This window comes from Puma concolor, chromosome C1, assembly GCF_028749965.1.
Source record: "Puma concolor isolate L17-30 chromosome C1, mPumCon1.1.hap2, whole genome shotgun sequence".
In the NCBI taxonomy this organism is placed as follows: domain Eukaryota; kingdom Metazoa; phylum Chordata; class Mammalia; order Carnivora; family Felidae; genus Puma; species Puma concolor.
In genome coordinates, this window is record NC_141674.1 from 181,623,494 (window position 1) to 181,695,582 (window position 72,089).

Here is a 72,089-nt window from a genome sequence, read left to right on the forward strand (position 1 = left end):
AATTTGGAGTTTTGTTTGGAGAACAAAGACCAAAGGGGAATGTTGAAATTGGAAAAGAGAGTAAGCCAGAAGCTTAGATAGTTTTCATCGAATATTTGAGAGACTATCTCACAAAAGTGCCATCATTCTGATTTTACATATTTCCAAGGCATAGATATTGCAGCAATGGATAAAAGTTACAGAGAGATTTTTGTTACTCCCCCCCAAAAGGATAAAATTTTTATTTTAAGAGTTAGAGATTCATAAAGAGGGAATAATTTGACACTAACAATGGGGGCAGTAAAGCATTTAAGCACTCAAGGAAAGATCTTCCCCAATAAAGTGGCATATTATTTTCTTAGACTAATCATTTAAAACAAAAAGACTAAAACAGTGTTTAAGATTTCTTCATGTCAATTTAATATAGGAGAAAAAAATGAGTGAAATCTAAAAATCGAAGCTTTGATGAAATTTTAACCAACTTCCAGTATTTCCTGAAGTTTCTACATATTTTAAAATAATTCCGACAAAAACTAGTTAACAAAAATCGAAAGCTGCCTTTGCCATGTCAACTTAAAGTGGCACCTTTAGTAGAATTTATGTCTGTATCAGCCCCCCCAACACCCTTCTTTCCTTTTCTTTCTGTAGGTGTCAAAAGTCATTACAAGGCAATGATGGTGACAAGGACTAGGAGGGAGTGGTAGAAATTAGATAAAATGTGAATGAAAAAAGATGACTCTTAAGCAGTCTGGTGTAATCTAAATTCCCTCCTAATAGGCCTGTGAAGACATATAACAAGAGCCACATAACTACTGCTTTGAATTTTTTTTTTTGTTTTGTTATGTTTTCTTAAATGTTGCTAAAACTTCAGAAGAAAATCCCTCAGAATACTATGCTACGGCTGCCGATTTTTGCCTCTGTAAAATGTGAACGTATTTAGTGAGAGTGGCCATTGAAAATATATACCACGATCTTTCTTTTTAAAAATACAGAAAAACACACTTACGTTATTTTTTTCTCTATTGCACTACATAAGATATTTCATTATTCGGCAAACCAAATAGTTCATTTGCCATCATAACTTTTAGCAGGAGGATGCGACAGGTGTTAACCACTGTTTCATTTTTTTAATCATTTTGTATGAATATGTGAACGTAGTGAATATGGTTAGAATGTAGTAAATATGACTCCATGTCTGTCATAGAAGTCTTCTTCATTTATATCAATCATCTGGTATGTCTGAGACTTGTGTCCTTTAGAATGGATAAGGTTACTGCTTTAGTAATAAGTTAGTAAATGATGGAATAAAACAAATCATGAAATGAAGGTCCATTTCCGGTCAGATTACAATCCCCCCCAATAATCATCACCTAGCGGACCAATGGGAGTGAACTGTAGAATTTCTTTAGCAGGAATACGAGAAATAGCATCATTTTTGAAATATGAACTTCTACAATGTTTATACATGTCACATTGCTGTGATCTGGAATCTAAAGAGAAAAGTTAAAGATAACTTATACTTTCTATATGTGCCCCCAAGCAATAATATACATAAAATAATTGTAATTTCATTTTCTTAAACCAGAAAGATGCCTGTCAGATCAACTGATACAAAATGACTCTCTGGACTTGATGTCAGAATGCCTTATCTACTGTTCCCTACATATATGAAAGCATGCCAGAAGGGCTCTGGAGTATGTATGAAATATATTTATTATGTACTATGGCTATTCTTTTCTTTTTTTCAAAATATATTTTTAAATGAACTATTTTTTTCCAAATTTTGATACTAAAGCTTATCTTACTCCAAAGAAATGTCGATGCACTATGTGTATATATGGGCAAGAAAAGTACTTAACTGAATTAAACAAATGGACTCAAATAAGAGGATTTTGCTTAGCACAGAGCATTTAAGTTTTTGTGTATTAATATGTAAAAAATAATTTATATACAAATGTATATATATATATAAATAAGTATAAAGTATATATGCATATATGCTTAGTAAACATTAAGGGAGGAAAGCAAAGCACAGAAAATACTCTATTTAGATTTTATTATTATTCAGAAATTACATATGTATATATTTACATGAATATATATTGCAAAGAAGGTCCAGAAGAAAGTAGGGATAGGAAAGAAGAAACTGACATTTAACTTTATTTCCTCTTGTGTCTGAATTATCTCATGGCTGTACACCATTTTTACTGTGGCAAATAAAGAATTATAATAGTTATTAAGCTATGCTCTCTAAGATAATTCCTCATTAATATAAATTAAATGCAATTTACTCTGTCATTATAACTGTAGACAAATGTTTTTGCATCATTTTGGCCTACAGTAAAATGAAACAAAAACAAACACAAGAAACTCTGATTAGTAATTAACATTTTTATTTGTTTATCATCCTGAATCACCACAAGATGTAATAGGTGCAATGTATTCTTTCCAACGAAGCTTCTTGCCAATGTTTATTTGAAGACAGAAGACCTTGTTATTTGCTAGAACCTGACATAAATTTGGTTTTGCTCCAGTAAAAATAACTTTGTCTTGAAGTATATTACAAAAGGTTGTTACTGTTGTTGTTTTTCTACTCCAAGCAAAGAAAAACATGTATAATTGAAGATACTTATGTCAGAACACGTGGTATATACTTCAGAAATGCTCTAGTTGGTTGTTAACTTGGAACAGAACATAAACATCTGATACTACAATTTGGATAAATGATAGCAAACTACTGCAAAATGTCTGCCATTTCTTCTAACATTTTTAAGTTATGTATAAATTAATCAATAGATGGGGCACTTCCTTTCTACCTGCTGGCAAAGTCAGAGGACAATTCTAAAATTATGAATATATTTTTAAAACTAAAGATATTGCTGAAATTTTTGAAATGATGAAATGCCTTTGATAAATGAAGTTTCAATTTGAAAAATAAACCACCACTATTATTGTTAAATAGATCATCAGAAATTCTTTTTTTTTTTAATTTTTTTTTCAACGTTTTTATTTATTTTTGGGACAGAGAGAGACAGAGCATGAACAGGGGAGGGGCAGAGAGAGAGGGAGACACAGAATCAGAAACAGGCTCCAGGCTCTGAGCCATCAGCCCAGAGCCTGACGCGGGGCTCGAACTCACGGACCGCGAGATCGTGACCTGGCTGAAGTCAGACGCTTAACCGACTGCGCCACCCAGGCGCCCCATCATCATCAGAAATTCTTATCAGCATGTCTAATTTCATTGCTTTATTAAAAAGAATTTTAGGGACACGTGGGTGATTCAGTCAGTTGAGCGTCTGACTCTGGATTTTGACTCAGGTTATGATCTCACAGTCATGAGATTGAGTCCCACACGCTGAGTGTGGAGGCTGCTTAAGATTCTCTCTCTCTCTCCCTCCGCCCCTCCCCCACTCGTATGCACATGGTCTCTCTCTCAAAATAAATTTCAAAAATGCTCAACAAAACATAAACAGAAGGAAAATATCTTAATATTATATACATGGATATATATGTGGCCATATATATATATATATATATATGGCCATACATTAAACACCTACAGCTAACATTGTACTCAGTGGTGAAAAACTGAACAAGGAACAAAGCAAGGAGGCCCATTCTCAACACTTCTATTCATGTAATACTGGAAATCCTAGCCAGAGGATTTAGGTAAGTAAAAGGAATGAAAAGTATCCCAACTGGAACGAAATAGAACTGTCCCTGTTTGCAGATGGCATGATCTTGTATATTAAAAATCCTAATGACACCATAAAAAAAGTAAGGGCTAATAAATGAATTCCACTAATTTACAGGACATAAAATCAATACGCAAAACTCAAGTGTCTTTTTATACACTAACAAGGAACTATCTATAATGGAAATTTACGAAATATTCCCATTTACAATAGCATGAGGAAGAATAAAATACTTAGTAATAAACTTAACGATGGTGGGGAAGATTTATACACTGAAAACTATGAAACATTGCTGAAAGAAAGTAAAGCAAACACAAATAACCAAAACAATCTTGAGAAAGAAAAACAAAGCTGCAAGTCTCACACTTCCTGATCCCAAAACGTGTTACAAAGCCACAGTAATAAACACATTATGCCCCAGTGTTAAGATATACACAGAGCAATGGAACAGACAGACAGCTCAGAAATAAATCTATATATGGTCAGAAGATCTGTAAAGAGGTGCCAAGGCTACTCAGCGGGAAAAGCATAATCTCTTGAACAAATGGTGTTGGTAAAATTGAATATCCACATGCAAAAGAGTCAGGTTGACCTTTACCTTACACCATATACAAAAATTAACTGAAAATAGATTAAAGAGCTAAACATAAGAACTGAAACCACAAAACTCCTAGGAGAAAAATTGGTGAAAAGCTTCATGAGTTTAGATTTTTTTTTAACTATGACAGCAAATATAAAGGCAGCAAAAAGAAAAATAGATGAAACTACAACAAACTGAACAAACATCCACACAGCCAAGAAAACAATCAACAGAAGGTAAAGACAACCTATGAAATAGGAGTGAATATTTGCAAACCATCTATCAAATAAGGGGTTTATAGCTAGAACATATAAAGAACTCTTACATCTCAACATCGTTGATTAAAAAACTGGCAAAAGATCAGAGTAGACATTTTTTAAGATGATATACAAATGGTCAATTATATGAAAAGATGTTTAACATGACTAATCATCAAGAAAGTGAAATATCAAAACCACAATTAATTATCACCCTATACCCATAAAGATGGATACTATCAAGGAAGGAAGGAAGGAAGGAAGGAAGGAAGGAAGGAAGGAAGGAAGGAAGGAAGGAAGGAAGGAGAAGGAAAGGAAAAAAAAGAATAAAATGTTGGCAAGAATGTGGAGAAATGGGAACCCTTGTACAGTGCTATTGCTGTAGAAAATATTGAAGCTTCTCAAAAAATTAAAAATAGAATTACCATATGATCCTTCAACCCAACATCTTACCTTTGAACGATGCAACGGTTAGTGGTGCCAAGTCCCCGTGCAGTGAAAAATCTGAATATAACTTTGACTTACCCCAAACTTAACTACTAAAAGCCTACATTTGACCAGAAGCCTTGCCTATATTATAAACAGCTGAGTAACATATATTTTGTATATTTTATGTTTTATATGCTTTTTTCTTAAAACATAGCAAATTAGAGAAAAGAAAATGAGACTGAGAAAATCAAAAAAAGAAACAATACATTTACAATATTGAACTGTATTTATAAAAACAAACAGAAAAACAAACCCATGTATAAGTTGACCCATGCAGTTGATATTTATATTGTTCAGTGATCCACTGTATCTCCAAAAGAACTGAAAACATGATCTCAAAAAGATATTGCATATTCATTAGAATATTATTCACAATAGCCATTGGGTGGAAGTCAACTACATATCCATCAATAGGTTAATTGATAAAGAAAATATTATAATATGTACAATGAAATATTATTCACCCCTTGAAAAGATGGAAATGCTATTCTTCCCTACAACATGGATGAAATTTGAGGAGATTATGTTAAGTGAATTAATTCAGGTGCAAAAAGAGAAATACTGCATTATTCCATTCATAAGAGTAACCTAAAGTAGTAGAATTCTTAGAAACAAAAAGTGGAATGGTGGTTGCCAGGGGCTAGCAGGGTGAAAAGGGGAATTGTCCAGGAATATAGAGTTTTAGTTTTACAAATGAAAATGTTTGGCTATCTGTTGCACAAAGTGTGTATATAGTTAATAATACTATACTATACTGTTAAAATAGTTAAGATGGTAAATATTATTTTTTACCACAATAAAAAATTACCTCAAAATTACCTTAAGATCAAAGAGCCAAGTGTAAGGGATAAAACTATAAAACTTTTAGAAGAAAACATAGGGGGAAATCTCCATGACCTTGGATTTGGTAGTGATTTCTTAGAAATGACATTAAAAGCACAGCCTACAAAAGGAAAAAACTTGTATGTAAATTAGACTTAAATATTAAAAGATCTATACATCAAAAGGCACTATCAACAGAGCAAAGGCAACTCACAGAATGGGAGAAAGTATTTGCAAATCATACATCTGATAAGGGATTCATATTCAGTGTGTATAAGTTACTCCTACAACTCAACATCAACATCAAAAACAACCTGGGGGTACCTGGGTGGCTCAGTCAGTTAAGCATCTGAATCTTGATTTGGGCTCAGGTCATGATCTCACATAGTTCCTGAGATCAAGCCCCACATCTGGCTCCACACTGCTCTGTCTCCCTCTCTCTGCCCCTCCCCAGGATGTGCAAGCACGCACTTGCACACACACTCTCTCACTCTCTCTTTCTCAAATAATAAATAAATAAACTGTAAAAAAAAAATACAGTTTAAAACTGTAAAAATTCAGTTTTAAAGTGATTAAAAAGGGAGGGGGACCAAGAATACGGACACCTATTTCTTCGAAGATATGCAAATGGCCAATAAACATATGAAAAGATGTCCAACATTGGTAATCATTAGGGAACTGCAAATCAAAAGCACCAAGAGATACCACTTCATGTCCATGAGACTGGCTATCATTAAAACACACGCAGATGCACACACTCACACACACACACACACACACACACAGACACACACACACAAGAAACAAAAAACAGAAAAGTCAAAGAGTTGGCAGGAATGCATAGAAATTGGACCCCTTGTGTGTTATTGCTGGTGAATAAGTAGATAGTGTGGTGTGTGCTACTTCGAAAAACTGTATGGTAGAGTCTCAAAAAAAGTAAACATACAATACCGTACAATCCAGCATTTCTACTGTGGAGACAAAGCAAAATAACTGAAAGCAAGGTATTGATCACAGAAGACATTTGTCTACTTATACATTCATAACAACATTATGCATGATATTTGGAATATGCAAACAGCTACGTGTTCTTTTGTGGATGAATGTAAAAACAAAATGTGGTATATACAGAGAATGGAATCTTAGCCTTAAAAAAAAATATTCTGAGACCTGCTGCACCATGGATGAACCTTGAAGACATTATAGTCAGTGAAATAAACCAGTCACAAGAGACAAGTGTTCTGTATGTTTACTTTTATGAGCTATCCAGAATAGTCAAGTTCATACACCAAGTAGAATGGTGGTTTCCAGGAGTTAACGAAAGGAGAAAATGGGGAATTATTGTTCAATGGGTAAGGAATTTCAGTTGGGGAAGATGAAAAAAATTCTGGAGTGGACAGTGGTGATAGTTGTACAAAAGTATGAAAGTACATAATGCCACCGAACTATGCACTTAAAAGTGATTGAAATCACAAATTTTATATTACAAATATCAGACCACAATTAAAAACAAAACTCAGTTGGGTGGCAAGAAGGTTTGTAACATATTCATATCAGAAACTAAGTTACCACGTGGGAGAGGCAGCATATGCAACCCAGACTTAACTTCAACTACCAAAAAAGTACAATCATCTGAAGGAAACTAAAGATAAAATACACTTTATTCCAGAGGATAAAATAATTAAGTGTATTAAAAAATAGTATAAACTACCATGGAAAAACAAAATGATGAGAAGAAAAGAAGAATCCGAAATGACAAAAGGAGAAAATCAATTTTTAAAGAAAAAATATGATAATTAAAATCAAACTTCAATGGATTAATTAGTATATGAAACATACAATTTCGCAAGTAACAAGGAAATGGGAATATGTAAAAACACATAGTGAAAATGGATAATAGAAAAAAAGTTACAACTTAATTCAAACTTTGCAATAAAACTTAAAAAGAAAAAAACATTTTTAAACTATACTTATAAACATTTCAAGAGAAATTTGCTAATGCATTTTCAGAATTTAAGTATGGTATGATTCCCCAGATTAATAACTGTATGGATCCCTAGGGACCCAGTGATTTCTGAGAATTATTAATGGAAATCAATTCAAAACCATATGATGAAACATCAACAGTAAGGACAACCAAAATATGACAGTCAAAGTGAGAGGTGACTTTTCAGCAGCAAATTCATAGGTGGAGTAAAAAAGAAAAAAATTCAGCTTTATTTTATATACAGTGCATTCCTAAACATGACATAACATAGTTGAAAATAAAGAAATAGAAATATATGCCATGATAATAACAAAATATATGAGTATCAATCTAAAAATTAGAAAAAAAATGTCTCTAACAAACCAAAACAAAAATATTGGGATGAGCTGGTAAGACTGATGGAGAGAACCTAAAGCTGAAGCCCTATCTCTCAAAAATTATATCTTCAAAATACATGAATCCAAAATTTAGCATACTTTTCAGGAGAAATTTGAACAGAACTCTCTCAGAAACAAATTGAACCCAACATAAAACCACACACACACAAAAATGAAACAAAAAAACCTAGTTCAAGATTGGTGTTAAATTTTAGTCATTAAAAAAAATATCTTCACTATTCTCAGAATTTACCAAATAATTCAGGACAGTTACGTAATTGATGCGTCCTTATAATCAAAAATCATCTTAACTTTCCTTCTATTAAAAAAAATATTGAGTTTCTTAAAATATTAAGGTTGTCAAAGTATGCATCTAAAGCACAGAGAGAAAAGCAACACATCAAAACAAAAGAACGTTCATATTTTTTTTTCCAGTAAGGAAAAATATGGCAAAGAGTTTTGGCAGATTAAAGATGATTTTAAATATAAAAATCATTTTATGCTTTACTCTTTGAAAACCCAGTTTATTATGAAATCAACAACTTCATAAACACATTCTTTTCTGAGGTTGATCTGCCCTAGAATGAGACACTGATACTGAACTTTAACGCAAGTAATTTCTTTGAGAGGTGATACTGGGATCTGCCTTGGGAGGAGTGAGCGAGACCAAGATTTATTGGAAAGAAGTATCAGTGCTCTGGGCTATTGGAGTTCAATCCCAGTGGGGACCCCTGGGACAAAGTGGAAATCCTACCTCGGAGATGTCTTCTGAAAAGCATGACAACCCTTTCATTTTTGGTCAAGTGTTGTTACTGGACTGGCAAATTCTAGCATTTAGGACCAGCTTGGGGTAAAGATAAAGCATGTTTTGGCCAGAGAAAACATTAAGCAAAGAGTTTTAGGTGCTCATAATCAGAAGCTGTGGTGTATGAAAGACCTATGAGTGCTGGCAGAAGAAGCCAGGGCGCTGACAGTATCTTCAACAGTTGTATCTTTTCCCAAAACTCGCATTTTTTTTAATATTTAGATGAATAATATTACACGCCACAAAGCATCCACAATTTGTTCAGAGTCAATACAATGACTTCAAAATAGTTAAACACACTGGCATTTTCTAATTCACTTGGAATTGACTAGCTTGTTACTACCGTCATTTATGTGTATATGCATTATTATTCATTCTTGTGTAAGACAATAAATATTAAACTATAGAAACAAAATTTTCCAGTATGGTATAACCTTGGATTGCGAGTAACTTGTTCCGTGAGTGTTCTGCAAGACTAGCAAACATTTCTTGTAAATTTTAACTTCATAAACAAGTGATGTCTTGCAGTACGAATGGTACGTGACACTAAATGTCACATCATCACAACCCAGCTGATGGTTCTTGAAATTCACTTTGATATACAAGCGCTTTGGATTACAAGCTTCTCTCCAGAACGAATTATGCCCACAAGCCAAGGTTTTATTATAATTATTTACACTCGTGATTTTCAGCATAAATGGGCAAATGAAGTAATAAAAATGCATTTTTGGTATTTGTTGCTTTAGATATATTATCTGGCATGAACAGTTTGTTTCCCTATATTCCAAGGCTTTGGTCATTATCCCCACCTCAACTACTTTCCTCTCTATGTAATTTTGAAAAGGCTTTATTTCTTCATTAAAAAAAAAATTCTGTAGTTACAGATATGGAAGCATAAAAGGTAAAATACACATTTAAATATTATCTATAATATATTCTATCTCATGACAGTTATTGGGCATTTGTAAATGTTTACTTGAACAAAATAAACAAGTTTCAGTGAACACGTTTATTTCAGGTTGATTTTATGTTCTAAAAAGATATGTGTATTGGTTCAATAAATTAAAATCAATATAATCACATTTTAGTTTTAAAAAGCTACTTATTGGTGATGAGTATGTATTGCTTTTATTTATTTGGGCATGTATTGCTTTTATATGTGTAACTATAAAAGATATTATATAAATATTTTAGGATAAGCAAAGAAAAAGCTTGAAGAAAGCAAATCCAATATATATTGCTTATATAGCAGTTTTAAACTGATATGCCATCATAAAACATGCCAGAACCACACATTTCTAAATTTCATGAAACATCCTTGTGAATTCCTTATAATTATAAACTTTTATTTTGATGATTTCTTTCTGGATTAATGTTTCAACCTCCCGGCAGGGGGAAAAAATCTAAGTTTGTCTTTTGACTCTTTGTAATAGTCTGCTAAATGTAGTGAGGAAAAAATAATTTAAATTTCAAATTCATTTTAATTTCATTACTAAATACCCTTTAGGGAAAACATTTTTTCCTCTGTCAAGATAATTAATAATTTTAAAGGGTGTTTTCAATATGCATTTGCCTGTAAGAAAATATATAATACCAAGGCTTGGGAAAACAAAAATTATATATTTCTAGATATGCTATGCTCCATGTATCTACTGGGAGTGTGACTACATTAATATACAAAATTAAACATAAAAGAAACATACTCTTTCTGCAAAGTCAGTCTCTGAGATAATAGCCTATTAATATCAAAACTAAATAAAATATTTTGCTTCTATTTGCTTATCCAGGTTCTCATTTGTTTCTCAGAACTGTAGCAAGATAATTTCTGACACAAATGTTTTGCTTTGTGAGCCCTTTCTCTCATATCTCTTCTCATATCAAAATTCCGAAAATATATATTAAGTGACTGTTTTCTGGGATGAATTACTTTTTACCTCTGTTGGAAAACATTAAGTTTTTGTGGGAGGAAGGGAATAAACCAGTGCTAAATAAAATGCATGTTGAGTAAACTCAAGCACTGAGCATGTTATTATTATTTTTTTTTTACAACCAAGAGCACAAGGTGAGTGGCAATTTTTTTTATTGTTTGTTTTTACTTAATTGTGAAAGTTTTGTTCTCGAGTGATTAAAAGATTCATAGTTGTTACAAGGTGGTTGAATATATGATGGACGATGGGTAGAATGTGGCCAGCAGAGGCTTTGGTCCCAAACCAGCCAACAGGACTAATCCATCTGATAAAACAGAATGATTTAATCATGAAATATGATTTAGTGTTAGGTAGAAAGTAACCTTTTAATGAAAATATAAGGCCAATATCAGAATAAGACTGAGTTACCATGTGTAAAACTTTATAGATTATATTTAAAAAATGTGTTGAGAATCAATGTGGCATAATGAAGGGGGGGAAGGTTATCATGTTAGATCTAACTGGATTTGAACCTTGATTTTGCCATTGAAGAGGTGATTGAATTTACCTGAAATATTTAAATACCCTGCAATTCCTCTTCCTATATAAAATGTGTATACTAAGCAATCTTCAATTATGTTCTAACAATTAAGATAAAAAATGCAAAGTTCAAATAAGTGAGCTCATCCATAGAAAGTGTTCCTTACCATTATTGCCTTCCTAATGTATATTTTAATAATAGTATATTGTAAATATAGTATTTCCCTTTTGCCTGTAAGAATACTTTGCAGGACCCCCAGTGGATGCCTGAAGTCACAGATAGTACTGAACCCTGTATATACTATGTCTTTCTTATGCATATATACCTATGATAAAGTTTAATTTATAAGTCAGGCACAGTAAAAGATTAACAATAAGTCATAATAAAATAGGACAATTAAAAGAATATACTGTGATAAATGATGTGAATGTGGTCTCTCCCCCTCTCAGGATAATCTTCTTGCACTGTACTCACTGTTCTTATGTAAAATGAGAGGAAAATGCCTATGTGATCAGATGAAATGAAGTGAAGGTCGTAGGTGTTGAAGCTATTGTTGGACTTCTGATGATATGTCAGAAGGATCATATACTTCTAGACTGCAGCTGGCTGTGGCTAAAAGAAACCTGAGAAAGTGAAATCATGGAAAGGAAGGGGGACCTCAGTTACCTTGTTATACTAGGAAACTCTCCTTCGATATGTAGATACCAATGTGTGTCTACTGATAACCTTTAGGCTTTAGGCATGTAGTCCGTGACTAAAAGGTAGATGTAAGAAAAAATAACATGAGCATTATGGATGTACTTATAAAATTAAAGTTCTCTGAAGCCAAACTTTATAGTCCATTTGTTTTGATGCCTGTCAAAAGCCAATTGCAAAATGTCTGCAAGTTCAAGGTCCAACTACATATTTAGGTTCGATGCCCTTTGTACGTAAATGTTATGCTTTAATAACTGATAAGTTTTCTAAGTTTCTATTAGTTACACTAATACTGGGCACTGTTATATTGGCTTGGTTAAAGTGGCTCAGAAATTCTTGCCACCAAGTGAAACCTCCTGTTGGTTTGTTTTTAGAAAACTATTTAGGAAAGTAGATTGCTACAATGACATAAAGCAGCAGAAATGGTTTTATGCTTTGTTGTAGTTTCATTGAATTCTATAACCTCGGGCAGGGCTTTAGTGGGAATACTACAGCAGATCCTGAAGTTGGAGCCTGTTGTCTGAGGCTCTCAGCTAACTGTACTTGTCACAGCTGAAAGTCAAATGAAATCTGAACAGTGTATCTCCACTGTTGGCACAGGATTATCCCAAGCAGTGAGTTATGAGAGTGGTGGATAATTGTCGGATAAAACACTTCAAATAATTAGTAATCTTCGTACCTTAAGATAGGAATAAACAAAGCCACCTCTTTGAGCATAATTATATTGCATTAACACACACTAATTAAATCTTATAATGATATTTGAATAGTCCCCAAATTTAAATGTATATCCCCCATAGCCCATTAGTTAATATGAACTCCCTTTTTGGAAAGTATTTTACCACATTCCCGCCTGACACTAATATCAAGGGTCATTAAGCAGTTGATAAAAATGTAAAGAATGAGTTCATGACAGAAAAATATGGCCGAAAGTCTTGTTTAAATCATATTCTAAATAGGCTGTACTATTTAAAAGACAAATACTGTTTATGAAAACATTTTCCCTTTCATATTTAGGTTTCCCAGTGCCAGGAGATTATTTGCTACTTTGGAGAAAATTAGTGAATGTTTGTTGAAATACTGATTTACTAATTTGTTTTTGTAAGTCAGTATCAAAAGTCATTAATTTATAGACTATTCCAGATGTAAATGACATATATGAGTAAAACCAGTTTTCCCATAGAGCACAGGATCACTGGAATAAACGGCATTTGGGTTTGCCAGTGCATGGGTCAACATTTTATTAAAATATGTGACACATTATTTTGCAATTTATCTGTCCACCTCCTAGTTGTTCCATCTCCTCTTATGGTTACTGTTATTGGGAACATCTTTTAGTGTTTACACATGGCAATTAATACTTGTTGAACAGGGGCGCCTGGGTGGCGCAGTCGGTTAAGCGTCCGACTTCAGCCAGGTCACGATCTCGCGGTCCGTGAGTTCGAGCCCCGCGTCGGGCTCTGGGCTGATGGCTCGGAGCCTGGAGCCTGTTTCCGATTCTGTGTCTCCCTCTCTCTCTGCCCCTCCCCCGTTCATGCTCTGTCTCTCTCTGTCCCAAAAATAAATAAATGTTGAAAAAAAAAAAATACTTGTTGAACAGAGAAACGCTGATGGGTAGAGTAAAACACAAGAATGTGCAAAGGGAAGGCTTACTCTTCTTTGGGCAAAGAGCTCACATGGATTACTGTAACATTTCTTCATCTGAAAGGAACACGTACCAAATGGTTTTCACTCTGTATTTGTTGAATACTCAGAATTGAAACATAGCGTTGGAGAAAATATCAGAGTAAAAATTCAGAATGAAATGTTACGGATTCAATAATTTTCAAGAATAATTTTGAAGGCTTTTCTAATCAGGGCATTAAAGTTCTGAGTATTTCATGAGTACTAATTTTAATATCTGTTTTCTGCAACAGCGAGTTTTTTCAGGAAGACCTCTGCTATTTTATTTTCCTAGAAAAGAACTGGAAACAGTTAAGAGAAACATAAATCCCCAATACTTGATGCAGTGTTTTGAGACTCCTCATTTACTATTCTAGTGACCTCTGGCTAAACAGCATATTCCACCAGTGAGTTGAATAAATGGCATATTTCTTGCTTTCAGGATTTTATAATCTGTGTAGTAATTTACATTATTGTACTCACTAATTATCTCAGGCATAAGCTCAGGCAGTAAGCTTGTGCCTCAGGTATATTCTCTACCAGAAACTCTGTTGTACAGAAGAAGTATTTTCCTCCATCTATAAAGCCCCTTTAAGTAATCGCTACTGCAGAAGAAACCAGTCTGATTTGCACTGATTTTCAGTAATATTTCCGGCAGGCATGCGAGATCCTAAATGCAGTTTCTCGCATCTAAAAATATGAGTTTATAGACACTAGTTTATTGATAATTTCTGCTACTGGGGAGATATTATTGACTCATATTGGACATTCTTTTGTAGCCCTGTCCCATTGAGGAAATCTGGACTAAGTGAAAATACACAATGGGACTTCCTTGATACACAATTTCCATTTTAAAGATGTTGAAATTGAAGCATACCTGGATGTTAAGTGTGGTAGATAAAATTAGATGTAGAATAAATATTACAAATTACAATTGAGCTCCACAAGAGTTTAAAAATCAAACAGCAATAAAACACGTATAGCTAGTTAAGTGAACTGCTTAAGTTCATACATGAGAAAAGAATTTATACAATGGGGAAAAGATGTCTTCAACAAATGGTTCTGGGAACACTGGACAGCTACATGCAAAAGAATGAACCCAGACCACTTTTTACACCATAACAAAAATAAACTCAAAATTAATTAAATACCTACATGTGAAACCTAAAACAGTAAAACTCCTGAAATAAAACATAGGCATTTCCTTGACATCGGCAATAAAAATATTTTTTAAATACATCTTCTCAGGCAAGAGAAATAAAAGAAAAATTAAAGTACTGGAACTACACCAAAGCAAAAAACTTATGCACAGGAAAGAAGACCATCAAGAAAACAAAAAAGCAACTGATTGAATGGGAGAATATATTTGCAAATGATATAACTAATAATTTAATATCCAAATATATAAAGAAGTTATGCAAGTCAACACCAAAACCAAATAATCTGATTAAAAAAGGGCAGAGGACCCAAATAGATTTTTTTTTCCTGAGAAGACATACAGATGGCCGACATAACACCTGAAAACATGCTCAATATCACTAGTCATCAGGGAAATACAAATCAAAACCACAATGAGATATCACCACACCTGTCAGAATGGCTAAAATCAAAAGTAAAAGAAATAACATATGTTGGTAAAGATGTGGAGAAGTAAATTTCATGTATTCTTGGTGGAGATTCCTCAAAAAATTAAAAATATAATTGCCATAGAATCCAGTAATCTCACTACTGGCTATTAACCAGTGTCATGCACGCGCGCGCGCGCACACACACACTAATTCAAAAAGATATATGCAGCCCTATGTTTATTGAAGCATTATGGAAACAACCTAAGTGTCCATGGCTGGATTAATGGATAAAGATATATCCACACACGATGAAATAATACTCAGCCATACACAAGGGAAATCTCGCCATTTGTGGCAATGTGGTTAGATCATGAGAGTATCACCTAAGTGAAATAATTAGGACAGAGAAATATAAATATCTGTGATTTCACTTATGTGTGGAATATAAAAAAGACAAACAAACGAAACAAAACTTATAGATCTAGAGAACAGGTCAGTGGTTATCAGAAGGGAAGGGTTTTGAGGGCTGTGAAAAAGGTAAAGGGGTCAATTATATGGTGCCAAATGGTAATGACTTATTGTGGTGACACTTTGCATATAATGTATGCAAATATCAAATTATTGTGTTGTGCCCTTGAAACTAATATAAAGTTATATGTTAATTTTGCCTTGAAAAGGAAATAAATAAAAGAGTTTAAAAGTTCTTTGTTTTCTTTTGCTGCTATTAGAAATTACCATGCAACTCAGGGGTGCCTGGGTGGCTCAGTCGGTTGAGCGACCGACTCCAGCTCAGGTCATGATCTCACAGTTCATGCGTTCAAGTCCCACGTCGGGCTCTGTGCTATCAGCACAGAGCCTGGAGCCTGCTTCAGATTCTGTGTCTCCTTCCCTCTCTGCCCCTCCCCTGCTCATGCTCTGTCTCTCTTTGTCTCAAAAATAAATAAAAACATTAAAAAAATAAATTAGAAATTACCATGCAACGCAAATGTGCTCTCTTACACTTCTGGAGTTCAGAAATCTTAAAGCAGTTTCACTGGGCTAATGCAAAGCTGTACTTGGATGTGAAAAATTTATATGGTGTAGGTCTAAAAGTATATTCAATTATTTTCTGCCACCTTGATTCTGGCTCTTCCTGTTATACTTCAAACTGTACTATTACTGGCAAAAAGTGTCAATAATGCAATGTCTGTTGCTTTCTCTAAGGACTATTTCTGAGACAGTCCTCAATGGAAATATTTTATCTTTATCTTTTTCAGTTGCTTCTAATTAAATCTTAGTGCTCATCCTTTTTCAGTTGAACATTTAACAACGATCTGAAATATTTACAAAGTCTGCCCTTTGAGGGGCACATAGATTGGTGTGTTTTATAGATAATATTCTAATTATTGCATGTTTGTGAGAGTTCCTTTGGTGTTAAAAGCAAATAAATATATAAAGGGGCATGTATGGATTACTTTTTTTTTAATTTTGTTAATGTTTATTTTTGAGAGAGAGAGAGACAGAGCACAAGTGGGGGAGGGGCAGAGATAGAAGGAGACACAGAATCCGAAGCAGGCTCCAGGTTCTGTGCTGATAGCACAGAGCCCGACGTGGGACTTGAACGCATGAACTGTGAGATCATGACCTGAGCCAAAGTCAGACGCTTAACCCACTGAGCCACCCAGGCGCCCCTGGACTACTTCTATTAGCATGTTAAAAAACAAAGATTAAGATCAATTTAGATTTGTCTACCAACGTCCATAAGACATGACAAGGCGTATACTTTCCTTTTTACCTATTTTCCATGATATTGAGAATAGTAGCTAGAGTTGCAGCTAAAATCATTAATATTGAAGCTGCAGGATCCTTGCTTAAGCTGCACTGTTTTATTTATGAAACAGATGATTGTTTCAAAAATCCTGTTTCAGAAGAGTAGTCTAACCCTGTTTACAGTGACTACCACTCTGACTAGATAATTATAATTTATATTATAATTAAAATGTTCGGATTGGTTTTATTCTCTGCTAGATTGTAATGAAGCTTTACGGGTAGCTATAATTAACCTCCACTGATATTAATTATGCACATTTAGGGATCCTGAATTTGCTGATCATGCAGTTCTCTTAAAGATGCCTGGGGCAGCATGGAGTAAAGAGTATACACAGCAGGTTTGCAGCCATGGTATATGCGGTGAGCGAACGTGGATGGTTGCTGGAAGTGGCATGCGGAGGTTATTCAGTTCATGTTCATCTTAAATTATTTCATTTTCCCCGTTAGGTACATGAAAGCCATATGTGGTGTCACACAATTTTCTCCAAACGCGCTCAGGCTGCCAGTGGTTCAGGCTATCCAGCCACCTGTAAAAGGTGGACGACACTGTTCAATTTTCTATCAGCGATACTTACATCTTCTCCAAGGTTAGCCAAAGGGATCCTGCAAAATTCTGTTCCAGAACATAATGGGGACTAAATCTTTATACAGTGTCGTTACGTTTAAAATATCAGGGCAAATGACATCCACTGCTCATATCTCGTCCGTTGCTCCCTTTGTTACATCCACTCCTCAAGTGCTTTCTCTCTATGGTTCTAATAAAGTATCTAATTTTGTGTTTACTAACGTCGAGAACAGAACCACAATAGGAAGCATGGATGTACCATTCAGCAGAACTACCACTTAAAATACAGGAGTATTATGTTTTAGAATTGGCATAAGAACGTAGATTACCCACTTTCTTTGGAACAAGGACACTTAAAAGTCTTTGGCTTGCCCTCTGCCCTCCCTCTTCTAACATTTATTTCACTCCGCTCATTTAGTCACCATAAATGGGGTATAAACCACCACCTTCAGAAGTGGCACAGAGACCAGAAAACAGCTATGGGAGGTATGAGTATACAAACATAACTGTGAAAAATTCAATTTCTTTTAAAGCACTCTCAACCTTAATCCCAACCATCTCAGCACAATTTGAAATCTCATGGTTTTCAAAATTAGCAACTCCAATAGCCAGAGGGCATTAATTCGTGCCAGATAATGGGTATTTTCCTATTGTTATGGGTCAAAAACTCACATTTATTTCCCTGCTTCTTCCAGTTGGCAATATGGTATTCTTTCTACATTTCAGGGCCTGCGTTTGTTTTCTTTCCTCAGGCTTTCTCAGTAGCTTAAAATCATTAATACTGAAGCCACATGATCCTTACTTAAGCTGCATCGTTTTATTTATGAAATAGATCATTGCTTCAAAAATCCTATTTCAGAATCCTAGTCCAACCTTCTTTACGGTGACAACTAATCTGACTAGATTATTGGCTAGATTAGGTTACTGACTAGATTACCTACTAACAGGCAGGTCTGAAACTATACAGGATTTTAGGTATTACACTGTTAATATGATAGCCCGCTGCAGTTTTACACACACATACACAATGCACACACACACACACACACACGCACACACACACACACACACACACTCTCATGCAGGTATACCCCACTTTTCAAAAGTGCACATTAGAACACATGTTTTTATGAAAGATCTACATTCATATGTGTTTTTGCTAACTAAAAAAAAAAAGCAAAAAGGATTTTTTTCACTTTTACAGGAAAGGGGTAAAAAGCAAAAATAGCATTCAGCATTTGTTTTGCCACAAACCATTATAGAGTCAGTACTCACTGCTAGCAGTGACAGTGCCCCTGCCCCCTCTCCCCCGCCTCCCCCCAGCCAAGCTCCTTTTGCAGGAATGACACGCAGCATCTCAGTATCCCAAGCCACCATAACGTTTCAACTGTGTGTGTGAACATCAACTTTATCTCATTTATTTTGTGCATCCTTAGCAAGATGCGCCCTACGTTTTCAGAAAAGCCTAAAAGAAGTTGTTTTGGGGGTCTGGAAATGTTTGAAAAACAAATTTATATGAATGAATGATAATTGTTTCTTCACTTAACCTATTTCAGCTTCCAGAAGTTTTCATAGGCGAGCTCTACTCTCAGAAAGGACAATCCTGTATATACATATGTATACACACATATATATGCATCTACGCAATATACATATATATGTATACATATATGTGCATATAAACATATATGTATTAATATATGATATGTATTTATATATGTACACAAATACAGAGTACATGTATGTCTATCTCTATAATAATCTGTGTATTATCATTCATACCAACATCTATCTATGTATATGAACAGAAACGCTGTATTTCTGGATCAGAAAACAGACTTTTTATTTATTCACAGAGCAATCTGAGCAGCTCTGATTCCCCGTACCCCAACCCCCCACAGGGCAATGCAATGAGAGCAGAATGTCACTACATGCAGTGGTTGCACCAGAGCAGATGGAATTATGAAACCTGGAGCTTGTGTAGGGCAGCTGGTACATCTGACCACTCTCCCTCTGCAGATAGAAGAAAAAAGACCTTTGTTCTGGAATACAGACAAATCTTCTCTGCGGATTGATGGGGGCACTAGAGAGAGGATCTCTAGATCTCTTTCTCTAGTCTGAAATGTAAAGAAATGATTCAGAATTTATTGTACTTAGAAGCTAAGCAAATGGATCCAGCAGAAAGGCTATTTTACATTCCCTTGGAGCAGTACAACGTCTAACCTCGAAGTCATGTTTACCATCTAATCCTCTTTAAATCCAATACCAGTGTTATTTGTTCTGAAAGCTCTGACCGGGTGGACATATAAAATTATTCATGGAGCATTGTTTCCAAACACCAACATAGAGTGCTTCCATAGATATTTAGTAATCATGGGATCTAAAGTCCAAGAGATCACTCCCTTCTTCCTAACTAGTGCTCCTAAATTTATAGCATTCTCTTTCCTCCTGTCATCCTGGATACCTAGGATAATTTTTTTCAGTAATGTTAAATATTTTTAACCCATGGTTCTTATTACTAAAGAACAATATTTGTGCATTACACAGCCTGCACAAGTTCTGATATGGAGATCCTTAAATGCTGGTCAAGGTGTTTAAAACCTATTCTCTCATTAAGGGAGACCATCAATATTTTTCAGCAGGAGTCTGTCCATAGTGTTATGATGATTATTTCAGTAGTATTTAGTTTGAAATATAAATGTGGAGAAACGGGAGACCGGGAAAATACATTAGAAAATCTCTACAGCAATCCAGGTATAAGATGATGTATTCATGAACAAGAGCAGCAATGAAAGTAATGACAAGGAGGCATTTATTTTTTTTTTAAACATTTTTTTTTCCAACGTTTATTTATTTTGGGGACAGAGAGAGACAGAGCATGAACGGGGGAGGGGCAGAGAGAGAGGGAGACACAGAATCAGAAACAGGCTCCAGGCTCCGAGCCATCAGCCCAGAGCCTGACGCGGGGCTCGAACTCACGGAACGCGAGATCGTGACCTGGCTGAAGTCGGACGCTTAACCAACTGCGCCACCCAGGCGCCCCACAAGGAGGCATTTAAAGTAGGAGACATTCAAAGGAAAGAACTGATACCTGAATTTGGAAGTATGGGTAGAGTGAAAATTCAAAATCACCACACATAAGTGGTCAGGAAAATGAAAATGTCTTTGGTTATAATTAGAGACAAAAGAGAATGTTAGATCTGGTGGGAATAGAGAGCTTTTATAAATTTTATGTATGAAATGCTAGATTAGCCAAGTAGAAAGGCTTAATAGTCCAGAGTGTCACTACCAGAATACTGGGCTCTATTGATCATCGGTATGGCAAATACAATTATATTTATGTTATTTCCATTAGAACAGCTAGTTTACCCCTGGTCTTATCCACTTAATGAAGCTATTGTTTCTGGTGGAAACTTAGTCTCATGGACAAGCATGACGTGCTCTTTTTATGAAGTCTACACATTTCTAGCCGTGTCATTATTTTCAGGAACATTAACTGTCACAGGTGATATCAAAACCTTAGAACATTTTGTCCTCTGAAATCTTCGTAATATGTTGTGAGTGGATATCTCTTTCTGTTTAGAAACTAAGCTGCACACAATTCCATTTCACTTCATTAGGGATATTACATTATGGGTGTTTCCTACCTCTGTGACTTTGTTGTGTATTCAAGTGAAGGTGAATCAACAGAATTGTACTTCTAATGATTTCTCTTTTGCTGTGCAATATTAATGTATTTTATGAATGAATAGAAAATGTGCTTCTAATATTCATTAACAACCAATTGTTCTTTTTAAGTACTATTCCCAAAGATGTTTTCAGTAATCATTCTCTGTTTTTTTGTTTTCTGTAACACATGGGTTACAACATGATGACAACAAAGATCTTGCTAGATTTTACCTCCTTTTGATACTATTTCATGTGAATTATCAGCACTAGAACTTTTAAAAAGTTTTCAAATGATCTAAACTGATATGACTAATAAGTGGTTATAATTCAAGAACAAAAATACACAAAACTAATTATCTAATTAGATAGTATCTGATTTGTTTTGCAAAAATTAAAGCAATTTACTTAGGTCAATACATCAGCCTATCATTAGAACTCTCCTGGTACGTTAAGGTAAGCTGTGGTGCATATCTGGGTGTTATGTCTATAGCTTTACTCAGGAACACAGCCCTTAATTTCTTGTCTAGCTGCTCTATTTTACTGAATAAACAAATGTAACAAAGGTGAACACATAAGTGATATGTAGTGAATTTAATTTTTCAAAGAGAGTAATGCAACGGCTAAGCAGATAAAATAAACAAATTACCATATTTTCAAACTACAGACCACTTATCCAAGATAAAATTCATGTTACACATGACTTAACCTGGGCACGCACATATTCTGCCATAAGTGGAAGGGGTGAACACAATAACTCCATGTATCCAGGTAAAATCACTCATATACCTCTGTCTTAATGATCTACTTTTGTGGCTTTTTTTGGTAGATTTAAATACGCAGTTGGGAAAAAAAAATTCTCTCAGGATAACGCCCATTTAGTATGGCTTGTATTGAGATGAAAATATGCAACCATAAACTTCCATGGCTCAGATTTTGATAGATGCTAGTTTAAAGGAAAGGCATTTTATTTATTTTTTTTAATTTTTTTTTCAACGTTTATTTATTTTTTGGGACAGAGAGAGACAGAGCATGAACGGGGGAGGGGCAGAGAGAGAGGGAGACACAGAATCGGAAACAAGCTCCAGGCTCCGAGCCATCAGCCCAGAGCCCGACGCGGGGCTCGAACTCACGGACCGTGAGATCGTGACTTGGCTGAAGTCGGATGCTTAACCGACTGCGCCACCCAGGCGCCCCATAAAGGAAAAGCATTTTAAAGGACATAGTCTTGATGTTGGAAATCGGCAAAGAGAACTGTGTCATAATGATGTATAAACTCATAGTAGAATTAGTGCACGATCAGACCAACCTATATCCTTGAGATACAAAAAGTGCTTGATTAAATCAAGGTATATTTTTAAGGAATCTTTTACCATATATTTCAATCGTGTGCTCTTTCTCTACAAATGATAAGCTGAATAAGCTAGGAGAGAATTAAATATCAATATACAAGTAGGAATACTTCCCACTTTTGAAGTGGTTTATTTGGGGAAATGACTTTAGGGGACTAATATGAAGAATGCCAGGGAAGCAACCTCATGATAAGTCATTTGTTTTTCTGTGATCTTCCTTATTGTTTATCTTGTTAAGAAACTTGTTGAGCGATTCTGCTGGATCTTCTGGCACCTGACAGAAGCATCATCAGTCACTGCACAAGCTTCGGCCTACAAACTCTTTTACGGGATTCAGGAGGGACATGGATTTAAATTTTAAACTGGTTTCTGTCAGCGTGACAAATGAGCACCAGAAAATTGTAGGACATGGTAGAATGTTGAAATGCATGCCAGAAGTAAGGGGCCAATCTTCAAGTGGAATCGACAAAAATAGCCTTAAAGCATCTCCAGGTTATATCATTACTATCATTCTATGTCTAAGGCATAAGGACAGCCTATTCCTGAAGCTTTCAACTCCGCATTATTTACAGAGGTAACGTAATTTACCACCCAGAGTAATTAAACCCTTTAGAACGAAAAACTCTGTTCACAAAGCATTAAATCCTTAGCATCATCAATTATTTGCCTCATCAAATATTTGCCTCCACCTGAATGTTGAGAGTTTGGTAAAAACAGATTCTAATTTTTTTTAATGTTTATTTATTTTTGAGAGAGAGAGAGAGAGAGAGAGAGTATGAGCAGGGGAGAGGCAGAGAGAGAAAGAGACACAGAATCTGAGGCAGGTTCCATGCTCCAAGCTATCAGCACAGAGCCCAATGCAGGACTCGAACCCACAAACCATGAGATCATGACCTAAGCTGAAGTTGGACACTTAACCGACTGAGCCACCCAGGCATCCCTCTAATTGCTTTAAGTAAAGAAAAAATGTATGCCATTTCACTTTAAAACGTTGTCATTTTTATGAATTGTTCATCATATGGTAAATTGCATTCATTTAAAATTATTAACATTAAGAGTTTAATTTTATAATGAGGTATCCTTTTCATTTTATAGATAATAAGGGATAAAATATAATGGAGACAAAAGTGTATTTGCTTTTATTAACGTTTTTAGCCATTAGAGTAATGAATACAGTAAATAAAAGTATGTATTTAAATTGTGATGGCACAATTTAATACTCTGCTGAAAATGCAAGGTTGTTTATATTCTTTTTCATTCTTTTTTAATATTTCTTTGTTTTTGAGAGAAAAAGAGACAGAGTGTGAGTGGAGGAGGGGCAGAGGAAGAGGGTGACCCAGACCAAAACAGGCTTCAGGCTCTGAGCTGTCAGCACAGAGCCCAATGCAGGGCCTGAACTCACGAAATGCGAGATCATGACCTGAGCTCCAGTCAGTTGCCCAACCAACTGAGCCACCCAGGCACCCCATGTTTTCTTGTTTATTATATAAAACTATATTTCTTATCTGAATGTTTCCTACCATAGAAAGTGTGCTTAATAAAAGAATACACTATCAACTATTTGATATCACATGCTGCTTTCATATATATAGATATATACATATATATGTATATATTCTATAAATATGACAACATAGTATAGTAAGTGTCAAGTTGCTAAAGTATTTTATCATTATATTGATATCATTGATATTCCTGAACATGCCAAAATGAAAACTACTATAAGAAGTAGTAAAGTAGATACTAATTTTAGCAATGTCACACATTTCTAGTTCGTTCAAATCTGTATGACCCACAGATCAACCTGATCCTCTGGGGGCTTGAGGGAACACCTCCCCTTTTTAATAATCATGGTAGCTTTAGAATATATTTATGTAGTAATGCTAAAATATCATAAGGGCTATAAATATATCACTAATCAATTTCATACAGAAATAATGATAATGGCAAATAGCCAAGGTGAACCTTATTCTAAGAATTGCACATGCTACAGAAGATTGTGTTAGCAGAGCTGTGAACTAAATACTGAACTAAATACATTTGAAATATGTTGTTTAAGTTTTCCTTAGAGGATGTGGACATACAAAAATGTGAAATATAAACACATGAAAGAATAAGGGAAAAGGTTTGGGCAATGAGCAAAGTCAAATATTATGGAAAGTGGAATATAAAAGAAAGGAAGGTAATATAGCATGACTGTAAAAATTTCACCAGATATATAGGCTCAAGTAAAACAAACAAATGAAGGTAATAAAGTGAAATGAAATGTGCTTTAATTTTCTTTCAACATCTCAGAGTTCTGAGCAGAATTACAGCACCTACCCTGTAAACTTGTTTAGCAAATATTCATTAAAATGAAATATAATGATGATGGTTGCCAAAAGTGAATAAAATTGCTCTTCTTTCTAACTGTTGTGGAGCTGATTATTTTGGAAGAGTCAGGACCTAAAGCCAAAATTTCTCTTGACAATCATACAGAAGCAAAATTGTCTTTGGCAATCCTAATCTAAAAACCAAGGTAGAAATCACTTAAACTCAAATTACCCTTCAAAGTTCTTTAGAAAGTTGCCATGTTGAAGACCTACACTCCTTTTTTTTCTCATATGCTTGGCTATAACTCACCAAAGTTTTTCTCTAGCATTTGAAAGAAATAACTCTTTTGTTTTGTAACAGCTGAAGCAGTTGACTTACACTGGGGGGCTCTATATTAAATTTAAAAGCTCCCTTAAATATCTAGAATCACATTCAGCATTAGGAGAGATCTATCTAATTCTGGGCCAGGGGGTTCTGAACCTAAGGGAACAGGTAAATCTAATTATTTCAAGCTCACTGTTGGGTATAAGTTCAGTAAGCAGATTGATAATAAGAATTGCCCAGTCTATTTAATCTGTTATTTTGTATCTTTGAAAAAATCCCACTTTGTTTTGTCTTTTTTTTTGTAAGTCCCAATATGGATGATCAAGAATATTAAATATAGTCAAGTTGAATACATATATAATGTAATTCTACCATATAAGTCTTATTGTATTTTGTCATTAGAATACCTTTTCTTTATTAAGCTTAGGAAAGTTATTTTATTGTTTTTATATTTACAGAAATATGGATATGTCTTTCCTCTCTAAATTGACCCTAATGATTGCTTTGAATAAGACTGAAAGTGAGTTGCTCATGTCTGTATCTGGTATTCTAATTAATCCCAACAAAATAAAGTGCTGGAAAAGATAAGGACTTTTTCAGGTGGATTATGGTTTTAGTTAGATGAGTAGAGATGTGTAAAAATAATTTCAGTCTCATTTGGGACAATGCAATTTACGTTATTTTCAAGATGCCAGGTGGATTTGTATGGACTGAGGCAAAATATTTCTTATACTAAAGCATTGATTATAATTCTTGCTCTTTTATGCAACAGAATTCTGTTGTCATTTACAACAGAATTTTCTACCTTCTTTGTACTACTAAGTATTAAAAATTTATCATTTACAAACCTAAGATATTTTATCTCATTTTATGCAAAATAAGATGTATAAGAGATATATATGTGAAATCTCACTACATTTAAGTTAAAGACTACAGAAAAAATGATGAATAGTAGAGAGACAAACGGCAGCTTTGAAACATTTTAAATGTTGGAACCAGTTTTCTCCAGCATTTCACAGATTACGATCTGATAATATTGAAGGGTTGGCTTAGGGACCATGACACAGGTCCTGCTTTGCTTTTTCTTCTAGTAAGACTCAAGCAATGCTGGTATGGAGGGGCTCTGGGGTCGTGTTGAGGAGCAAGGGCTTGGTACTGAAGAGATAAGTGGAGACTACTTGGAACAGAGGGTTCAGCATGAACTGAGCACTGGTGGGTGAGAAGAAGGAAAATATCAGAAGAGCTGGTGAGAAAGCATTCTGGTCGGAGGAACCAGGGCAGGAGAAGCTAGCCTCTGTGAAGAACACAAAAAGTTAGTTGATTAGAAAATCGCAACGAAGAGGGTAACGGAAAGAGAGGTTGAAAACATACGCAGAGTTTTGAAAGTTCTAGTCCTAGTAAGTAGTTTAGATTTCATTTTAAAGACTAATCTCGGTGCCTTGTGGCTCAGTAGGTTGAGGATCTGACTTCCCCTCAGGTCGTGACCTTGCAGTTCTTAAGTTCAAGCCCTGCATAGGGCTCTGGGCTGAGAGCTCAGAGCCTGGAGCCTGCTTCAGATTTCTGTGTCTCCCTCTCCTTCTGCTCCTCCCACCCACACTCTCTCTCTCTCTCTCTCTCTCTCTCAAAAATAAACAAACATAAAAAAATAAAAAAAAAAATAAAGACTAATTCACTGTGGAGTCTATTTATAAATTGAGGATAATGCTATTATATTGCATAAGGATGTTATGTTAATAGCTAATAATCACACGATATGATGCTTAAAAGTGCATTTATGGACACCTGGGTGGCTCAGCCGGTTGAGCTTTGGACTGTTGGTTTCAGCTCAGGTCATGATCTCACAGTTACGAGATTGAGTCCTGGCTCCAGCTGGGCACTCACATCATGTGGAACCTGCTTGGAATTCTCTCTCTCTCTCTCTCTCTCTCTCTCTGCCCTTCCCAGCTTAAGTTCCCTTTCTTTCTGTATCTCTCAAATCAACTTAAAAAAAAGTGTGTTTAGTATTAAAATTTCTTTTGATATAGATATTATTGTCATCCCCATTTTATGGATGAAGATATTGAGGCAGAGAAAATTAAATTATATAAGTCATACACTTTGGACATGCATGCACTTTTTTAAAAAAATTCTTTTTCCACGTTTTTTATTTATTTTTGGGACAGAGCGAGACAGAGTATGAACGGGGGAGGGGCAGAGAGAGAGGGAGACACAGAATCGGAAACAGGTTCCAGGCTCTGGGCCATCAGCCCAGAGCCCGACGCGGGGCTCGAACCCACGGACCGTGAGATCGTGACCCGGCTGAAGTCGGACGCTTAACCGACTGCGCCACCCAGGCGCCCCTGCATGCACTTCTTAAATGTCAGAATCAAAATGTGTAGTGAAGACGTCTACTTCTGGCAGTTGTGCTCTTAACTACAGATACACTAGACTCTGTTATCAAAACTAAATGAGATTATATATATGATGAAAGAATTTCACCATTCTCATCCTTTTTGTGTTCTCTGCTCTAAAATTAAGACTTTTCCTGTCAAGTCTTAAATATTTTGAACCCTTGACAATAATCTTTCATAGTCCTGTTTCAAAAACTATAAACTCTTGTTTCATTTTCTCAGCCTCTATTACCGCTAATTCCTCATAGCTGTACCCATGGTTACCTTCCCCCAATTTTAACATCTTACCCCTTTTCTCTCATTTTAACATAAATAAAATAAAATAAAATAAAATAAAATAAAATAAAATAAAATAAAATAAAATAAAATGTAACAAAAAATAAAATAAAATAGGAAATGTGAAATAACCTCAGCTTCCTAACTATTATGCTTAAAATTGTGTCTCTCACCTCCTATTGGGTGCCATTTCATAGTCTAAGGATGTTTAAATAATTCCTATGACTAGATTTTCTGACCAGTTTGACTAATGCCCTTAACATTCAACACATTTTCTTACAGAAAGGTAGATTACTAGAGTTTCCAGAAAGCTAAAAATATATATATCAAAAATACATATATACCAAATGACTGTGACAATGGAGTAAAACATTGTGCATCATATGACAAATATTAAGAATGTACCTATATCCTTCAAATATTTGAAGGAATTATGTGTAAAGTTAAGCATTATTTAAAAAATAAAACAAAAATTAAGCCAAATTTTTTAAATCAAGTCAGAATGCAATTGTTTAAAAGTTTTTTCCTTTAGATCTAGTTCTAGGATGTAATCTTCTTGGCAATAGAGACTGGGATTTTTTTTTTCTTTCTTGTTTCAGTTGTCCCCTTTAAGCTCTTTATTTCATTATTAGCAGCTTTAGTGGTTCAGAAGTATCTTTTTTTTTTTTTTTTTTTTTTTTGTAATATGAAATGATTTTCCCCTCTGGTGACAATGTTAGAGAAAAGTGCTTTGGGATTATTCTCAATACAGACACTACAGTTCTTTCAGTCAAACAGTTTGAATTTAGATGTAAAGAAAATGTAGATTGCAAGAGTAGATGAGCCATCCTATTCAAAACGGGCATGACTAGATAGTTGACCAAATATACACCTGAAAATGATTTGAAGGTTACAGAAATCCAAGAAACTATAATGCAAAAATTCTCCCAAGATCATCATTGTGGTCAACTCAATTGATGTACAGATCGTCAGGCCTTTGGTTTTTATCGAAACATGCCAGAAAATGAACAACATGGACAATTCTGTGATGTTGAATTCCAATCTCATTACTCATATTTGCTTCCAACTAGCATACATTACAGAAAGTTAGCTTTGATACTTTGTTTATATTGTCCTAATCCAAACAAGGATCCTGACTAAAACGAAACTACACTTTAGATCTATTCTACTGCTGAAGTCACAAATCCAAACACCCAACTTCCTACAACCATCCTGACTTATCTGTGGTTTGTTAAGCCTTTTACTCCATTGAGACCCCTAAATCATTCCACTTGCAGAAAGCCTGAAGGCCTCTTTGCTTCCTTTCTTCCCAAGAGTGTGAAATCTCTGGCTTCTTTGTTTTTGGCCTCACAAATAAAGGAATCACGGAGACTGCCATTTCCTATTTACAATGGTACAGAGGAGACTTAGTGGACTGTGAAGATCTATGTACTTCGCAACAGTTCTGAGAGCCTGAGCATTAGAGGGGGGCAGGAGATTAATTCTTGTAAATGAAAGATAGGCAGAAGTAATAGGCAGTTTCCAGCTTGAAGCTGTTAAGAGAATAGCCTTTCCTTTGTCTTCCTCTTTCTCTTCTTCTCTTCCCTCTGCCCTGCCATTTCCTTGTCTCTGTGTATATTTTCCTTTCTCACTGCACACACCCACCACTTTCCCCAACTGGCTATTGGAAGCAAAGGACCCTAAGATGTTGGATTTGCAAAAAGAAAGGAGCACCTGTGATTCCTGATTCACAATCAGGAGAAAATTACATGGGCCGGTAATATAAGATGATAAATACACTTTTTTTTCTTTCTTACATTGTACTCACTGAGTCCTATTGTATCTTTTTAAAGCTGATAAACCTTCTTTGGTCATATCACATAACTTTTAAAATATAATAGTTTCACTGTTCATAGTTTCATTCTAACTGTGGTATAATTTCCATTGTGATTTATTATTTAACGAGAGTTACTTGACATAGCATATTTAGTTTTCAAACATATTAAAGCATATTTTATTATATATTTCTAGTTTAGTAGAATTGTGGCTTGATAAAATGGTCTATGATACTGTGATCTTAGGAAATTTTCTTTTTGTGCTTAAAATTAATATATATTGCTGCCTTGCTGGAAAAGCTCTGTATACCTATTTCTGTGTCAGCCTGTGATATAGTATGTGTGGGACCCAAGGAATTTAACAAAAATCCCCTACCCCTGGACAAGCAGAGCAAGACTAACTCCATTTTGTGCTACACCCACCATCTCATGTATAACCCCCATATGACCTACTTACTGCTTAAGACACTCCCCCACCCTAGTCAAGCCGCTGAGCACACCCTTACTGGAAACCAGCTCATATAGGAATGCAGAACCCCTAGCCGCCAAAGAATGTAAACCCTGCCTTTTGCCTGCCAAACTTGCGTGCCAATTCTGACCAGAGTGATAGGCTAGTTCAAACAGTTACTGTAGGGTAAATTGTAATTCAATTGGCTACCTGCGTGTGGCCTGACATGACTATGCAACTTTGTGTGTGTTACAATCTCATTGGCCACTGGTCCCTATAAAACTGCTATGCCTCTTAACCTAGGGGTCCAAGTCCCTGCTCCGCTTTGTCGGGTATCCTTGGGCCCAAGCTCGAGCTTGCAAATAAACCCTCGTGCATTTGCCTCGGTATCGGCTCCTTGGTGGTCTCTCAGATTCGAAATCAGGGGCATTACATTTGGGGGCTCGTCCGGGATTCGAGAGACCCCCAGGACCCCACCCAGAGGGTCCCACATCTGGTGAGTGCACTCAACTTCTTCTACCTTTCACACGCATATTTTCTGAGAGCTCTATACTGTATCTCTACCTGCAGGAATTCCAAACTGTCTTTGGGTTGGCATTGGCTTAAGTGGACGCGCTGGCGAGCTGTCGACCAGGGGTCTTGGGAGACGTCTCTTGCCCCCCCCCCCAGGAAGACGAGGTCCTCATCTGTGAGGAGAGCCAGCTGCCATTAGGGACAGCCAGCCCTTCGTTTTACTTTCTGTTTTGTCTCCGCGGCCGTGCTGGAACATTTGTCTGTGTTATTGTGTCCTTGTTAATCCTCATAACTGTTTGTGTCTTGGTGTGGAATGAAATGGGGCAGACCCAAACCACCCCCCTGTCTCTTATGCTCTCCCACTTCTCGGACGTTAAGGAAAGGGCTCATAATTTGAACAAAGACATAAGAAAAGGGAAATTTCAGACTTACTGCCTGTCAGAATGGCCAACCTTTGATGTGGGATGGCCCTGAGAAGGAACTTTCCACCTACCTATTATTTTGCAGGTCAAGGCCATAATCTTCAAGGACAAACCAGACGGCCACCCTGACCAGGTGCCCTACATCCTGGTCTGGCAGGACATGATTGAAAACCCCCCTTCTTGGCTAAAACCATTCTTACCCCCCAAAGCAGGACCTACCAAGATTCTAGTCCTGTGGAAAGCCGAGAAGGAGACTGAAATAAAGGCCAAAACGCCCCTTTATCTGGTCTTGCAGGATTCTTCTCCGGAGGACCTGATTCATCTGCTGCCCTACCAGGCTCCCCCTCCCCCTTCCGCCTCTCCATTGGAAGCACCAGGGGCTGCAGGAGTGGCACCACCCCTCCCTGATGAAGGAATTCCTGTGCGCGGGCCAGCAGCAGGGACACATGGACAGACCCACCGGGCAGCCCCACCCTCAAATATGGGGCCAGCCAACTCCACTGCCCTTCCCCTCCATGCCATGGGGCCAGACGCTGATGAGTCTGGAGAACAACCAATGTTATATTGGCCGTTCTCCACCAGTGATTTATATAATTGGAGAACTCAAAATGCAAAATTCTCTGATAACCCTAAAGATTTAATTGGGCTTTTAGATACTGTTCTCTTTACCCACCAGCCTACTTGGGATGACTGTCAGCAGCTCTTGCAGGTTCTCTTCACCACCGAAGAGAGAGAACAAATACAGGTGGAAGCTCGGAAGTCTGTCCTGGGAGAGGACAGACAGCCGACTCAAAACCCAGACCTCATAAGCGCTGCCTTCCCCTTATCCCGCCCTACCTGGGACTACAACTCGGCTGAAGGTAAGGAGAGACTCCGGGTCTACCGCCAGACGCTAATGGCAGGTCTCAAGGCTGCCGCGCGCAAGCCTACTAATCTGGCCAAGGTATATGATGTAAGACAAGGTAACGATGAGAGTCCAGCAGCCTTCTTAGAATCACAGAGGCTTTGGGGCGCCTGGGTGGCGCAGTCGGTTAAGCGTCCGGCTTCAGCCAGGTCACGATCTCGCGGTCCGTGAGTTCGAGCCCCGCGTCAGGCTCTGGGCTGATGGCTCGGAGCCTGGAGCCTGTTTCCGATTCTGTGTCTCCCTCTCTCTCTGCCCCTCCCCTGTTCATGGTCTGTCTCTCTCTGTCCCAAAAATAAATAAACGTTGAAAAAATAAATAAATAAATAAAAAATTAAAAATTAAGAATCACAGAGGCTTTTAGGCAGTACACCCCTATGAACCCAGAAGCCCCAGAAACAAAAGCCGCAATTATCATGGCTTTTGTTAATCAGGCTGCTCCAGACATCAAAAGGAAATTACAAAGAGTGGAGAGGCTAGGAGAGAAGAGCCTGCAGGACTTAATAACAGTAGCAGAAAGAGTTTACAATAATAGAGAAAGCCCAGAGGAGCAACAGACTAAACTAAGAGATGGGCAGACCCGAAATTTGGCTAAGATCCCACTGGCTACAACCATGGATGACCCACAGGAAAAACGGAGGCACCTCAAGAAGCTGACTTCAGGGACAGGTAAGGAGGATGGCCCTGGTCCCTGATGGGAGCACCCTAAACTAAACAAAAACCAATGTGCTTATTGCAAGAGAGAAGGCCACTGGGTGAAAGACTGCCCTAACAAAATATCTAAGACCCCTGCCAAGATATTGGAGATGGAGGACCTGGACGACTAGGGGAGTTGGGGTTCAGTACCCCTCCCCAAGCCCAGGGTAACTCTCAGAGTGGAGGGGCAACCAGTTGAATTTCTAGTGGACACTGGGGCACAACATTCGGTCTTATTACAACCCCAGGGGAAATTGGCGAGCAAGACCTCATGGGTTCAAGGGGCCACGGGGACCAAACAGTACTCATGGACTACCCGAAGAACTGTGGACCTCAGCATGGGCCGGGTATCCCACTCCTTCATGGTCATCCCTGAATGTCCCTACCCGTTGTTAGGTCGGGATTTGCTCACCAAGATGGGGGCACAAATTTGCTTCTACCCCAGAGGGGCAAAAATCCTAGACAAAGAAGGGCAACCGATTCAGGTGCTTGTCCTGAGTTTGGAAGATGAATATCGTCTCCACCAGATGCCCCCAGTCCCAATGACTGACATTGACTGTTGGCTACAGGAATTTCCTCAGGCATGGGCAGAAACTAGGGGAATTGAGCTGGCCCAACACCAACTGGCTATATACATAGAACTAAAACTGGGGGCAGACCCTGTCAGGGTCCGCCAATACCCCATGCCTCTCGCGGAGCAAATGGGAATCACGCCCCACATACGGCGACTACTAGACTCAGGCATATTAAGGCTCTGCCAATCGTCATGGAACAGTCCCTTGCTGACAGTGCGAAAACCGCACTCTAACAATCACAGGCCAGTCCAGGACTTAAGGGAAGTCAACCGGCGAGTAATGGATGTGCACCCCACGGTCCCAAAGCCATACACCCTCCTCTCTACGTTTCCTCCAGACAAAAATTGATATACAGTATTAGATTTAAAAGGTGCCTTTTTCAGCCTGCCTTTAGCACCCAAGAGCCAAGACCCTTTTGCCTTTGAATGGACGGACCCTGAGAAAGGCGTCAATGGCCAACTCACCTGGACTCGACTACCAGAAGGATTCAAAAACTCACCAACCATCTTCGACGAGGCCTTACACGAAGACTCGGGTGAGTTCGTTCTGAGCACCCTCATTTGACCTTATTGCAATATGTAGATAATATCCTGCTGGTGGAGGAGGACCAGGACACTTGCCTGCCAGGCACCAAGGACTTAATCCAGACCATAGCGGCTCTAGGATACCAGGCCTCAGCCAAAAAGGCCCAAATCTGCAGAGCAGAGGTGAGCTACCTGGGGTACAAATTAAAGGATGGACAAAGATGGTTGACGGATGCGCGGAAGGAAACCGCCCTAAGGATCCCACAGCCGCAAACTGTCTGTCAGGTACGTGAATTCCTGGGGTCGGCAGGGTTCTGTTGATTATGGATTCCGGGTTTTGCCAAGATGGCCAGACCCCTCTATGAGGCCACCAGGCACCAACAAAATTTTGAATGGACAGAGGCCATGAACAAGGCCTTTAATGACCTTAAACAGGCCTTGCTGTCTGCCTCAGCTCTCGGGTTGCCTGACCTAACCAAGCCCTTCTACCTGTATGTAGACGAGAAAGACAGGGTGGCAAAAGGGGTCCTTGTCCAGTACATAGGTCCCTGGAAAAGACCCATAGCTTATCTCTCTAAAAAGCTGGACATGGTGGCCGCTGGATGACCCCCATGCTTAAAAATTATTGCCGCGGTGGCCACTATGGTCAAGGATGCAGACAAGCTAGCCATGGGGCAAGAACTATATGTTACCACCCCACATGCTATTGAAGGGGTACTCAAACAGCCCCCAGACCGCTGGATCAGGAATGCTTGTCTGAGCCTACTGCTCAGACATTATCAGAGCCTACTGCTAAACCCCACCAGAATTTTATTCAAGCCACCTACAACCCTGAATCCTGCAACGCTACTCCCTAACCCAGACTGGGACCCCCCTCTGCATAACTGTCATAAGATTTTGGCACAGGTGCACGGAATCAGGGCTGATCTCTGGGACCGGCCACTGCCGATCGCGGACGCCACCTGGTATACGGACAGTAGCGGTTTTTTCTGAGAAGGAATCAGATACGCGGGGGCAGCCGTAACCACAGAGACGGAGATCATCTGGGCAGAGCCATTGGCAGCCGGAACATTGGCTCAACGGGCAGAACTGATCACCCTGGACAAGGCACTAACCATGGGAAGAAGGTAAATGAATAAACATTTACACCGACAGCAGGTACGCCTTTGCCACCACTCATATCCACGGAGCCCTTTACAGAGAGAGAGGGCTTCTGACAACAGAGGGAAAGACTATTAAAAACAAAATAGAGATTCTTGAACTCCTAAGGGCCTCTGGCTGCCCAAGGCACTAGCTATCATCCACTGTCCAGGACACCAAAAAGCAAACACACCAGTAGCCAGGGGAAACCGGCTAGCTGACTCAAAAGCAAAGGAGGCAGCCCTTTCGGTGACCCAGGTTTTAACAACCACGCTACCCGATCCGGGGGCACCGACCCTGCCGGACACCCGCAACTATACTGGCACTGACCTACAACAGATTAAACGCTTGCCTATGACCCAACGCTTACATGGCTGGTGGAGGGCCACAGACTCCAGCATCATCCTGCCAGAGGAACTAGGACGACGAGTCTTATCCAAAATGCGTCGGAGTACTCATATGGGAACAAAAAAGATGGAAGACCTCATACAACATGCTAAGATCATTATTAAAGACTCTTGAGCAAAGATCCAGCAGATTGTGGCAAGCTGCCATGCATGCCAGGTAACCAACACCACCACCCATGGGTCTAACCCAGGAACCCGACTCAGGGGAGACCGCCCAGGAGCATACTGGGAAGTAGATTTCACTGAGGTAAAGCCTGGAAAGTATGGGTACAAGTACCTGCTAGTTTTCATAGATACCTTTTCAGGGTGGATGGAGGCATTCCCCACCAAGCACGAAACCGCACAAATCGTGACCAAAAAGCTGCTGGAGGACATTCTGCCAAGGTATGGATTTCCTGCCAGGATCGGATCCGACAATGGACTGGGGTTCATTTCTAAGGTAACACAGGGAGTAGCACAAATACTGGGGGGCAGATTGGAAATTATATTGTGCTCACAGACCCCAGAGCTCAGGTCAGGTAGAGAGGATGAATAGGACATTAAAAGAGACCTTAACTAAATTAAATTAGCCTTGGAGACTGTCAGGGACTGGGTCACTCTCCTCCCCTTTGCCCTATATAGGGTGAGAAACTCACCATATAAGATGGGACTGACTCCCTACAAAATCACGTTTGGTATACCCCCACCTATCATGCCTGCCTTGAAACCCAAAGTGCTTGCTCACTTCAATGACCAACAACTTCTCTTCTCCCTCCAAATGTTACAAAGAGCCCATGAGCAGGTGTGGCCAAAGTGAGGGCCCTCTACGAGACCTGACCCCCATCGATATCCACCAGGCAATTGGGTGTATGTGCGGAGGCACCAACAGCAGACATTCTAACCTCAATGGAAAGGACCCTACATTGTAATCCTGACCACGCCCACCGCTCTCGAGGTCGACAGAATAATTCCCTGGGTCCACTACACCCACGTCCAGCCAGCTGATCCACATGCAGTCCTCAAGGACTTTGTTCCAGAATGGAAGAGTCAGCCCAACAAGGACAATCCCTTAAAGCTAAGGCTGCATCGCTCCCACTTACCCTGCTAATATTACTTGTGCTGTATCCCCAACCGCACCCCCCACTAACCATTTAATCTAACCTGGCAAATCATCACCCCAAGCCCTAACCCATGATTGGGTCCTGCATAGGATCCTCTGGAAAAGGGGGGAACGTGGGACCCAAGGAATTTAACAAAAATTCCCTGCCCCTGGACAAGCAGAGCAAGACTAACTCCATTTTGTGCTACACCCACCATCTCATGTATAACCCCCACATGACCTACTTATTGCTTAAGACACTCCCCCACCCTAGTCAAGCCGCTGAGCACACCCTTACTGGAAACCAGCTCATATAGGAATGCGGAACCCCTAACCGCCAAAGAATGTAAACCCTGCCTTTTGTCCGCCAAACTTGCACACCAATTCTTAAACCCCGCCTTTTGCCTGCCAAACTTGCACGCCAATTCTGACCAGAGTGATAGGCTAGTTAAAACAGTTACTATAGGGTAAATTGTAATTCAATTGGCCACCTGCGTTTGGACTGACATGACTATGAAATTTCCTGTGTGTGTTACAATCTCATTGGCCACTGGTCCCTATAAAACTGCTATGCCTTTTAACCTAGGGGTCCAAGTCCCTGCTCCACTGTGTCGGGCATACTTGGGCCCAAGCTCGAGCTTGCAAACAAACCCTCGTGCGTTTGCATCTGTATTGGCTCCTTGGTGGTCTCTCAGATTTGAAATCGGGGGCATTACAGTATGCAGTGGAAATAAATAAATAAAATATCTTAGTTGTTTACAAGAAAAGCTTATCTGTATCTTCATGTTATACAAGTCAAATACTTTTCTGCTCACATCTTCTTCATTTTAGTAACCAAGCTATAGAAACAACCTCTGAAATACACCATTGCCACTATTGTGATAGAAGATAGTAATGTTGGGTCCATGAAAAGGCTATCAAATTTCATGCTTGAATATTGCCTATTGCACGTAGACTTAAGATTCTTTGAACAAAGCAAGTCACATGGTCAAGACTGATGTCACTCTGTACGAATTCACCTATTACAAAGAAAGGTAGCAAATATTTGGGAAAAAGAGTATAATTTTATAGTAACACTAATAGACCATAGTCCTACAAGAAAAGCCTGTTGGTCATATTTTCTCTACCAAAATTTTTTCTTCCTTTGGTCTATAGATTTCTTATGGAGATATTGTACAACATACCTTATATTTGTGGTTTTGACAATACATTCTATTGATTCTGCCATTTTTAGTTACATTTTAAGGCTATATTTCTAGTCTTATTCCAGTTAATAATTGTTATATTCTCTAAGTAGAATTGTTAATTTCATCAGCATAGAGACCTGTAATCTCTAGGGAAGATTTTGGCCATAGATTGTTTTGATATTAATTTGAAACTATATATTACTATCCAAGGTGGCATTTTTTTAAAATTTTATTTTGATATTTACTTGATGTCTTAGTTCAGGCTACTATAACAAAAATAGCATAGACTGAGTAGCTTCACCAGCAACACTGTATATCACAGTTCTGAAGGTTAAAAAGTCCAAATCAAGGCACCTGCAGATTCCATGTCCAGTGAGGACCACTTCCTGGATTGAAGATGGTCTTCTCACTATATCCTCAGATGGCTGAGAAAAATCATCTTTCTGCTGTCTCTTTCTATAAGGAAACTATTAACCTCATGGCCTAATTATCTCCCAAAGGTCCCACTTCTAAAAACCATCATATCGGGGATTAGACTTCAACATGAATTTTGGGGGGAAGACATTCCATTCATAGCCCTTGGTATTTACTTTTACATGTTTTTAATTTTATTTAATTAATTTCACTGAATGACATTTAAAAACTAATGCCTTTTGTAAATAATATACAGCAGTATTATCTTAATCTGATACCTTTGGGGAGGCAATTATCCATGGTGTATCTATTCAATTCAGATTCTCTTCAAGGGTATTTGCACAGCAGCACAGTAGATAGTCTACGAAATTATAGTGTCTCCCTCTAAGTTAGAGGGTAGACTTATTTACATTCTAGAATAGTAGTCTCCCTCTTCACATAGGCAGTTTGCTTATATACAGGGCAATAGATATAATATCTACTTGGGAGAAAGAGGTGGGCAGATGTGACAATAGCCCTTTATAAAATTAGGATTTTCCAATGCCTGGGGTTCATCAGCTGTGATAGAGATCCACTTGGGCCCACTCTTAAATAATCCCCAGTCTTCCCATAGGAGATAAGAATAATTTATACCAATATGGATTTGTAGTGCCAGTGTACAAGACTCACAGCCACACTGTGGCTTAGAAATTACTTGATCATTTGAGATGGAAGGTTTTTTTTGCATCTCGCGTCCATGAAATACAGCTAGATCAACACTAAACCATCCCACACACCTGGAAAACTGATTTGAGGATTGATATAACAATCTGACAACCTAAACCACAGAACTCAGAGGTACGTGGAGTAGAGAGGTGAACTGAAGGAATGAGAAGCCGCAGAGGGCAGGGAGCTGCTTTTGCTTGCAGAGAGAGGATGGAGATGGCGGGGGTGGGGGGGTGGGGGGAGGGGAGAGTACGGGAAAAGCACCTCCCCAAAAGCACCTGGAGAGAAAGTAGAAAAGTGGAAACAGCTGCAGGGACTGAAATACAAAGGGAGAAAGGAGAGGGGTTAAATTCCATTAAGACTCTACTAACAGGGGTAGCACAGAGTCTGAAACTCTGCAGTTCAATACCTAGTGGTGCTCTGGTGAGAGGGGCAAATCCCAGGAGCAGATGGAGGTCCGGGGGTCCTCAAGCCACACAGGGAGAGATGATTCCCCTGCTGGGAGGACATTTGGTAGAGGCTGTGTGGCCACCCCACAGGCAAAGGTCCCAGGAGACCCCAAAGAACAACCACATTTGCTGGTGCTGGAACAAGGTCATTAAGGGTGAAGCCTGGCACCAGATATGTGCTGTGATTTTTCCATAATCCCTGAAACGGTGCTGCTACATGATCGCATGAACTTTTTCTAGAGTGGACTGGCACCCAGCCGCAGTGTCTGGGCATTGGCAGCAGTGTGGTCCCATGAGTGCTCTTGGGTGCAGGTAGCACCCACCCATTGATCGGTGAGACCCTGCCCCAGAAGGTCTGAGTGGGTCAAAGCCACAGTCCCTCAGAAGTGAAGGGTTGGGAAACAGCCACATCTGATATAAAACCCAGGAGGGAGGTGCCACCTGGCAACCTGACAGCTTGATCACAGACAGTGTTAAAGCGGGGAGTGGACGCAAGCCAGCAACAAAGGACAGTTGTGCAACAGCTAATCAGGGAGAACAGAGTTCTGATACTAGAGAATGGGTTGCTGGGTGACGCCATTTTCACCCTTCCCAAGCATGCACATACACATACACACCTATAAGCAGCACAACTATCCACACCAATAAGCTAAGGAGCACCATCTAGTGGGGAATGGAGCTGTTACACTAACCCCACCCAACTGGGCCAACCTTGCTCTTCAGAAACACCACAAGTCTCTCCACCTACTTAGTTTACAGACTATAAGTTGCTTCATAATTTGACTTCTAGGAGAAAACTATGTAAGTTGAATCGTATTTTGGTTTGTTCCCTGGTCCATCTATTCAATTTTCTTTTTTTTTTTCATTTATTTTCTTTTTCTTGATACAGAAAGAAAAAAATTTATTTTTATTTTCAATTTTTATTAAAAGTATTTTTATTTTTTTCTACTATATTTTTTACTTTTTTGTAAATTTCTCAAATTCTATTTTACTTCCATCATTTCATTTTATTCTATTTCATTATATTCATTTTTCAAATTTTCATTTTCCTTTTTTTCGTTTTTTTAAATTTTTTCTTCCCCCTTTTTTCTCTAATCTGTCAAGCTCCTTTCAACAACCAGACCAAAACACACCTAGGATCCAGCATCATTTATTTCATTTGTGTGTGTGTGTGTGTGTGTGTGTGTATGTGTGTGTGTGTGTGTATGTCTTGTTTTTAATTTTAATTTTTTTTTACCTTATTAATTCCTTTTCTTCCTTCAAAATGACAAAATGAAGGAATCCATCCCAAAAGAAAGAACAGGAAGAAACGACAGCCAGGTACTTGATCAACACAGATACAAGCAAGATGTCAGAAATAGAATTTAGAATCACAATAATAAGAATATTAGCTGGGATCTAAATAGATTAGAATCCCTTTCTGTGGACATAAAAGAAGTAAAAGCTAGTCAGGATGAAATAAAAAATGTTGTAACTGAGCTGCAATCTCAAAATGATGCCATAGTGGCAAGGATGGATGAGTCTGAGCAGTGAATCAGAGATACAGAGGACAAACTTATGGAGAACAATGAAGCAGAAAAAAAGAGGGATACTAAGGCAAAAGAGAACGATTTAAGAATTAGAGAAATCAGTGACTCATTACAAAGGAATATCAAAATCATATGGATCCCAGGGATGAAGAGAGAGAAAACGGGGTAGAAGGGTTAGGTGAGCAAATCATAGTGGAAAACTATCCTAACCTGGGGAAAGACACAGACATCAAAATCCAGGAAGCACAGAGGACTCCCATTAGATTCAACAAAAACCAACCATCAACGAGGCATATCATAGTCAAATTCACAAAATACTCAGGCAAGGAAAGAATGATGAAAGCAGTAAGGGGAAAAATGTCCTTAACCTACAAGGGAAGACAGATCAGGTTTGCAGCAGACCTATCCATAGAAACTTGGCAGGCCAGAAAGGAGTCACAGTATATATTCAATATGCTGAAACGGAAAAATATGCAGCCAAGAATTCTTTATCCAGCAAAGCCGTCATTCAAAATAGATAGAGAGATAAAAAGTTTCCCAGACAAAACTTAAAGGAGTTCATGACAACTAAACCAGCCCTGCAAGAAATTTTAAGGGGACTCTCTAAGGGTAGAAAAGACAAAAAAAAAAAAAAGACCATAAGCAACAAAGACTAGAAAGGACCATAGAACACCACCAGAAATTCCAAATCTACAAGAAACATAATGGCAATAATTCAAATCTTTCAGTACTCACTCTAAACGTCAATGGATTAAATGCTCCAATCAAAAGATATAGGGTAACAGAATGGATAAGAAAACAAGATCCATCTATATGCTATTTATAAGAGACCCATTTTAGACTTAAAGACAATTTCATATTGAAAGTAAGGGGATGGAGAACCATCTATCATGCTAATGGTCGACAAAAGAAAGCTGGAGGAGCCATGCTTATATCAGACAATCTAGATTTTAAACTAAAGAATGTAGCAAGAGATGAAGAAGGGCATTATGTCATAATTAAGGGGTCTATCCACCAAGAAGACCTAACAATTGTAAACATTTATGCTTCAAATATGAGAGCACCCAAATATATAAATCAGTTAATCACAAACATAAAGAAACTCATTGATAATAATACCATATTATTAGTGGACTTCAATACCCCACTTACAACAATGGACAGATCATCTAAATAGAAAATCAACAAGGAAACAATGGCTTTAAGTGACACACTGGACCAGATGGACTTAATAGATACAGTCAGAACACTTCATCCTAAAGCAGAAGAATATACATTCTTCTCCAGTGCACATGGAACATTCTCCAGAATAGATCACATACTGTAACACAAATCAGCCCTAAACAAGTACATACAGATCAAGATCATACCTGAATATTTTCAGACCACAAGTCTATGAAACTTGAAATCAACCACAAGAAAAAAATGTGGAAAGATAACAAATTCTTGGAGACTAAAGAATATCCTACTAAAGAATTAACGGGCTAACCAAGAAGTTAAAGAGGAAATTAAAAGTACATGAAAGCCAATGAAAATGATAACACCACACCCCAGAACCTCTGGGATGCAACAAAGGTGGTCATAAGAGGGAAGTATATAGCAATCCAGGCCTTCCTAAAGAAGGAAGAAAGGTCTCAGATATGCAGCCTAACATTGCACATTAAAGATCTGGAATTAGAACAGCAAATAAAACCCAAAACCAGCAAAAGACAGGAAATAATAAAGATTAGAGAAAAAATCAATGCTATCAAAACCAAAAAAAAAAAAAAAAAACAAAAAAACAACAACAGTAGAACAGATCAGTGAAACCAGAAGTTGTTTCTTTGAAAGAATTAACAAAATTGATAAACCACTAGCCATTTTGATCAAAAAGAAAAAGGAAATGACCCAAATAAATAAAATCAAGAATGAAAGAGGGGAGATCACAACCAATGCAGCAGAAATACAAACAACAATAAAAGAATATTATGAGCAATTATACACCAATAAAATGGGCAATTTAGAAGAAATGGACAAATTCCTAGAAACATATAAAATACCAAAACTGAAACAGGAAGAAAGAGATAATTTGAACAGACCCATAACCAGTAAGGAAATCGAATTAGTAATCAAAAATCTCCCAAAAAACTAGAGCCCAGGGCCAGATGGCTTTGCAGGGGAATTCTACCAAACATTTAAGGAAGAGTTAACACCTATTTTCTTGAAGCTGTTCCAAACAATAGAAATGGAACGAAAACTTCCAAACTCTTTCTATGAAGCTAGCATTACCTTGATTCCAAAACTAGACAAAGACCCCACTAAAAAAGGAGAATTATAGACCAATTTCCCTGATGAACATGGATGCAAAAATCTTCATTAAGATATTAACCAACTGGATCCAACAATACATTAAAAAAAATTATTCACCACAACCAAGGGGGATTTATACCTGGGATGCAGTCCTGGTTCAATATCTACAAAACAATTTACGTGATTCATCACATCAATAAAAGAAAGGACAAGAACCACATAATCCTCTCAATAAATGCAGAGAAAGCATTTGATAAAATATAACATCCTTTCTTGGTAAAAACTCTCAAGAAAGTAGGGATAGAAGGAGCATACCTCAAGATCATAAAAGCCATATATGAACCCACCACTAATATCATCCTCAATGGGGAAACACTGAGAGCTTTCCTCCTACGGTCAGGAACAAGACAGGGATGTCCACTCTCACCACTGTTATTCAACATAGTATTAGAAGTCTTAGCCTCAGCAATCAGACAACACAAAGAAATAAAAGTCATGCAAGTCGGCTAGGAGGAGATCAAACTTTCACTCTTCGCAGATGACATGATACTCTATATGGAAAACCCAAAAGATTCCACAAAAAACTGCTAGAACTGATCCATGAATTCAGCAATGTTCCAGGACATAAAATCAATGCACAGAAATTGGTTTCATTTCCATACACAATTAATGAAGTAACAGAAAGAGAAATCAAGGAATCAATCCCATTTACAATTACACAAAAAACTATAAAATACCTAGGAATAAATCTAACCAAAGAGGTGAAAATACATATACTGAAAACTATGGACAGCTAATGAACGAAATTGAGGAAGAAAAAATATGGAAAACTATCCCATGCTCCTGGATAGGAAGAACAAATATTGTTAAGATGTCTATACTATCCAAGGCAATCTACATATTCAATGCAATACCTATTAAAATAACACCAGAATTCTTCACAGAGCTAGAACAAACAATCCTAGAATTTGTATGGAACCAGAAAAGACCCCAAATAGCCAAAGCAATCTTGAAAAAGAAAACCAAAGCAGGAGACATCACAATCCTGGACTTCAAGCTGTATTACAAAGCTGTAATCACCAAGACAGTATGGTACTGGCACAAAAATAGACACTCAGATCAATGGAACAGAATAGAGAATCCAGAAAAGGACCCACAAACATATAGCCAGCTAATATTTGACAAAGCAGGAAAGAATATCCAATGGAATAAAGACAGTGTCAGCAAGTTTTGCTGGGAAAACTGGACAGCAACAGGAAGAAAAATGAACCGGACCACTTTCTTACATCATACACAAAAATAAACTCAAAATTCTGAAAGACCTAAATGTAAGACAAGAAGACATCAAAATCCTCAAGGAGAAAGCAGGCAAAAACCTTTTTGACCTTGGCCGCAGTTACTTTTTACTCAACACGTCTCCGGAGGCAAGAGAAACAAAAGCACAAATGAACTATTGGGACCTCATCAACATTAAAACCTTCTGCACAGCAAAGGAAACAATCAGCAAAAGTAAAAGGCAACTGATGGAATGGGAGAAGATATTTGCAAGTGACATATCAGATAAAGTGTTAGTATCCAAGATCTATAAAGAACTTATCAAACTCAACACCCAAAATAATAATCCAGTGAAGAAATGGGTAAAAGACATGAATAGACACTTATCCAAAAAGACATGCAGTTGGCCAACTGACACATAAAAAAAATGCTCAACATCACTCATCACCAGGGAAATACAAATAAAAACCACAATGAGATACGATCTCACACCTGTCAAAATGGCTAACATTAACAACTCAGGCAAAAACAAGTGTTGACAAGGATGCGGAGAAAGAGGATCTCCTTTGCACTGCTGGTGGGAATGCAAACTGGTGCAGCCACTCTGGAAAACAGTATGGAGGTTTCTCAAAAAATTAAAATTAGAACTCCCCTACAACCCAACAATTGCACTACCAGTTATTTATCCAAGGGATACAGATATGCTGGTTCGAAGGGACACATGTACCCCAATGTTTATAGCAGCACTATCAACAATAGCCAACGTATGGAAAGAGCCCAAATGTCCATCGATGGATGAATGGATAAAGAAGATGTGGTATATATACACACGGGAGTATTATTCGGCAATCAAACAGAATGATCTTGCCATTTGCAACTATGTGGATGGAATTTGAGGGCATTATGCTGTGTGAAGGTAGTCAGAGAAAGAGAAATATCATATGACTTCACTCATATGAGGACTTTAAGATACAAAACAGATGAACATAAGGGAAGGGAAGCAAAAATAATATAAAAACAGGGAGGGGGACAAAACATAAGAGATTCTTATAGAGAACAAACAGAAGGTTACTGGAAGGGTTGTGGGAGGGGGGATGGGCTAAATGGGTAAGGGTCATTATGGAATCTACTCCTGAAATCATTGTTGCACTACATGCTAACTTGGATGTAGATTTAAAAAAAAAAAGAAAAGAAAAGAGAAAAAAAGGAATTACTTGATCATTTTACAATACATTGTCTTTTAATAGATTATTATAATGTGTTTAAAAGTACTATGATTATGGACATATTTCAATTCTTTCTTTTACTTCTATTTTCTTTTTTAATTTCATTTTTTTCTGTGTGTTTATTTGTTGAATTTAATTTTGTCTTTTCCCAATATCTACTGATTAAAATTTTCCTTTTAAAGTCTTTTCATTCCTCTGATGGTTTGGATCATCTAAAATCTTTTTTTTTTTTTTTTTTTTTTTTTTTTTTAGGGAGAAAGAGAGAGTGCTTGCATGCCTGTGCAAGTGCATGATCAGGGGAAAGATTAAGAATCTTAAGCAGGCCCTACGCCTAGCATGGAGCCCATTGCAGGGCTGATCTCACAACCCTGGGATCATGACCTGAGCCAAAATCAATAGTCTGGCACTTAACTGACTGAGCTACCCAGCACCCCATTTCTGAATCTTTGTAATGAATATTAAACATTAAGCAAATACAAACAGAATTTGTTTTTCATAATAAAGTATAAATTGTTCAGTAACTCTGTTATGTAGCTAATTTAGATAAAAAATATTAGCATGGTAAGATTAAAGATTTGTCAAATTTGTTGATCTTAAGAACCAACTATGGCTTCATTGATTTTCTCTATTTCTACTTTTTTAAATTTCATTTATTCATATTCTAATTTTTATTATATATATAGATATATATATATGTACACACATATATATGTATCTGCTTCTTTTGAGTTTATTTTGCTCTTCTTTTTCCAGCTTCTTCAGATGTTCAACAAGGTAATTCATTTGAGATCTTTCTTCTTTTTTAGTATCAGCAATGGAAACTGTAAATTTCTTTTTTTCTTTTCATTGGATTAATAAGTTTCTGTTTGTATTTTTTCTTTAAAATAAATCATTTAAATTTGTGCTTAAACTATTAGAATTATTGCTTACCTTCATTTTTTCTAAATCTCTGCTGTCACTATATCAATATCCTTTGATATCTTCAACTGTTCTTACTTTCATTGCAAAATGAATATAAGTGAAATTTCATCTTGAGATTGATTTTTTATGTTTTTTCAAAGTTTATTTATTTATTTGGGCAGAGAGACAGGGAGAAAGAGAACAACCCAAGCAAGCTCCATTCTGCCAGCACAGAGCACAGCAGGAAGTGAGGCTTGAACTCACAAAACTGCAAGATCATGACCTGAGCCAAAACCAAGAATTAGACACTTAACTGACTGAGCCACGCAGGTACCCCAAGACTGAACACTTACTACTTATTTAGAAAATAGTATTTTTACTTATTTTATTACACTGTAGTTTTTCTTTACATACAACTAAGATTTTTTCTTCTAAATATCCTTCCAATTTCTTCCTAGGGGATCTATAAACAATCGTGAAAATATCTGTGTCACCACACAATGAAATTTCAATTTTCCTGTATATCAAGTGAAAATTTATTTTATTTCATCCATTTTAGATGTTGCATTTTTATTAGTATTTTTATTTTGTTTTTATTTTTTGGTATTCTTTATTTCTTTTTTATTTTAGATGTTGAGTTTTTACATTTTGATGTCTAATATCCAACATCAATTTATTCTGTCTCTTTACCTTTCCTTGAAACGTGATAAATATAAATGTCAATTTGTCATAGAACAGAGTGATACATGATGCATATTTTCTACTAAATACATTTAGAATTATTATTGAATGTATCTAACTTTCTCTTGGTTGAGAAATATTGTTTGTTTTTGTAATATTTAAAATCTTACCTACAAGTTTCCCTATTCTGAAAAAAAAAATTTCCTTTAATGTATGGAAGGTCTTTGATTTAAACCTACATAGTCTTTACTTGAGAGTAATAACAGAGGAGTGAGTTTGAGATTGTGAAGGTGGATGTGTTAGTATTTTTTTAAGCATCTGGCAAATATCACATTTAATCTTTGATGTAAGAAATCCTAGAATCAATTTTCTTTTCTTTACATTTTTTTAAATGTTTATTTCTGAGGGAGGGAGGGGGGAGGGAGGGAGGAAGAGAGAGAGAGAGAGAAACAGTGTGTGAATGGGGAGGAGCAGAGAGAAAGACAAACACAGAGTCTGAAGCAGGCTCCAGGCTCTGAGCTTGTCAGGACAGAGCCCAACATGGGGCTCAAACCCATGGACTGTGACTTCATGACCTGAGCCAAAGTCGGACGCTCAACCGTCTGAGGCACCCAGGTGCCCCCATTTTTCTTATTAGATGGCAAATGGAAAAAAAAATCTTCCCTGGGATATATAGAACCAATGTTCTGTTATAATAAGAAAATGTTGTTTAGTCATTAACTTGCCTCTTGAATTATATTTCAATATCTTTTTTACTTGACTTATACATTACTTGTATTTCAACTATCATTTATGTGTGAAAGTATTTCCCCATACTAAATAAAAACAGCTTACAGATTTTAGGTGTCGATTCTATTTCTTCCATATTTCTACATTTTGGTCCTAATACTGTGCAACGGTTGGACAATACCATGTCATAAGTTTTATGTATACATAATTTATTAGACGGATAAATTCTGTATCTAATCATAGAAAATAACAAATATTTTAGAATTAGTGTTAAAACATGTAAATTCCCCCTTAAACCCTCTTTTTAATATCCCTAAAATTATGCTAATTTTAGAAATAGCTAACTTCTCCATAATATTTATAATATTTCCATATGTATTTAAAAAAATATTTCCAGAGTTTTGAAATTACTTATTATCTTAGGGTTACATAATCAAGAAGTCCTCTCTTTTCATTTAAATAATCTTAGTCTTTGGACTGAATAGAGTTCCATGGTTGGCAAAGTTCTTTTTGTCAATCTCAGGCAACTGCTTCTAGCATGCAATTTGTCATTTGAGAAGGAAGTGGAGCATGGCCCAGCTGTGAAGTGAACTGATGGAAAATTATGAATCAAGTTAGCAAGAAGGAGAATTCCAAGGTTGACTTGAAATATCAGGAAGACCTATGCTTCAGGAATCCCGAGCAGAATTATGGAAACAGTTCATGTAAGGCATTAATAAAAATAGTCCCAAAAATGACACAAAGTTATTATGCCAGTTTAAGGCTTGTAAAATAGGGCAGATATTGAGAAAACCTTCAAAGAGTAGAATTGATAGCAAAAAAGGAATGGTTTAGTCAGTCTTATTCAAAACATATTGTCTTTTTTCTAACTGCAAAGCAATATGTTCTATCCTGAGGATAAAAGTAATAAATGAAAAAAAAAAAAAAAATAAGGTCCATATGCTTATAAACTTAGAATCAGTTAATGCCAAGATCAAGTCTATATTCTTTTATCTTGAGTATATACACTGGTCCCACTCCAACCGATACTCAACTCTACAGTCAGAGCAGAGAAACTTGAGATGGTCTAATTAGGTCTCAGGGAAGTCATAAATACATGCACTATAGCCGGAATTCACCAATCAAAAACATTAGGTATGGGATATGGTGCGGTTTGGGTTGCCTGCTTTAACTACATTGATTATTTTGATCAGAAAAGTCTTAAGTGTTATTTGAAAAATGTGATATAATAAGTAACAGTATAAAGAGTAAAACCCAAGTCATCTTCCATTATATCTACCACTGATAGCTCTGTTTTATGTATATCTGTTCAAAATTATTCCATTCATATAATACAAATTTAGACATGCTGCTTGCTTTTACTACTGTGAATTACTTTTTAAAATTTTTTATTGTTATGACCTTTTACTTTTGATCAAATCTAAAATCCTCAACAGGCTCCAAGTCCTTCTCTAGCCTCTGAAACTTGATTTTCCCTTTCCTAACCTGGACAACAGTCCAGACAAACTCCTCACAGTGACCCAGCATTGAGGTCGGTAGTAGATGTGCTTGATATGTTCTTGCAACATCCCAACTTTTACTAACCTAACACCTTCTTATTATGTGTATTTCATCTTAATTTTAATTTTCCTTGACTTCCTTAATCTCACAGACAAGTTACACTCTGTAATTCTAATAATTAATACACTTGATATAACTTATTTTAGGGTCTTCATTCTCACTAATTTCTTAAATACATTGTCGTATATTGTATGTTTATTGTTTACTGATATACTTTCACAAGGTAAATGCTGACTGAAGCAATACCCTTTTTGTAAACTGTTAATTACAAATTTTAGACATATTTCTATATTAAGATATGCCCACATATTTTTAATAATAATATATTTAACTAAATGAATTAGCTGTATTTTATTTAGTTTCTCCTCGAACATTGGTAATTACCACCTTGATAGAATTTTAAACAAAGTTTTAAAATATATATATGAGCAATTTATACAAATTCCCTATTTATTAATTTATTTACTAAAACATATGTATTAGAGGTAGAATTTTTGGGTAAAGTTCATGCACTTTTACTTATTTTGATATGCATACACATAAAAATATATTGCCAAATGAGCTCAAGACTAGCAAAAAATACACCAAGTTACTTTTATATTAGTATATAAAGGACAATGGCCATAAGAAATAGCATCTGAAGGCTATTTTGTGAGTCTTACATCATGCTGCTCTTTTACTTTATTATGAAACAGCAGTTTTATATATTATTAACTTCATTTTGAGTTAAAATTTAACCCTTTGTTCACAAACATTCAAGGATACCTGTTTATAGTAATGACAATAATGTTGTCAATAATGACAGTAATAGTAAGTAGCAACAATAGTATTAGAAGCAGAAGGAGCAGGAGTGACAGAAGTATCACCAGTAACATAAAACTCCTTCTGAATGTAAATAAGTATATCATTAGTTATTGCAAGCTCTTGGCAATCAGTGCTATTCTAGTGCAGCAGGAACCTTAAGGATTATTAAAGACTAAAATGGGTTGCTGAACATCTACTGAAATACAAGCAAAGAGTAATTAAATTATTTTATCAGAGAAGTATATGCAAAAGAAAATAGAAAGTCTCTATTAACTTCTCAATAATATTTGTGCTTAAATCTTCGACCATATTCTACTGCACTCCAAACACATGTATTACTTACTCATTATAGCAATTACAATGACCAAAGTTTTCTCTTTACGATTATGATCTTCCTTTACTCTTCTTCAGTGTGCCTAAAATATGACAATCACCAAACAAATAGCAGTTACAGTGCTTTACAAATGGGAACTTCTTTTCAAGTTAAAAATGTATTACTAGATTATTTCAATTTTATTTTTCTTGTATGGTCAATATTTCTCTTTGCAATATTTGTAAGACATTTTTAAAATGTAAATAATTGCAATGAAGTAAAATGACAATTATGTTTTAATGTATGATTTTGTAGAGAAATCAAATAATTCAGTGATGCAAATAAAATGAGGGATATGGGGGAAAATTAATATATATGCAAAGTCATATATACACACATATATTGTAAAACACATAAATTTGCTCAATATCTACTAAACAGAATTCAGAGTAGGTTATGAAATTAAAAAAAAGTAAGTAGGACCTATTAGTGGAGCATGGAATCCTTAATAATTCAGATTGATCTAGTAGAATTTCTGTTTGGTCATGCTTATACATCTTATACTATAACAAAACTTTTAATACTGCAATCAATTATTCAGTATTTCCCTCTTCCATAAATGTTTAGCATTTATATTTCCTGTTAAATACATATTAAAAATAATAAACACATGGTCTTATTATATTGTTGTATACATTTTTAAAACTTTGAAGTTCTCTGAAGAAGCAAAGTGTTGAGGCTTATTTCATTTTGATTCTTGTTATAGATGCTTTATACCATGATATTGACTTTGGTTGTGAGCTGTTCTTCTGGTAGAATTGATTTATGATACACTCCGTTGCTATCCAGACAGTTTCCAGTGAAGTGACAAAGAAGTTCTGCTTCCATACCCATCTAATCAATGGAAAGTAAAGCAAGACCAGACAAAACAAAACCCTTTATACAAGGTGACTGGATACTAAATGTCATGTAGTGTGTGTGCTAGGTGTGAAAATAATTAGTGGACATATATACCTTGTTAATTGGCATTGTTATGTGCTTCCTAAAAGACCAACTGGTACAGAGACTATAAGAACTGTTGCTGCATCAAATGGTTTATTAAAAAACAAATGTCCATAAATGTTATGTGAAATTTAACTCTTCTGCTTATAATCTTTCCTTTTTTTTCTTTGTGAGGACATATATATTCAAACATTTAAAGTATAAATAGCAATTGACTAAATGAGAAAGTATATATTCAGGTAGGAAAATGACTGAGATAACACTACTTTGTCAAATTGAAGATTGTGACACTTATTCTACATTATCTTTACCGTCGAACATACTAAATATTGCTGTGCATTGGTTAGAGCATAAAACCTTTGCAGAGAGGGAAAACAGATGACAAGTAGTGAAGGGAAGATACAGTGAGAGCAGATTTTAGTGAGTCTTGTATGCCATGATGGCCCCTAAGGACGATTTAATTAAGTAAAAAGAAAATTAAATGCTCTACTTGTACTTTGTTTTATAAATATGTTTGTGTGCAGTGTATACAATGAAAGGGACTGGAAACAGGAAGTACTGAGGAAGACTATTGCTGTGGTACAAAGAATATTAGGAAAGTCTCTGGGAGAGACATATAATAGAGAATGAAGGAGAGGGAACAGATTTTGTGGTGTTTTGAATATAATTTTTGCAACCTGGTTACTGATAGAACATGGAGATGGGAGGGTGGGTGAGGGGTATTGAGGAGGGCACCTTTTGGGATGAGCACTGGGTGTTGTATGGAAACCGACTTGACAATAAATTTCATATATTGAAAAAATATTGTTTTAAAAGAACATGGAGAGTAAAATACAGAAATGAGAGGAGAACGTTTCTAAGATTTCTAGTCCAAGTAAATAAGTAGATTGAAACACCATTGATTAATCTATGGAATGAAAACAGAAAAACATTCGGAAAAAGGATGCAAGACTTAAGATGCATTCAATCACAGGTTTCTTGATTTCAAAATGAGTGCAGGTTATCTCTGTAAAAATTGCAAATAAATTCTCAGAATGGCACTATGCCCCATAGGGTATAATTTGGTGTCATAGCAGCAGATTGATGATCTTAGACCTTGTCTATTATGGCAGCAATTACCCTGACAGTGATAGACTTATATTTGGGGAGTAGATTTGCCTTCTCTGTCTATAACACTTCTGCCAGTACTGTCACTCACAGGTTTATAGACTATTGTGATGCTCACCAAGGTATTCCATAAAACACTTCCTACCAGGAAAGTTATGGCAAGGTAAATGTGGCAGTATATTCATCTGTGTGGAATTTTCTGGTCTTCTCACGCATTCCATCAACCAGAACTGTCCGACTTGGGAGAGCTCCATAGTGACTTTCAGAGGGCTCAGTTAAGGGAATAGATGGCCAATATGAACATGTTGCATTGGGAAGTTGGCTTATAAGATGAGGCATTTTTCTAAAATCAGCAACCAACATAAGAGGCAGTCTCCCCCATAGCCAGAAATATAAATACTGAAACCAAGAGTAGAGATAGGAGTGGTTTCTCTTTTTACTACACCTAATAATCTGAAGGATGTTTGTTTCTGTTTCCATAACTTGTGCCCATAGTATCCAAGGGAAGTCTGCTTCATTCAGAGAACCTACCAATGATTCCAATGAATTGGAAATTAAAATTGCCCCCCATCATTTGGCATTTCTCATTCAGATTAAATAACAAATCAATACGGAACCTGCAATGTTAATTTTTCTCCTGATTACTCATGAAAATTATGTTGTTGATACCTAGCACAGAACAGGAGGACTGACTGGAAATCAGAATGAATTCAGCATAATTCTTCTTAGAACTATCTTTCCTTAAAATTTTGGTCAGTGGAAAGCTGATTTCTAACAACAACAACAACAAAAAAATAGGCAGAGGTAGCTTATATTGTACAGGAATAACACTTTGAGTTATTTCCCCAGGTCAAGAACTCAATTTATCTGTGATGTAGAAGAGGGTAAAATATATATGGAATGATTAGTGCCTATCATTATTTAGACACATAAAGGTGTCTATTTTTACTAACTTATACTTCATGGGCTAGCTAGCAAGTCCAGGACAATAGCAGCTATATATTTTATATTATGTATTTTTTCCTCCACATTCCCACCACTTTATATGAAGAATGTCAGTGGCTACAAATTGATAGCACCCATGATGATACATTTGCTAGCAGATGATTATGCTTTGTGTATGCCTGAGACAGAGACACAAACTTTTACCCAAATGAAGGATAAGAGTGAAAAACTTAGGGGGCAAAGTGATGGACTTTGCCAGATCTTCCATTTGTGGTTCTAAATCTGCTCTTTCTCCTCCTTCTCCTGCCCTCTGCCCTGGGAAGCTCAGCTCATTGGCTTCTAGTTCCATACATCCAATGCAAAGTCCTTGCCAGAAATCATAGGGAGGAATTATATTGATATAAATCTATTTACTCCAGTATGTTTGTCCCTGGGGGCTATTCGGTCTGTCTGTATCTCTTGGATGAAAGTCACTACTTCATTTAGGGCAACTTTCTTTACTTACTTCTCACTTTCCAGGTTCTGTGGGCCACTTGATCCCCAGGTCTCTTCATTCCTGAGATACTGAGAGTTGCTCTGTTTTCAGGTGAATAAAAGCACCTCCGCTGCTACTTATTGTGGATTCCTGCATTATTCTTTGTGGTTTTAGCCATCCTTACACCTTGTACATATTCTTATTGTAAAAAATACACAATGAGATTTCTTAATTTGAGTGTGCCATACATTTCCTTTTACGACCATGAAGTTGATGTGAGAACTTTCTAAGACAAGCCACATAGGAAGCCATGAAAGTGCTACAGGGAAAATTAGAAATTTTGAGGTGACCATTGCAGGCCACCTCATAAATCTTCCATGTTATTTGTTGAGAGGCAACTGCTGTAAGCAAGAATAATTGACCAAAGCAGAATTGCTGGTAGAGGCAGGGAAAGTTGCTTTGAAATAATTTGGGATATCAAAGGCTGCAGATCTCATAGATCACCAATGAGATACAAGTCATAAAAATGAATAGAAGTCAGGACTGGCAAAAGCTAAAGAAAACACGAAGGTCTTATTTTTAAGTCCTTTGTTAAAGCAACAATAAAACACAAAGAAATTTTTACAAGACCTTTATATATTTTAAAAATTACCTGATATTTCTAGATAAACTAATAAAAAGCTAATGAAGCAAACTGTAGCCTTGAAAGAACAACATAAAGAATGAACACACCTTTGGATTCTATGTCTCCCTCCCTCCCTCCCTCCCTCTCTCTCTCTCTCTCTCTGCCTCTCCCCCTTTTGCACACTGTCTCTCTCTCTCTCTCAAAAATAAACATTAATTTTTTAAAATACACACACACATACACACACCATTAGAAAAAGACAAACAATAAAAGATGGCAGAAAACCAAATAATTTGCAAAGGAAATGATAAAAATTATGAAATAAATTTTAAGTGTAAATAACTCCAGTAAAGATAAATGATAGTCTGGGTATCTATTAAAAATACTACTACATCGTGGGTCATCAGGGTGACTCAGTCAGTTGAGCACCCAACTCTTGATCGTGACTCAGGTGATGATCCCAGGATCATGGGATCAAACCCCACATTGGGCTCCACACTGAGCAGAGAGCCTGCTTGTTATTCTCTCTCTCATTCTCCCTCTTCCTCTGCCCCTCTCCCCTGCTTGCGTGTGCTCTCTTTCTCTCTACATTAGATAGATAGATAGATAGATAGATAGATAGATAGATAGATAGAAGATAGGTATACTAAATCAGGTTGAAATCATACTTCTGGAGGGCAGTATTCCTTATTAGCAGTCGCTACATTGACAAGATACTTAAGGAAAGGTCATGGGAGGCAAGAATATTTTATCTAGCCAAGTTTTCCTTTGAGTAAAAGAACAAAGACAAATCTTTGAGTTTAGAACATTAGAACTTGAGTTGAGAAGTCTAGATAGATTACTCACAAACACTCTAGGGAACAAATTTCATTCAAACAATTGATGACTGGGAAAATGTGTAAAATGTCTGAGGTGAACACTGAGAACATTTAACTGTAACATTAAGAGTAAAACAAAGGAAGGGTAAGTGGTTCATAATCATAGAATGTAATTGGTAAAAATAAGGAAAAAAAATCACAAAAATGGGGAAAGGATAAGAAAAAGTAGAAGTGGATTGATCTCCCTAATGTTCTCATGTGTAATAGCTGGGAATTAAGAGCTGACAAATCAATTAGTTGAAATTATTTTAAAAACACAGAGGTAAAGATTAGAAATGATAATATTGATGGCAATGATAGAAGGGTTAGGATAAAGGTATTACAAAATGACATACATATAAAGATGGCTATTAGAAGAAATAGAAGAATGTTTCCTTAAACATAAAAACTAGTATAAAAAAAGAAAAAGTATTTAAGATATATACACACAAATGGTTAATATACCATAAAATATCACAGGAATAAAATCAAGCATATCTAGCACATGATTAAGGCAAATAGGCTTAACTCTCTAACAGAAAGAAAAAAAAAACAAAACTTACAAGCATAATTTTCTTTAGAAATTATCTTTTTCATATTATATCATAAAATGGACATTTTCTCACATCGTTACATATTACTCTACAAAACTACTTCCTAAGGCTGTAATAATATGCCTGCCTTATTTAAATAAGTCCAATTTCTTGCTATTTTATATTGTTTCCAACTTACTATCCTATATGATGCTTAAAATTACTCAGTTACCTATATGAAACTAAACATGGATTTGTGAAAACTCAGCATAAAGTCTTATCTGTGAGATTTATGTGCCAAAATTATACATATTTAAGGAGTTTCAGGTATTTAATCAAATTGAAAAATATGTATAATAAAAATTTTCAATCTTAATGACAACATATGAGAATTCTCAATTCCTTATAGCTTTGAAAATGTGAACACTGAAGTTGTTTAATCTTTGACAATATAAATAAAATGCATGTTATTCATGCTTTAATTTTTTAATTTAATAGCAATGTTGAATATGTTTCAATGTTTGCCCATTTGTCAAAATCTGACTTAAGACCAAAGTTCACTTAAAAATATTTCTTTTTAAAATTTTTATATCCAAGGAATCAACAAATCTTAAAAGATTTGCTCTAAACATTTGTATTATTTGTCTTTTTTTTTGAAATTACATGAAATTCACACAAATAGGAATTTAATTAAAATGCTAACTCATTGCTTAAAATAATTCATCTCTTAAAACTCTCACTCAGACTACAATTTTTTAAACGCATTTGATCACTCTTTGAGTAGACAACGTTATTTATGGTTAAAAAACTTCTTCACTAGAAAAAAAAAACCAATTCTGCATTTGACAACCTTTTTTTCTCTCTCTGCTGTTGGGAGAAGTATTATTTATTGTGGAAATAAAACAGTAAGAATAGTAAAATTCCATTTTTGTTTATTTCAAAATCAAGCAGACAATACTTCTAAGCATTACTTGGATATTTTGATGTTTCCTGTATTCCTCCTACTTCTTCCAGCTGCCAAAGACATCATGTCAGATATATGCCCTCAGAGCAGCAGCGTTGCTTTGGAGAAAAAGGAAGGGTTGCATTTTGTAACACAAGGTGCTGGTTAATCCATCCATTTTTTGTTTGTTTCTCTAAATGAGCCACACACATAAATGGCTTTTTATAATTTGTATAACTGTTTTCATAAAAATATTTACAAGTATTAAGTTCTATTTTTTGAAGTACTTTACTACATTAAAATTTATTTTTAATATTTGTTTTCGAGAGAGAGACAGAGACAGAGACAGTGCGAGTGGGGGAGGGACAAAGAGAGAGGGGGACACAGGCTCTCTCTTCAAAACAGGCTCCAGGCTCTGAGCTGCCAGCACAGAGCCCAACGCTGGGCCTGAACTCACAAACCATGAGATCACGACCTGAGCTGAAGTCGGATGCTTAACAGACTGAGACACCCAGGCACCCCTACTGCATTTTTAACTCCTTTTATTTTTATTTATTTTGACAGAGAGATAGAGCAAGTGGGGGAGGGACAGAGAGAGAGGGAGAATCCCAAGCAGGCTCTGGGCCATCAACATAGAGTGGATGCGGGGCTCCAACTCACAAACGGGATATCATGAGCTAAGCTGAAGTTAAGAGTTGGACGCTTAACCTGCTGAGCCATCCAGGCACTCCTTAAATACTTTACTACATTTTAATTTATGCTTATAGGCATATTATCCAATATTGTCTGGCTCTTATGTAAAAGAAAAACATATTATGCACATCTTTGTAATGTCCAATTGTTCAACTACCTAGCACTATATTCATGGAATGAGAAATAAAAAAAAATAATATTGATGTAAAATAACTACCTGATTTTCAAATATATCAGTTTTGCTATTAAGTTAAACATTAAAAAAGAGAACACATAAATTGAACTATTACCTCAAAAATGTATTAAAGTGCAACATATTTGATTAGTGGAAATGCCAACAGGAACTTGAATTAGTTCCCTATTTTTACATCTTGTTTTAGAAAAAAGTTTATCAATATTATGAGGTTTATTCTTTCTCATCTTATTTTTTTTTCCTGCCAGTTTTGGTATTGTTCAATATTTTGGGTGATTCTATTTTGTCTCATTTTATTGACTTAGTAGCTCACTATCTATCTATCTATCTATCTATCTATCTATCTATCTGGAGGTTGCTCTAGTATTCAAAATTCACGTTATTAACCTAAACTGGTCACATTACTTCACGTATTATTCCCATATCCGTGCATTATGAGAAGCTGATAGCGGTATTCTTACATCTCCCCTTTTCCAGTCTTGTGCCACTGTTCTCATACATTTTACTTCTATGTATATTATAAACCGTAAAATGCATTATTGCTATTTGTCCACTGGTCCTAGTTTGAAGTGTCAACCAAAAAGAAAACACATTTATTTAATCAAATTTATTTAATTCTATTTAATCAAGCATTTACCATTTCCAGTGTTGACTATTCACTTTTATAGACCCAAATATCTCATTAGCAGCATTTCATTCTCCCTGATGGACTTCAACATTTTTGTAGTGCTAATCTGCTAATAATAGACTCTCTCCACTTTTATGACAAAAAAACTAAGTCTATATTTTGTCTTAGGTAAAAGATATTTTCTCTTGGTATAGAATCCTAATTTACTGTCTGATGCTTTCTGCAAATTAATACATTTTTTTTTCCTTTTCAGTACTTTGAAGATATAAGCTTATTCAATGAATAACTATGTTAAAAAAACTATGTGATATGTTTATACTGTGGAATAACTAAACATTCAACTGGAGTATTTTGCCCTAGGTTTTATAATACCCATGGTTTTGTATTGGAGGAAAGAGACAAAAACATAGAAACATAAAAGGAAAGGCTATAAAGGCAGGTAGGGATATATGTAAAAAAGGAAAGGTGGAGAAGGTGATGTAATGATGAGGGATCCATTCAGATAGAATGTTCAGAAAATATTTCTCTAAGTAGGTGAGTGTAAGGGAGTCAGCTGGAACATACCAGACAGCAAAAAAAAATGTAAACCTAAACCTTGGAGTGAATGAATGCTTGAATTATTCCAGTTAATTTTCACAAGTCTGTTATACCTATAAATAGTAAGTTAAACTAAAAAATAAAGTTTGATTCATATGGCAAAAAGGTGAAGGAAGTGTATCAAGCATGCTAGTGTTCATTTGTGTTTTTATATGTTAACAAAAGTCCAATTTTAAAAGGTGAAATATATTTTTCTGTTCTATCTTAAGTTTTAACTGTACAGACTGTGAAGTCACAAATTCAACAGATATTTCTTATTACAAAGTATTTGATTAATCATATCCTCTTATTACAAATGATTATAAATCACTCTTCTTTAAAATTTGTAATTTAGAAACTTCTGGGAAGATGGCGGCATAGGAGGACACTGGGCTCACTGCGCATCCTGCTGATCACTTAGATTCCACCTACACCTGCCTAAATAACCCAGAAAACCGCCAGAAACTAGCAGAACGGAGTCTCCAGAGCCAAGCACAGAGGAGAGGCCCACGGAAGAGGGTAGGAAGGGCAGAGAGGCGGTGCGCGTTCCACGGACTGGCGGGAGGGAGCCGGGGTAGAGGGGCAGCCCTCCAGCAAAGCAGAGCCCCGAGTCTGGCTTGCAAAAGCGGAGGGGCCAGACAGAGTGTGTTCTGACAAGAAGCGGGACTTAACATCTGGAAGGTTATAACTTAACAGCTCTGCTCGGAGAGCGGGAAGGCTGGAGGACAACGGGAGGGAGAGTTGTTGAGCCCCAGACAAGAGAACTCAGCTTGGCAGGGACAAAAGCACTCACCAGCACCATCTTCCTCGCCCATCCCCCAGCTAAAATCCCAAAGGGAACCAGTTCCTGCCAGGGAACTTGCTTGCACCACGCAAACACCCAAAGCTGTGCTTCTGCAGATCCATCCCTCCTGCGGGTCTGACTCCCTCCTGGTGCCACAGGGTCCCTCCCGAAGCGGATCTCCAAAGGAAAAGAAAGCTGAGCCTGCCCCTCCCGCCCCTGTGCACCTTGCCTACCCACCCCAGCTAATATGCCAGGTCCCCAGCACCACAAGCCTGGCAGTGTGCAAGTAGCCCAGATGGGCCACGCCACCCCACAGTGAATCCCGCCCCTAGGAGAGGGGAAGAGAAGGTACACACCAGTCTGACTCTGGCCCCAGCGGTGGGCTGGGGGCAGACATCAGGTCTGACTGAGACCCTGCCCACCAACACAAGTTATTCAAGACAGCACAGGGGAAGTGCCCTGCAGTTCCTCACCACTCCAGGGACTATCCAAAATGACAAAATGGAAGAATTCCCCTCAAAAAAACCTCCAGGAAATAACGACAGCTAACAAACTGATCAAAAACGTTTTAACAATATAACAGAAAGTGAATTTAGAATAATAGTTATGAAATTAATCGCTGGGCTTGAAAACAGTATAGCTAGGGGCGCCTGGGTGGCGCAGTCAGTTAAGCATCCGACTTCAGCCAGGTTACGATCTCGCGGTCCGTGAGTTCAAGCCCCGCATCAGGCTCTGGGCTGATGGCTCAGAGCCTGGAGCCTGTTTACGATTCTGTGTCTCCCTCTCTCTCTGCCCCTCCCCCCATTCATGCTCTGTCTCTCTCTGTCCCAAAAACAAAATAAATGTTGAAGAAAAAAAAAAAAATTTGGGGGCGCCTGGGTGGCGCAGTCGGTTAAGCGTCTGACTTCAGCCAGGTCACGATCTCGCGGTCCGTGAGTTCGAGCCCCGCGTCGGGCTCTGAGCTGATGGCTCGGAGCCTGGAGCCTGTTTCCGATTCTGTGTCTCCCTCTCTCTCTGCCCCTCCCCCGTTCATGCTCCGTCTCTCTCTGTCCCAAAAATAAATAAACGTTGAAAAAAAAAATTAAAAAAAAAAAAAAAGAAAACAGTATAGCTGACAGCAGAGAATCTCTTGCTACAGAGATCAAGGGACTAAGGAACAGTCACGAGGAGGAGCTAAAAAATGCTATTAATGAGCTGCAAAATAAAATAGAGATGACCACAGCTCGGATTGAAGAGGCAGAGGAGAGAATAGGTGAACTAGAAGATAAAATTATGGAACAAGAAGAAGCTGAGAAAAAGAGAGATAAAAAAATCTAGGAGTATGAGGGGAAAATTAGAGAACTAAGTGATGCACTAAAGAGAAATAATCTATGTATAATTGGTATCCCAGAGGAGGAAGAGAGAGGGAAAGGTGCTGAAGGTGTACTTGAAAAATAATAGCTGAGAACTTCCCTAATCTGGGGAAGGAAAAAGGCATTGAAATCCAAGAAGCACAGAGAACTCCCTTCAGACTTAACTTGAATTGATCTTCTGCACGACATATCATAGTGAAAGTGGAAAATACAAGGATAAAGAGAAAATTCTGAAAGCAGCTAGAGATAAATGTGCTCTAACATATAAAGGGAGACCTATAAGACTCGTGACTGATCTCTCTACTGAAACTTGGCAGGCCAGAAAGTAATGGCAGGAGATCTTCAATGTGATGAACAGAAAAAATATGCAGCCGAGAATCCTTTATCCAGCAAGTCTGTCATTTAGAATAGAAGGAGAGATAAAGGTCTTCCCAAACAAACAAAAACTGAAGGAATTCGTCACCACTAAACCAGCCCTAGGAGAGATCTAAGGGGGATCCTGTGAGACAAAGTACCAGAGACATCTCTACAAGCATGAATCCTACGGATATCACAATGACTCTAAACCCATATCTTTCTATAATAACACTGAATGTAAATGGACGAAATGTGCCAACCAAAAGACATAGGGTATCAGAATGGATAAAAAAACAAGACCCATCTATTTGCTGTCTACAAGAGACTCATTTTAGACCTGAGGACACCTGCAGATTGAAAGTGAGGGGATGGAGAACTATTTATCATGTTACTGGAAGTCAAAAGAGAGCTGAAGTAGCCACACTTATATCAGACAAACGAGACTTTAAAGTAAAGACTGTAACAAGAGATAAAGAAGGGCATTATATAATATTTACAGGGTCCATCCATCAAGAAGAACTAACAATTATAAATGTCTATGCACCAAATACGGGAGCCCCCAAATATATAAAACAATTACTCACAAACATAAGCAACCTTATTGACAATGATGTGGTAATTGCAGGGGACTTTAATATCCCACTTACAGAAATGGATAGATCATCTAGACACATGGTCAATAAAGAAGCAAGGGCCCTGAATGATACATTGGATCAGATGGACTTGACAGATATATTTAGAAATCTGCATCCCAAAGCAACAGAATATACTTTCTTCTCGAGTGCACATGGAACATTCTCCAAGATAGATCACATACTGGGTCACAAACAGCCCTTCATAAGTATACAAGAATTGAGATCATACCATGCATACTTTCGGACCACAATGTGATGAAGCTTGAAATCAACCACAGGAAAAAGTCTGGAAAACCTCCAAAAGCATGGAGGTTAAAGAACACCATCCATTAGGAATCAAAGTAATACTGGCTTCATAGAATGAGTCTGGAAGTTTTCCTTCCCTTTCTATTTCTTGGAATAGCTTGAGAAGGATAGGTATTATCTCTGCTTTAAACGTCTGGTAGAACTCCCCTGGGAAGCCATCTGGTCCTGGACTCTTACTTGTTGGGAGATTTTTGATAACCGATTCAATTTCTTCGCTGGTTATCAGTCTGTTCAAGCTTTCTATTTCCTCCTGATTGAGTTTTGGAAGCGTGTGGGTGTTAAGGAATTTGTCCATTTCTTCCAGGTTGTCCAATTTGTTGGCATATAATTTTTCATAGTATTCCCTGATAATTGCATCTCTGAGGGATTGGTTGTAATAATTTCATTTGCATTCATGATTTTATCTATTTGGCTCATCTCCCCTAACCCTAAACCAGACAGAGACCCACCCAAAAAAGAGAGCTACAGGCCAATATCCCTGATGAATATGGATGCAAAAATTCTCAATAAGATACTAGCAAATTGAATTGAACAGCATATAAGAAGAATTATTCACCATGATCAAGTGGGATTCATTCCTGGGATGCAGGGCTGGTTCAACATTTGCAAATCAATCAACGTATACATCACATTAATAAAAGAAAAGATAAGAACCATATGATCCTGTCAATCGATGCAGAAAAGGCCTTTGACAAAATTCAGCACCCTTTCTTAATAAAAACCCTTGAGAAAGTCGGGATAGAAGGAACATACTTAAAGATCATAAAAGCCATTTATGAAAAGCCCACAGCTAACATCATCCTCAATGGGGAAAAACTGAGAGATTTTTCCCTGAGATCAGGAACACGACAGGGATGCCCACTCTCACCGCTGTTGTTTAACATAGTGTTGGATGGGCTAGCATCAGCAATCAGACAGCAAAAGGAAATCAAAGGCATAAAAATTGGCAAAGATGAAGTCAAGCTTTCACTTTTTGCAGATGACATGATACTATACATGGAAAATCCGATAGACTCCACCAAAAGTCTGCTAGAACTGATACATGAATTCAGCAAAGTTGCAGGATACCAAATCAATGTACAGAAGTCAGTTGCATTCTTATACACTAACAATGAAGCAACAGAAAGACAAATAAAGAAACTGATCCCATTCACAATTGCACCAAGAAGCATAAAATACCTAGGAATAAACCTAACCAAAGATGTAACAGATCTGTATGCTGAAAACTATAGAAAGTTTATGAAGGTAATTGAAGAAGATATAAACAAATGGAAAGACATTCCCTCCTCATGGATTGGAAGAATAAATATTGTCAAAATGTCAATACTACCCAAAGCTATCTACACATTCAATGCAATCCCAATCAAAATTGCACCAGCATTCTTCTCGAAACTAGAACAAGCAATCCTAAAATTCATATGGAACCACAAAAGGCCCTGAATAGCCAAAGTAATTTTGAAGAAGAAGACCAAAGCAGGAGGCATCACAATTCCAGACTTTAGCCTCTACTACAAAGCTGTAATCATCAAGACAGCATGGTATTGGCACAAAAACAGACACATAGACCAATGGAATAGAATAGAAACCCCAGAACTAGACCCACAAACGTATGGCCAACTCATCTTTGACAAAGCAGGAAAGAACATGCAATGGAAAAATGACAGTCTTTTTAACAAATGGTGCTGGGAGAACTGGACGGCAACATGCAGAAGGTTGAAACTAGACCACTTTTCACAGCATTCACAAAAATAAACTCAAAATGGATAAAGGACCTGAATGTGAGACAGGAAACCATCAAAACCTTAGAGGAGAAAGTAGGAAAAGACCTCTCTGACCTCAGCCGTAGCAATCTCTTACTCGACACATCCCCAAAGGCAAGGGAATTAAAAGCAAAAATGAATTACTGGGACCTTATGAAGATAAAAAGCTTCTGCACAGCAAAGGAAACAATCAACACAACTAAAAGGCAACCAACAGAATGGGAAAAGATATTTGCAAATGACATATCGGACAAAGGGCTAGTATCCAAAATCTATAAAGAGCTCACCAAACTCCACACCCAAAAAACAAATAATCCAGTGAAGAAATGGGCAGAAAACATGAATAGACACTTTTCTAAAGAAGACATCCAGATGGCCAAGAAGCACATGAAAAGATGCTCAACGTCGCTCCTCATCAGGGAAATATAAATCAAAACCACACTCAGATATCACCTCACGCCAGTCAGAGTGGCCAAGATGAACAAATCAGGAGACTATAGATGCTGGCGAGGATGTGGAGAAAGGGGAACCCTCTTGCACTGTTGGTGGGAATGCAAATTGGTGCAGCCACTCTGGAAAACAGTGTGGAGGTTCCTCAAAAAATTAAAAATAGACCTACCCTATGACCCAGTAATAGCACTGCTAGGAATTTACCCAAGGGATACAAGAGTGCCTATGCATAGGGGCACTTGTACCCCAATGTTTATAGCAGCACTCTCAACAATAGCCAAATGATGGAAAGAGCCTAAATGTCCATCAACTGATGAATGGATAAAGAAATTGTGGTTTATATACACAATGGAGTACCACGTGGCAATGAGAAAGAATGAAATATGGCCCTTTGTAGTAACATGGATGGAACTGGAGAGTGTGATGCTAAGTGAAATAAGCCATACAGAGAAAGACAGATACCATATGTTTTCACTCTTATGTGGATCCTGAGAAACTTAACAGAAACCCATGGGGGAGGGGAAGGAAAAAAAAAAAAAAGAGGTTAGAGTGGGAGAGAACCAAAGCATAAGAGACTCTTAAAAACTGAGAACAAACTGAGGGTTGATGGGGGGTGGGAGGGAGGGGAGGGTGGGTGATGGGTATTGAGGAGGGCACCTTTTAGGATGAGCACTGGGTGTTGTATGGAAACCAATTTGACAATAAATTTCATATATTAAAAAAAATTAAAATTAAAATAAAAAAAATAAAATTTGTAATTTAAAAAAAGATTTATTTTCTCCTTAACTTTTTAAATAACTACATGAATAAAACAAATTACATTTTGATATAAGAATCATTATTAATTGTTAGTAAGATTGTTATGCTGATACTGGCCTAACTATATAATGAGGCCCTGGATGTGATTAGATACCTTACTGGAATCTAGTAAGAGTAAACTGATGGTGAATCAATCTATGACAAAAAAGGCAAGAATATACAATGGAGAAAAGACACTATCTTTTGGATAATGGTGTTTGGAAAACTGGACAACTAAATGCAAAAGAATGAAACTAGAGCACTTTCTTATACTATACACAAAAATAAACTCAAATAGATTAAATAACATGAATGAGAAATGAAACCATAACACTCCTAGAAAAAAACAAAGGCATCAGTCCTAGCAACGTATTTATGAATATGTCTCTTGGGCAAGGAAAACAAAAGCAAAAGTAAAGTTTCTGGACTACACCAAAATGAAAAGCTTTTATACATCAAAGGAAACCATCAACAAACAAAAGGGCAACGTACTAAGTGGGAAGGGGTTAATATGCAAAATACATCAATAATTCATACATGTCAACACCCACAAAAAATTAATCCTATCGTAAATGGGCAGAGGACTTGAATAGTTTTTTTAAAGACTACATATAGTGATTAACAAATATATAAAAGATGTTTAACATCACTAACCATCAGAGAAATGCAAATCAAAATCCAATGGAAAAAAATGAGATATCACTTCACACCTGTCAAAACGGCTAGTATCAAAAAGACATGAAATAAAAAGTGTTGGTGAGGAGGTGGAAAAAAGAGAACCCTTGTACATTGTTAGTGGGAATGTAAATTGGTGCAACAACTGTGGAAAACAGTATGAAGAATCCTCAAAAAATTAAAAAAAGAATTACCATATGATCCGGTATCTTCACTACTGTGTATTACCCAAAGAAAACAAAAGCTAATCAGAAAAGGTATACATACACACCCCTATGTTTATTGCAGGATTATTTGCAATAGACAAGTTATGGAAGCAGCCCAAATGCCCATCCATAAATAAATGGATAAAGAAAATGTCACACACACGTACACACACACACACACACACACACACACACGTACACAACGGAATGGGAATATTACTCAGACACAAAAAAGAATGAGATCTCACCATTTGTGACAACAGAGATGGACCTAGGCGGGATTATGTAAAGTGAAATACACCAATCAGAGAAAAACAAATAACATGAATTCACTTGTACGCGGAATCAAAAAACAAAGCAAACAAAACAGAAACAGACTCATAAATACAGAGAAAAAAATGGTGGTTGCTAGAGTAAGAGGATGGCAAGATAGGTGAGGGACATTAAAAGGGGGTTACATGAGGGAGATTACATTTATAAAACAAGCAAGTCATGGAAATAAAAAGCACAGCAAAGGGAATATAGTCAATAATATTGTAATAACATTGTATGATGACAGATTATAACTATATTTATCATGACTAATGTTAGGTGATGTATAGAACTGTCAAATCACTATGCTGTGTACCTGAAACTAATATAACATTGTATGCCAACCAGACTTGAATTTTTTTTTTTAAAATGCCAACTGAAACATACACCAAAACTTCTTTTTACACCCTTATTTTAATCTGTATTTAGAAAACAAAAAGAATATTTCTCTCCAGGACTAAGGCTGTGTATAATCATTTTTTTTTAATTTCTATTATTGTTTTGCCAAAAAATAATAATCAACATGGTCAAATTATGCATAAACTTTCTTAACCATGATATTTTTTTAGAATTTCAGCCTTTATATCAGGTAAGAGACTGAAAAACTACTAATGATATGGCACCTTTAAAGAGAATGAAATGACATAGCCCTCCAGAAAATAATATTCGTTCCAATTCAACAATTAAATATATACATACATATATAGATACAAAGTATACACATATCTATATATTGGTTAGTGTATGTATGCGTATATGTATATATGGGTGTATATCTGGTTATTATATGTGTATACATAGATTTATAAATATATGCATGTGTATATACACATATATATGCAATTTTACTGCTCAATTTATTATTTCTTTTCCCAATGTATATAAATAAGCTGTAGAATGTCAAATATAAGCAAATTCTTAAATTAGAATGGATCCAGAGTCATTTCAACAAAATCAGTAGACTGGTAAAAGTTCAACTTAAAATATACTCTTTGGGAAAAGGACAAAAGTATATATTGAATTCTCCAAGTCTAGGTATGCCACACTTAATGAACCAGACTCTCTAGCATGCCTTCTGGAAAGAAAGAAAGCATTGTAACCCAGGTGTTCTTTTTGTTATGGTCAACTGTGTTAGTTTTCTATTGCTATGTATAATGTATTATCTCTTGTTTCCATAGAAGAGAAGTCCAAACATAGGCTAGTTAGGTCCTCTGTTCAGCATTCCATCAGGCTGAAATCTAAGTGTTATTCAGGCTTATGATCTCATCTGAGGCAAAACAGTATGCTAGTATATAACAAAGTAATTACCTTCAATTTCTTTGTCTAGGTAGAACACATTTAAAATACAAACATTTATAAGCTAAGGCCGGACTACTTCCAGATGAATAATATTCATCAAGAATTATAACTAGCTTTTAACTAACTGGGGAATTAAACATAATGGTAATGGTTACCTAGAGTATTATGTGAGGGACTCTAACTATCCCCCAAATTAGAAACATACAGATTTTTTAAAAAAGTTTTGTTTGATTATCTAATTTTGAATAATACATAAAAAGTTAAAAAGAGACCTTAGGATTTTTTTTTCCTCCCAAGTATTCAGGAAAAATTAATAAGATAATAGGTTCTATGTTGATATTGGTTCCAAAGACATCTTATTTTAACTTATTATGTAATCATGCATGCTTATTAAAAAAAACACGTTAATTAAACAATAACAAAAAATAGGAAAGGCAAGAAAAACATTGTACAATACAAATATGAAAAATAGCCTATATAATTAAAATGTAAATATAAGCTGTGCCAAGTTTATGTCTAATGTATGTTTGTAGACAATGAAAATCTTTATGTCATTTAAATATGTTTAGAGCATAATTCTAGGAAATTAAATAAAATTATATTCACATGTTTATAAACTATACATTTTGCAGAAAAGTTGCAATAAGCTAAAAAACCATAGTGGTATAAAACATATTTGTTGACCAGTTTTATGAGTTTCCTAGGGTAATAACAAATATACAGCAAATAATTATGCATAAATTTGCTGTATTTAAAAATTAACTGTCATTTGTAAATGCCCAGTGTTATTTATACTCTTGTTAGTGTGTGTGTGTGTGTGTGTGTGTGTGCGCGCGCACGCGCGTGCACACATGTGTGTGTGTATCTTTCACACTATTAAGTTTTATTTATTTTAATCTGGAAAAATATAGCCAGATTTCCTATGTAAACTCTAAAATTAAAGTTGTTGCTTTTTTAATTAGCATTTACTCGACAATATCTTTTTTTTAAGTTTATTCATTTTTGAGAGAAAAAGGAGGGGGGTGTGGGGAGAGAGAGGCGGACAGAGGATCCTAAGTGGACTCTGAGCTGACAGCAGTGTGCTCAATGCAGGACCTGAACTCACGAACTATGAGATCATGACATGTACGAATGTTGGAAGCTTAAATGACCGAGCCATCCAGGTGCTCCAACTTGGTTTAATATCTTAAGTTACCTCTTCATTATATTGCACTCTTCCTGTATATTAACTGCCATTTTTTTTATTCATTGATATTCCATTATTATACAGCCAGCTTCTTTAATTCAGGTAAAATGATATTAAATTTGCTTATTCACATGACTTTATTTTTGTCATTTCAAGGTATTTTATTTTACTCTCTGTTATCTCCCTTTAGAGAACAAGTGGAATAGCTGTCTCCTGAATACTTTGGTTTTCTATAAAATGCCCAATCCTGAAAACTAACTTCTTTAAGCCTGTTTAAGCTATAATAGCAGTACTTTTTGACAGTTCTAGGTTAATGTAACCTTGGAGAGTTTGAGCAGAACAAGAGTTCAACTAGGAAGAAACTTTATTTCTTTTCTCTAATATTTGCTCCACTATAAGACCTAGCTAATTAAATTTACTTCATCTCTAATGAGACCATTCTGCTAACTCCCTCTCCTCAGCCAGCAATTTCTTTCTAGTATTAATCTGAAAACTTCATGTTTTTCCTCCCATTAAAGATACCTCAATGCAATATTTCTTATAAAAACAATAATTTATAGTAAGTATTTTCTTTCTAGAAACTAGGAATAGGCAGTACTAATAAATTTGTATAATTATGAAAATTAATTTTCCAGTTTGATTTAGGTAAGCTTTTAAGCAAATTATCTTGTTTATATATTTAAGTATAAAGTTAATAAAAAGTATAATGAATTATATATATATGTGTGTGTATATACACACACACACACACACACACACACACACACTTCTTTATCTCGGATTTTGAGGAGATTTTCTTTGAAGTCATTTTCTACAGTTAAATGCCACATAAGATAGTGAAAAAGGTTTAATTTGCAGCTCAAGATGCTAGTACAAAATTACAGAACTAATTACATTAATTTTGGTGCCTCCCAAAATATTGGAACACAGTAAGCAAACAAAAAATGTGTGTTTTGATAAAGGAAAGCAAGTAAAATAGACCCTTGCAATTGGGTTCTCAATAGGAGTTCCAGGCATCCCCCCCTTCCCTGCAAGAACTTGAATTGGAAAATTGACCACCGTTCCAGACACCCAGGGTAGAGAAAAAGAGTCAAAGTCAATCCTGTTTCCATTTTCCTCCACGCTAACTGATTCAGAGGCTGACTGAAACAAGCCAGTTTCTCATGATAAGGAAACGTACTATTTAAAGAGAAAGCAACAAGAAACAGAATGAACTCTCTTTCCTCTCTTGTACTTGAAGTGAGTGATGAGTATTGATATCCCTCCTGCTTTTTTAGTTGCCTTTCTATAACCACATAAGGAATTAGTGAAAGGCTGGAGCCAACACTGTAGATGACAGAACAGAGACAAGAAAGATTTTGGTTCCTGATAGCGCTGTTGAGCTCTTGGACCAATACGGAATATCTGTTATTTGTAGCTAAAACGCCTTCTCTTTGAAAAGAAAGAGAATACAATAGAATTGGAAGAAGAAAAAAATATGGTGGAATGGTAACATTGAAACCAAATATAATCATAAAATCCAAGTATATAACAAAAATAACAAATGCAACACAACTTTAAATAACTTATTCGGATAAAGAAGTAGATCAGAACAGAGAGAGTGTAAAGAGAAATATCTTTGCTTTGCTTATTGGCCTAAAGAATCATTTATTATTTTAAAGTCAACGTTCCTTAGACTAAGAAGTATGTAGAGTTGTAGAATTATACTGAAGCCATTTTAATGGTTTATTTTGCTAAATTTTGTTTTTTTACAATGTTTATCTATTTTTGAGAAAGAAAGTGCAAGCAGGGGAGGGGCAGAGAAAGGGGGGGGGGGACCGAGGATCTTAAGTGGGCTCTGTGCCAGCAGCAGCGAGCCCGATGTAGGGCTTGAACTCACAAACCGCAAGATCATGATCTGAGCTGAAGTCAGATGCTCAGTGGACTGAGCCACCCAGGTGCTCCTATTTTGCTAAATTTCTTAATCATCATAATAAGCAATGCTTAAGTAGATACGCAATCTTGATAGTGGCAATAAATTATTACTAACATTAAAAATACTCATCAACTTTATAAAGTTTGTAATTTTGTTGGGTAGTATGGATTTCAAAAAGAAAAAAATAGTGCCTATCAACAGTTATGGGGGAGTGCCTGGGTGGCTCAGTCAGTTAAGCATCTGACTCTTGAATTCAGGTCAGTTCATGGTCCCAGGATCCTGGGATCAAGCCACAAGTCAGACTCTGTGCTGAACATGAAGCCTGCTTAAAATTCATTCTCTCTCTCTCTCCCCCTCTTTCTCTCTCTGTGTCTCCCCCTTTACCCCTTCCCTGTTTATGTTCTCCGTCTCTCTCTAAAACAAGAAAATAATAAATAAAAATTTTAAAAAGTTAAAAAAAACTGTTGCAAAAAAAGATTAGCCACACCAAGGATTAGTAAGTATAACTATATACATACAAAGACATTATATATTGACATTACTAAACTGGGAAGTTCATGTAAGGTGAAATAAGATAGAATTTATTGGTATGCTAATTATGGTGTACACGTAATAATTTGAAACTCTGAGAAACAGATTAATTTTTGTTAAATGTTCAACAGAACACTTTAGGCCAGATACAACTTTAATTATGTTAACCATTTAAAAAATATGTTCTTATGCACACTAATTCTGTAAATTATGGCACATAAGTGTTCTATGTCAATTAAGTTTGAGAAATATTATGTATTTCATTCTCCTTTAAATCCTATTAAAGGTTTAATACTTATCAGTTCAT

The 72,089-nt window shown here is 36.6% G+C and overlaps 2 protein-coding genes across 2 annotated transcripts; both read left to right on the plus strand.

Annotated features, from left to right (window-relative positions):
- Window positions 1–18,166: 18,166 nt before the first annotated feature.
- On the plus strand, window positions 18,167–37,246 carry LOC147578601 (uncharacterized). Its single transcript, XM_086715221.1, has 4 exons — window positions 18,167–18,225; window positions 30,626–30,818; window positions 31,343–32,117; window positions 36,337–37,246. Exons 1-4 carry the CDS (start codon window positions 18,167–18,169, stop codon window positions 36,378–36,380), a joined length of 1,071 nt encoding a protein of 356 aa, XP_086571347.1. The 3' UTR covers window positions 36,381–37,246.
- On the plus strand, window positions 32,153–34,716 carry LOC147578602 (uncharacterized). The gene is given in 2 exon segments (XM_086720222.1): window positions 32,153–32,219; window positions 32,513–34,716. Coding segments are annotated over 2 exon segments (1,332 nt in total). The 3' UTR covers window positions 33,778–34,716.
- Window positions 37,247–72,089: the final 34,843 nt, after the last annotated feature.

Excerpts from the sequence above, each read along its gene's own strand:
- LOC147578601 (XM_086715221.1), top strand. The coding sequence starts at position 18,167 with ATGGGGTATAAACCACCACCTTCAGAAGTGGCACAGAGACCAGAAAAC. Across the intron at positions 18,226-30,625 it reads CCAGAAAACAGCTATGGGAG|GGGTCCAAGTCCCTGCTCCG; the intron begins GTATGAGTATAC and ends CTCTTAACCTAG. Across the intron at positions 32,118-36,336 it reads GGACTACAACTCGGCTGAAG|GCAATTGGGTGTATGTGCGG; the intron begins GTAAGGAGAGAC and ends GATATCCACCAG.